At 35.4% G+C, this 60415-nt stretch overlaps 5 protein-coding genes across 10 annotated transcripts; 3 read left to right on the top strand and 2 right to left on the bottom strand.

The window, feature by feature from the left end:
* Nucleotides 1-5905: 5905 nt before the first annotated feature.
* LOC142527526 (sm-like protein LSM36B) lies at nt 5906-13516 on the top strand. 3 transcript variants are annotated; one of them, XM_075632355.1, is made up of 4 exons: nt 5906-5981; nt 7054-7181; nt 13005-13118; nt 13213-13516. In XM_075632355.1, the coding sequence occupies exons 2-4, from the start codon at nt 7070-7072 to the stop codon at nt 13257-13259; spliced, it is 273 nt and encodes a 90-aa protein (XP_075488470.1). In that variant the 5' UTR covers nt 5906-5981; nt 7054-7069; the 3' UTR covers nt 13260-13516. The 3 variants fall into 3 exon arrangements, with proteins under 3 accessions (XP_075488470.1, XP_075488471.1, XP_075488472.1); XM_075632356.1 differs by having other exon boundaries at nt 5936-6025; XM_075632357.1 differs by having other exon boundaries at nt 5940-6029.
* Nucleotides 13517-13801: 285 nt separating this feature from the next.
* LOC142526504 (DNA repair endonuclease UVH1) lies at nt 13802-27717 on the bottom strand. The gene is made up of 10 exons (XM_075630949.1): nt 27145-27717; nt 21686-21990; nt 19781-19965; nt 19468-19544; nt 18923-19087; nt 16548-17300; nt 15522-15632; nt 15183-15443; nt 14700-14923; nt 13802-14369 (listed from the first exon to the last, which is right to left on the bottom strand). The coding sequence occupies exons 1-10, from the start codon at nt 27679-27681 to the stop codon at nt 14159-14161; spliced, it is 2829 nt and encodes a 942-aa protein (XP_075487064.1). The 5' UTR covers nt 27682-27717; the 3' UTR covers nt 13802-14158.
* An 841-nt stretch (nt 27718-28558) lies between these two features.
* On the bottom strand, nt 28559-36482 carry LOC142526506 (calcineurin B-like protein 1). 4 transcript variants are annotated; one of them, XM_075630952.1, is made up of 9 exons: nt 36136-36482; nt 35343-35465; nt 34407-34489; nt 33425-33484; nt 31983-32091; nt 31822-31874; nt 29264-29344; nt 29009-29121; nt 28559-28926 (listed from the first exon to the last, which is right to left on the bottom strand). In XM_075630952.1, the coding sequence occupies exons 2-9, from the start codon at nt 35419-35421 to the stop codon at nt 28863-28865; spliced, it is 642 nt and encodes a 213-aa protein (XP_075487067.1). In that variant the 5' UTR covers nt 35422-35465; nt 36136-36482; the 3' UTR covers nt 28559-28862. The 4 variants fall into 4 exon arrangements, with proteins under 4 accessions (XP_075487067.1, XP_075487066.1, XP_075487065.1 ...); XM_075630951.1 differs by having other exon boundaries at nt 35343-35475; nt 36248-36481; XM_075630950.1 differs by having other exon boundaries at nt 36248-36481.
* Nucleotides 36483-47313: 10831 nt separating this feature from the next.
* LOC142526029 (uncharacterized) lies at nt 47314-48193 on the top strand. Its single transcript, XM_075630303.1, has 2 exons — nt 47314-47633; nt 47708-48193. The coding sequence occupies exons 1-2, from the start codon at nt 47454-47456 to the stop codon at nt 48191-48193; spliced, it is 666 nt and encodes a 221-aa protein (XP_075486418.1). The 5' UTR covers nt 47314-47453.
* A 3033-nt stretch (nt 48194-51226) lies between these two features.
* On the top strand, nt 51227-58364 carry LOC142526462 (NAD-capped RNA hydrolase DXO1). Its single transcript, XM_075630880.1, is given in 15 exon segments — nt 51227-51469; nt 51544-52128; nt 52958-53073; nt 53075-53188; nt 53802-53867; nt 53954-54032; nt 54659-54738; nt 54825-54848; nt 54991-55115; nt 56155-56371; nt 56455-56508; nt 57440-57486; nt 57616-57700; nt 57967-58030; nt 58100-58364. Coding segments are annotated over 14 exon segments (1617 nt in total). The 5' UTR covers nt 51227-51469; nt 51544-51698; the 3' UTR covers nt 58216-58364.
* Nucleotides 58365-60415: the final 2051 nt, after the last annotated feature.

The raw sequence follows: 60415 nt of genomic DNA, 5'->3' as shown, positions 1-60415 counted from the left end.
GACGAAGCTCCCGTTTCCTTCCTTGATTTTTTGTATTCTGGAATCCCAAGGTTTTGTCTCTGATGCTGAGGATCAGTTGATTGACATAGGAGAACCATTGAAAATTGCCCCAACATACTTTAAAGGGAACAGGGTAGTTGATCTTCCTTGGTCTGCGACAGGTGCTACACCACGTACTGTCCCCCCTGCTCCCTCATCTAGTCCTCCATCTGCTGTTGGTGTTGCTCCTGGTGTTGCCCCAGGTGCTGGCAACACCACTACTTCTTTACTCTCTGAGTCTGAAGACTATATCGTATTGATGGTCCTCGAGGTCCATGAACAAATTGCTTTCGGTCTTCAACAGATTCAACAGGCCCGGGCTACCATTGCCTTTGCAAACACGCAGATCAGCCAATCCAATGCCACAATCGCCTATTATGAAAAACTGATTGCGGATTATCGGCTGCTCCTCGAGGTAGGCGTACATTCTGGCCAAAAAGGAGGAGATGGAGATGTTGCACCAGGATCGGAGGCTGGTGGATCAGAGGCTGGTCCCTCAAATGCTAATCGGGAAGACAGTGATAATGAGGAAGACACTGATGAACGAGCTGATTAGGCTTATGCTTTGTTTTTGCTTTATTTTTACTTTGTTCTCTATTTTTGTTCCATATATGCTATTGAAGTAATGAAACTCATGATAAGCCTTGTCTTCTCTTATTGTGTCTTGATACGTGTTGCACTAACTGAACCAGCTTGTTCAATTCAGGGGGAGAAGCAACTTACAACTCAGGGGGAGTCGTAACTCAAGGGAAGTTGTGTTACATTTGTCATTTTTTGGAAGTTTTGTCCAGAAATGCAAAAAGGGGGAGAATGAAAGGAATATTGTATTCCGAATTCATTTAAGATATTATTTCGATTTTGCACTTCTAGACAAATTTAATAGATTTGTTTTCCAAGATATACTGAATCCAATTATTAGGAATTATTTAATTAAGTTGAAAACTTATCTATAAGATATAAGGTATTTGCTTTGAATTAGAGTTTGATTCCTATTAAACTATAGTTTCCTTGTTTATAGGTGAGAAGAATCTAGGAAGATCTAGGTCAAAGAAGGACTATATAAAAGTGGGTCAATTATCAAATAAAAGGTGTTGAAGTCACATGATAGTACTTGGACGGCTACAGGAGCTTTGCTGAAGTATTTTCAGTTCTTGAAGATTGACACAGAGTGTTGATCGAAGAGTGGACTTAATTTGGTTTTACGCATCACACGTTTTGTTTCATGCATCTAGTATTTACCTTGAGTGTTTGATGCATGTTAATTCCTTGGAGTGTCAAGGAATTTAGTTTTGTTTCTTTCACTAGTATTGTTTTGGGTGTAAACAATTTACATAATTTTTCTAGTGAAATTTTTGTCATGAGGCATCGCACAAGTCTTTGTACTTGTGCAAAATTTAATCCAAGTGTTTATTTAGTAAAGTTATATTTGTGTTAAATAATAAATTTCCGCTGCCGTGTTGTGTATAGTGTTGACATCACCGGACACAACACAGAATTCTGATAAACTAGTTTTATTATATTTACTCTCTGTACGTTTATGCGCAACAATTCTTTCAAATCCTATTATATCAGAGTACCGATCGAGCAGCGCAATGGATTAGAGTATAAGAGTGATTGTTGAATCAAAGATGAGCTTATGATCAGCTCATATCACTCTCTCAAAGATCAGAAGTCGTGAACTCTAAGTTATTCATCGACCAAAATACTTAATGATAGCAGAATATTTCTTCAGTGCAATAACAAAAGAAATAGTCCGAGATTTAAGAAGTATTCCAAGACTATAAAGTTTCGGACTCATCCTTTCAAAAGACTAGATCATCAGAGAACCAGACCAGTGACATGATCAGAAGTCGTGAACTCTTGAAAGATTCTTTAGATTAGACCCTCCTAAATTTTACAGCACACGTAGTGCACAACAAGCTAATCAATATTGAAAGGATTTTACGTGTTCTTATCTACTCGGGAGAACATAAAGTAAAATTTGTGTTATATCAATTCAAGGGGGTGTCACATAACTGCTGGAGAGTAGTTGATCACCTGTGTAAGGAAAAAAATACTCCCAAAAATGTACTAACTTTATGCATGATTTTTACAAATCATACATCACCCAAGTAAAATTCAACACACGATAATGCGAATTCATGAAAATAGTACAATTTTCTATGACGGTGGCGCAATACGAGGAAAAATTCCACCATTTGATTTAGTACGCTCGTCATTACCTGAAAGATGAGGCAAGAAAGACAAAACAATTCATCCAAGGCTTCAACCTTGATATCCATTGGGCAACCTTATCTATCAAAGACATGGATTATAGTTCTGCTATAAATCAAGAATCGCGAGTGGAGTCAGAGATAAAATTTTTGCTCAGGATAGAAGAAGGAAAAATAAACTATCGGATTCCCAACTCCGTTGAAACCAGTAGTCAGAAAAGAAGTCCTAGAAAAGAGACCCAACTAGAACCGCATGAGAACCATCGAGAAAAAGGTTTCGAGAAAACCCAAACATTACATGATCTATAACTGAAGCTGCGAAAACATTGCTATATGCTTTCAAGCCATACCTCATCAACATCTGCACCTTCTTCGTGGGTAATGGGTGGAGGTCCGACTTTCACAAAATCTATGACATTGACACAATCCGGATGTCGCCTCTCCCTTTTTCTCACAACTGAGATTCTCTCAATGGCGCTCTACATGGAGATCATGAACGATCTCATCCTCCTAGTTGCAACCATGCCCATTACTACCATAGTTGCTTCCCTTTCCATGGTCCTGACATCTGAAAAGAAACTTAGGATATGAAAAAACCAACACATTATATATGTCCCAAAAATCTTTGCATGCTCTAATACCACCTAAAGGTAGCGCCCTTACCTAGAATTCCTACATTATATAAAACTATCATGCAATAAATATCTTAATCAAAGAATAAACATGATAATTATAGTATAAACAAGTAAATCAGCGGAATACAACAACCCATAAATATCTTTGTCACATCAGCAACGGTAACCTGAATAAAATTATACAAACATATTAAATAGTATGTAAACAAATCTGAAGATGAAACAACTACTAAATAAATTCTGAAGAACTTCATCTGAAGGCATCGACCTCATCTAGCCACTGTCTGCACCGCCTGGCCCGTCCAACCTGAGAGCTATCCCGTGAGAATAGTGTGTCCAAGATAAAAACAAGGACGTGAGCGACCTAATCGTCCAGTACGTAATGTATTAATATACAAACATATATGTGTATACATGAATCATGAGATGGTGATAAGGCATCAAACTGGAAACTCATTATTAGTATGGAACTAGGCGCATGAATGTGTAGAACTCCGTCGAGTCACTTCGTGGTTTCCACACTCCTGTCAAGATCTTGACATGTGCCATTGTAACACGCTGGTTTGTAGAGTTAGTGAGTGACTCGCGATACCTCATCATCCAAGAAAAATAGGGTTGAGCAACCCTCAATAGATCAAGGTTTATCTCAAGGGATATATTGAGCCCGATATCTCATTCAGTATTTACGTACCTCTACTACATTCTGGAATGCCTATGCTACAAGCCTAGACATATACTAATAACTAGTATTATACTATAATCATGATGTATAACTTAAACTATTACCCCCAGTTATTACTATGGCCTTCGGATTATACCACATCTTGTAGTCAGACCTTTGGGTATGATAGCCTCACTGCTCGATCTTTGAGTTGCCGACACTCTAGAGTGTTGTACAACTATTATGGTCTTCAGAAATAGCTGGAAAGGCCAAAAATACAAGCTGGAATCGAGAAAGAACAATACTTGGTGCACTTGGAAAATGTATCATGCATGGCCTATTTATAGGCTGAGTTCGAAAATTCCAAACTCGCCATGTAATGACGTGTCGTTGTCGTTGTCTTGACACATCATCACACGCATACGATCGGAAGGCCCGTTATTAGGTTCAGAATGTCCGAACTCCTACGTGTCGATGCTCATTGGAGGCATTAGTGCTTTGCTGGCTGCATAGGTTCGGCATGTCTGATCCTAAGTTCGGAAGCTCCGAATCTACCGGTAGTTCCGAACTATCCTTCGGTCTTTCCAAACCGACTGATTTTTTATTTTTTAAATGTCATGTTATTACATTTGTATGGCTGAATATTCACATTTTAATCCTTCATCAAGATATCGACGCAAAAATATCATAGCATTTGTTTTTTCTTGTGATGATGAGATATCATTTTCTTTAATGGTCTCATTTAGACCCAATGACTCAAGATGCATTTCTACATCGGGAGTCCATAACATAAAATTTTTCATGTAATGTCGAGCGCGAGGAATTCGAGCTTTGTCAAATTTGACATGGTGGTACTAGAAAATAACAATGTATTTTATTAGTTAAGTTCTAAATCTATTAACATAGCAATACAAAGTGACGAATAAATTATAAATAAAACATTCTTAAAAATAAATAAAAAACGCGATGGATATTCTCCGATAAATACAGGACTAGAGAATATAATAACCAAAATAATTATACAAAATAACCTTGAAAGAACCTTCTTCTTCTTCTTCTTCGAAAAATTGATGAAGAAAAAATTTTAAGAAGGAAGAGTAATTTTGGAATGATTGAGTGTATTTGTAAAATCATATTTATATGGTAAACACTAGTCATTTATGACCATTTATATAAATACAAAATCTTAAAAAATAAATGTATGTATATACATAATTTTATGGTAATAATATGATGTATATAATGTTAATAATGTTTGAATAATTATGTATATCACATCACATTATTATAATGAGGTGTCAATGACTCCTTTTATATAATAATGTGACATTATTCAAATATATATATAATTATTATATATCACAATAAAAATATATAAACAGTGAAATAATCACTTCACATTATTATATTGAGGTGTCACTAACTCTTTTTATATAATAACATAATATTATATATTAAATATATACACAATTAAAATAAATAAACAGTAAAATAAAAATTCTTACTTTCTAATATTGTTACCTTTTTTTGTGTATTGGAGCTTGGAAAAATATGGAGAAACTTCGAGTTTCGTGCTAATAATGTGTTAAAAATAAAAATTTACGGTAAAGAATAAAATCTCAAACTCACAAAATATATTAAACTACATACTTTATAAAAAAAATTCTATTCAATTGTATATATTCTTCACAAATTGAGAGACCTATTTATAGAATTTTTTTGAAAATAATCCAAAAATAATTACATCATTACATACATCATCACACACTAATTTTCAATATTTTCAACTCTTATTTTCGACACTATACATATTTTTTTTTATTGGAGATTCAATTGATTTTCTTATTGTGCGAATCTCAGGACGAAATCAAATTCAAATATTTTTTCTACTTTTTTTTCCCGTTTTTAAAAATATTATAAAAAAACTAAAGGTCAAACTGTATCGTTAAAAAAAATTAAGTTGTTGAACCGGTTGAGAACTGTCTAGAAGGACCATGGTCATGTCTTCTCATACAATTTTATTTGGAGATATACTTTGCCCGTAATACGCGTCTGATTGTCCCGACCCGAACTATATATAACATGATTCTTTGCTAAAATAAATAAAATTTATTCACGTTCAATTATTAGTTCAAATAAATTTTAAAAAATCACAATAATAAATTACAAATTCATAGTGTTATATAAAAATTTACAAATGTCAATAAAAGTCATGCAAAATAAATCTACAAAATTCTATAAAAATATTTAAAAATATGTGAGATTATACAAAATTAAATAGAAATTTATCAACTACACAAAATTATGTTATTTAAAAAAAAAATTCAATAAATCTCTACAATTAATACACCCTCTAATTTTAATACGATTTTATTTGGAGGTATTTTGCCCGAAGCTTTGTTATTAAATATTCTCAGCTTTGCAGATTGAAAGGTTAGATCTTGCCGACCAAAATTATCGTTTCCAAGATTCCTACTGTACGTAATTCACGCGTATTGATTAGTTTTTTTGTGATTGATTCTTCGGATTTATCTTCTGCGTTTGAAATTTTACTTGGTTTGATGCGGGTCACTTCAGTAGCGTGCGCATATGGCCACGTCTAACCCCAATTTTCCCAAACCCTAAGGCAGCTAGCTGTTTAAGAATGAAAAATATATGGCAATTTGACAACTGCGTGTTCAGTACTACACACTGTTGATTTGATTGTACAAAAGGGCTTTATAGAGCAAGATTAGGTCATTGTTTGTGATAATTTGGTGAGTATTTGATTTGAGTGTTGCGTAGTGTTCGATATGGGGAGAGTGAGAATTGGTGTGGAGCCGGGAAAAGTTAAGCGAAAATATGCTGTAAACTTTACCGGCTACTGCTCCAACCGGGTTCCACTTGTTTGAGTAAAATTGGTTGAGTTTTGACTGAGGATATATGTTCACGTGAAATCTAGATAATGTATTAATGGAATTATCATTGATTTTGTTTTGATTACCAGCTTTATTTCCATTCTTACAAGAGTGTTGGCACTCTTTTGGCGGAAAGGAGAATTCTGGAAAAATGACCTTTATTTCTGTATTTAATCTTTTTTAGAATGGAAAAAAAAATGCGCATCTGGGTTTTAATTTCGGTTCTTTGTCTTGTTTCATATGTGTAGAGATAAAGATCTCCATGAAAGCCTTTATTTTTTTCCATATGGATGTCAGGAAAAATTCCATTAATGATGATAAAGTTTTATCCTGCCCTCTATCATAACTGCTGTCAAGGAAAACACATGAATATCTGATATGCACTGTCATATTTTTAAATATATCTTTTATTGTCTTGGAGATGACATTTTTTAAGCCTTTAAAAGGATTGATCAATTCAATTGGGCTATTATTGAGTTCGTTTGTCTTCTAAACATTTGAATCTTTCTTGCATCATCTTGATATGTTGAGTTCACTCAACAGAAGATATATATAAAAAAAATACACTTTTCTTATGGTTGTTGATCGTGTTTTTTCATGTTCACCAGGATATCAATCTGAAAAATGAGTGGAGCAGCGGAGAAAGCATCAACTACTAAAACTCCAGCTGATTTCCTCAAATCTATACGTGGGCGACCTGTTGTGGTCAAATTAAATTCAGGGGTTGATTATCGAGGTGAGTCATATCTAAGTTATTTTCGTTTTTCTTTGTTTCTTTTTTTTAATAAAAAATGATATTATATTGAATAATTAAAACTATTAGTTACAAGAAGCGGGCATGTAATTCACACAATAAAAAAGGAAAAACTAAAGCTCTGATCATATTAATATTTATTTCCAATCCCTCAATGAATATGAGATCTAGAAATTCTTGAACTTTATATGCTTCGCAATCTAGCCAGAAGTCCGAATCTTAACCTTGTCCCAACAATCTTCAACCGACTCTTCTAGATTGTCAAAAAAACTTTTATTCCTCTCCAGCGTAATTAACCAGCAAATACAATAAACTACCGTTATCCAAATTTTTTTAACTCTTTTTACTCCATGTAGTTGTTGTTTCTCAACCTACTCCTTACTTCATTATCTAAAAGCGTCTTCTCAACCCCCATCCTCGATAGGCAGTTACACTACCAACCAATGCTGCTGAATCCTGTTCCTCCCCTTGAATCATCCTCACCTGCCCACCCTCGATAAAGTTATCCACCAATTCACTCGGCTTTTCAACCATCAGTGGCTGCCCACCCTCTCCTGATACACCCTTAGACAGCCACAATGCAGAAAAAGACGAAGGAAAGATAGAATTAAGATTGAAGGATTGTTTTAGAGGTGAAGACTGAAAAGAAGAAAGAACCTCGCCCACTTTAGGTGCCGAAGAATCCTCGTGACGCAGCCTGCGCATTTGCGAAGAACCCGAAGAGGATGCAAATAGACCCCCAATGTTTTACTTGCACAAACCATTCGGCACTGAGATATTTGAACTTAATGATATAGGGACGTCAGACACAGAATGATTCATAGCCCTCTTCAGAACTACCTCCATCCCAATCATTGAGCATTTGATCCTCCCACTCTTTAAGACCTCCACCACCCAACGCCTGTTCCAGCTGCCTCAAGGGGCCTCCCCTTTAGAAATCATTATCAAATGAAGTGGCATTGCCAACTATTGTATGGGAATTCCTTCTATAGTAAACATTCTCGAAAGTATGCACTGGCTCCCTTCTCACCTCCCCAGAGCTAGGCCCGTCTGCAACCCCATCGTCTGGCCCGTTCATAATCTGAATAGAACCTCTTCTAAAGTCACCAACTTTGCGTCCTTTTCTTTAGAACTGTCCCGATCTTGTTTATCATTAACAAACACATCCACATGGTCGATATTACGAATATGGCCAAATACCCCTGCCTCAAAAGGATATTTTGATGAAGACTTACCATACCTTTCAAAACCCCATAATCATTTGATGTCTACCTTATCTGATCTGAACACTTACTTGAGCCTTCTCCACCGTGTTCTTTATATAAACCATTCAATTTCCCCCACCCAAATGTCACCCTCTCTCCATTAACCATCACCTGATCGTATGATCGAAGTTCATAGATCTTGTATGCTGCGATATTAACAGAGTCAACCCCTATTCGGATATCCAAGATACCAAATTGCAATTGAACTTGCGTCAAGCTATTAATAAAAATGCCTTCAGACCCTACCACCCTGATCTTAGCTGCCGTCAAATCATTGAGCATAGTAGTGTCTTGGCTAATTTCCATCAAGCCTCCACATTGATCCCCGATAATGTTAAACATATATGTCGACCACAGTTTCCAAGGAAGTCCAAAAATCCTTACCCAACTATTACAATACTCATATACTATGTCCTTGTTTATCTTCTGATTCCATCTTTCAAATGACAATGTGACACTCATTTCAAGGAAACATCTCCTCAACCTCAAATAAAAAGTAGAATCCTCTTCAGTGTTCAGCCACCGCATCACCTTATTAGCTTGAAATGGAAAATTTTACTGCCTTAAAAAGAACTACCCGAACCAAGTCCTAAAGAATATTAACCTTCTCCTTAGTGATAAGAAGTGTTTCACTCCAGTATTTGACCTTACAATTACTAATGTTGTCCTTAGCTTCACAGAAACCATCTTACTCGATGCAAGATTAGCATTCTGAAATGAATAGTAATTGGCTTTCGACCTGCACGATGATGTACCAGCACTTCTTTCTTCCTTTGCAAAAACTTGGACAAATGATTTGCCAAGCACTTCCACCCCCACATAGCATTTCCACTCGGCAATATGATTTGTTTCCTGTGACCTTGCTGAATGAATTTAGCCACTTCCAAAAAGCTGCCTCTGTTATTGATAAACCTTTGAATTGAAAACACTACATTGTTACCCCTAAATCAGTTAAAAGCCGAACATGCTTTGGGATTGTTGATGTAGTCCCATAGCTTCGAACACATCCATTGGGCACTGCCGAAATCTGCTTCTAACAAGTAACTCGCATTTCTGGTTCTTTCGGTCAGAAAAACTGAAGCCACCCCAACACCCATTCTTATCAGGAACAATTTTTGTTCCTCCAATCGAGCATAATATGGGTCGCGGTACACTCTCCTCCAAGGCTCACTAACCTCCCTACTCGGAAATCTCTTCACCGGCTGCATCGAAGAATCCCAATGTAACATCTCTGAATATCAGCTAATAAGGTTAACCAGGGGAAATTTCATGAGCAGAGACGCGAAACTATGGTTTGGTGATGGGCTGGAACTGCACCAAGGAAATAAAATATCTAAAGGGCAGAGATCAGCCACGGTTGGATATTAATGGGACAGCCGCAGCTAGGTTGAAACGGCTAAGGTAAAGGATGGCTAAGGGTGGAAAGGACCAGATGGTTGGACGATGGTTGGAATGCACGACGAGCTAAGAGACGGCTAGAAAGAAAGGCTAGGGTTCGGCGACATCTAGCTAGGGTGCGTGGCAAAGAAGGAAACAGGTAGAAAGGAAGGCTAGGGTTTGGCGATTCCTAGGGTTAGACTAGGAAAAGGGTTCGGAGATGGCTAAAGCAAAAATTTTATTTTGAATTTCAAATATAATAGTAACAACTTATAATTGATATGCTACATATTATATTAATTCATTGAATAAAAAATAGAGTGAACTAAAAATATAAAATATTAACGCCACGTTAAATTCTTCGAACTGTTGAACTTAGTTGAAATCTATATAAATAGCAATACCAATATATTTCTCCAAAGGAATAACTATAATATCATATATAATTCATCTAATTTTCTATTGCAAATTGATGTTTTAACAAGTTTAGTATTCAAAAAAAGGTTATATGGTCGCATTAGTTGATAAATTTTGGAGCAAATTGGTTGTTTTTCATAAAATGCATCCTTATTAAAGATTGATATATGGTATTATGCTTTATACATAATAATATTGCCAGAGGAAATATTTGATATAGATTTGGGCCTCTTCAATTTTGGACTTAATTTATCCAAAAATGTCTGCTGGGCATTTACCCCCCTTTGTCCGCACATTAATCTGCCCCTGCTTCAGACCTATCAATTTCCTTGGCATTACGCTGTTTCAGTTATGCTGGTGAGTTAGATTGGAATGATCTCATCAAATCTTCGACACTTTTTAGCTAACCCCCATGAAGCCAATTTTTTAAAAAATATAATGATGTGAACTTCTATTCCGCATGGGTCACAGGGGCAGCAATGGTAGTGGGCAGAGGCGCTACATTGTTCCACCTGCTTCTATTGATAGCATTTTATGCTACTGCTAAATCGTCACTTGTTTATTTAAAAAAATAACTTACTTTGACAGAGCACCAATCCACCATTTACCTTAGGACCTCAGTTTTCCGTGGTGCATAAATAAGAAGATTCCAATACGATAAAGATAAAATTGGTCTAATGTTGATAAGTAGAGAGTGGAGAAAACATTAAGGAAATATATTTAACCTGAATTATATGTGTACAAGATTCAGTAATAATCAATTAAAGCAAGTTCTGGAAAATTAAGGGATTTTCTTGAAACCCTCCTTGCAAGGACCATAATTAAATTTAGCATTAAATTCATTAATTTATCAAATTAGCATTTTATATATGTTAAATACCAAATATACCCTTTAAATTATTTTTCTTTATTTCATTTTCTAATTTGATTCCACATTCCACATTCCACATTCCACATTCCAATTCTCACCTTTAAATGAACTAACTTCCCATTTCTTTATCTTATTCTGAGAACTTTGTTGATCGCTATCTAATGTCAATAGTAAAATGGCATATGTGAAGATCTGTTTTTTCTTCAACAAGTGTCCAAATTTTGAAACTAACTTTTCTAATTATAAAAGAAATGAAATATTGCTTATGTTTTGTTCGTTACCTTGTAAATCACGAGCCCCAAAGCTATATTATGTGTGTATCTACAATCTACGCACACATACATGTATATATATACGTGAATATTAAAATTAAAAATTATCTTATACCCTTTTCTCCATCTCAATTCATTCCTGGCTTCCGGCAACTTAATGAAATAAATATAATTAAATATGTATAATTTGCAACTCCTTCACATGAAACATATATAAATCTACTAACTCAATAAAGAATATGCGTAAATCTACGAGAATATCTTATGCGATTCCATCAATATCATTTCCTTAAACACTGTAAAATTTATGGAAAAGAGATATATCTTTGCTTTTCTCATAAGTTTTCACTGTTGTATGATGTTTAAATTTACAATCTAAATTAGAAAAACCGAAAAAGCGAACCGAAATTTGATTTCAGAGATAGTCGGGCACCTAAGACTTGAAAGCAAACTGATTTCAAATATTTTCATCAATTTCTCAATCTCCAAGAATCAGTTAATTTAATTTTTTATTCAATTATCATATTTCTTTGTAGCATAAGAATCAAGTTATTTTTAATTAAACTGTTTCCTCCCCTTTTTTGCTTAAACCAAGCTATCATGTTCGACAAACATCTTCATATAATTTTTGGCTGGTGTAATATTTGATCGAGTAATCTCTATAATGAAGCAAATTTAATTATAGTAGAATAAATTGAGATAGAGAAAAGAATAAAAAAACGATGACTTATTTTTATTCATATTAGTGTTTAGTTGAGATGAAGAAATTGGTAAAGGAAAGAGCAATTTGGGATTTTGAAACTATGTTGTAAAGAAGGCTATTTTTAAAAATTCAATCTTTAACATGGGCTAGAATAATTAATCAAGCCAATTATGATTAATTTTCATGACTTAATAAGTCAAAGAGAGATGGTTGGTTGTGGAAGAGAACATATTTTTGACTGCCTGGCTCTGGTCGATTTTAGTTTTGCATTTTGGGGGATAGATGTGTGTAAGATGATTGTATTATTCAAACCTTTAGGTTTGTTATTAATGCGTCTGCGCTGCGATTTTCTGTGATTTTTATTTGTCCTTATGATCCCCATGCTGTATTGTATGCTATATAGCCAATTGCTCTCCATTGTAATTGATTTTTTATATTGCTACTCTTGCAGAGCATGCAAATTCCATATTTTTTGTGTTAGCTTGTGAATATGAATGGATCTCCTGATTAGAAGTTCTAGGTTGTCGCTGAGCCTAAACTATGTTCCTATTTGTTATGTCTGGCAGATTAGGATATTCTCAGTCACTTGCATTTGCCAATATTCTCAACTTGTCGTATGTTCATTATCTTTAAATGGCATAATAATGTGTCACTATTTAATAGATTCTCTTTCAACATCTGCAGCTCTGCTGCGTAAAGTGCATATCTTCTTCACGCTTTGAAGTACCAACATAACCTTGATTAGCTATAGTTATTCTAGTCATGAGTAGTGAACTTTGACATGGTATTCATCCTCTTATAATCTATTATAAAGTTATGAGATCTTTTCATAATTTTCAGCCTGAGTTCTGGTGAATGTTGACTTGATGGATAAAAAAAGTAAGTTCATTTCTTCTACAGGTATTCTTGCATGTTTGGATGGATATATGAACATTGCCATGGAACAGACAGAGGAATACGTCAATGGTCAATTGAAAAACAAATATGGGGATGCCTTTATTCGAGGGAACAACGGTAAGAATCAGTCTCGATGATATTTTATAAAATTGATAAATTACTTTTGTTACTGTTAGAATAGCTATGTTGATTCATATTCTTTATGATGAAGTACTCTATATAAGCACATCGAAGAGAACCCTGGCAGAAGGGGCTTAACCGTGGGGGATGTGAAGATGGCGGAATCATGTTCATCGTTGAAAAGCAGTAGCAGTTGTTTGCAGTTGGAGAACTAGTGGTTATTGGGCTGTGGTTAAATTTGCGCCAACTACTGTTTTGTGAACTGACGGTTTATGCCATAGATGGGCATTTGACATTTGAAACGAATTTAGCAGTCTATTTATTATTCGGGTTACGGGTACTATTTTTTCAAAAATCAAATATAGTGTCGTCTAACTCACCATCTTTAATCATGAGTGCCGCGTCTTACCAAATGTGTTTCATTTACAACACAAGCAAACACATTTACTTGTAGGAAACGAAATCGTTCGTTTGAAATGCGAATATCTTGCACATAATAAATCACACTTTAGGTTGATAATTAACATCAGAGCTATTTCAGTTGTACGTTAAGTGGAAAACCTAGGAAGACCAGCATAATAAATTTACATAATTTATCTCAAAATATATGCAAAGAATTTGTGTTTCTAGAACTGCGATGGGTATCAAAGTACGATGACATATTTTATGCAGAGTTATCATGAGCCAACTGCTCGTGCTACTGCTAATAAATTCTTCCCAGTTTGTATTTAACAATAAGAACAGCTCAACTCAGGATGTTACATTGGCTCTGTACTAACTACAACACCAATAAATCAAAGAACAACAAGAATACAGACTACAAATTATCCAACAAATCTTCCAGTGCGTTCCTTGCATCATCTACGATATTGCTAGGATGTTTACCATGGTGATTGGGTATTCGCTGCACATCCTACAATAGGACTCATTAGCAAACATCCTATCAACAGAGCAGATTATGAAACACCGGATGTAATAAATATAATGACTTATTGGTCAAGGTCAACAAGACAACCACTGTAAAGAATCATCTATCTTTAAAGCAAGGTGGGAAACTTGGCATCGAGAAAGTCTCGCAAGATTTTTGCTGCTTTATTACCCCCCATTAACTCGGTTAGCTTTTCTAGAGGAAGAAGTGCAAGTTCTGCCAAGTTATTACACCCATCTATTATTGACCTGTAGTTAGAATCGGTCACCCCTGGTAGCCGTCTCAGGAACTCAACTGCTGAGGTATTGTAATTTTCAGCTCTGCCAACGAAAACATTTTTCCTTCAAACCCAAAGTACAATAATAAAACACGAATAAATAAATAAAGCTTCTTTGTCCAATTCTATATGCAATGGAATAACTAAATTCCACGACAAAAATTGTGACATGAGCCATGGGCAAACATCCTCAGTGAACCACAAAGGTTCAGGCCTTGTTTTGCAACATCAAAGTAGACCATATCTAGTTTCCTTCAAGTTGGAATAATCTGTACTCACCAAGCAGGTGATTGGTATCTAACATTGAGATACCATTCTCAATCTGGCAATGAATAGCAGCTCATCAAAGAGGATTACTGCAAAATTATATTACCTGATATCGTTTCCAATAATACCCTCCTCTGATGGAACACCAACTCTGATTGCCTTGACTTCATCTGGTTCATCCTGGTTTGCCTTAAGTGTAGCAAAAATCTCTGCAGTAGCATGTAAACTGCGAGACCAAACAATGCGCAGCCGAGGAAAATGGAGCACAAGCAAGGACAGCTTGGATATAATACTAGTTGGTGTAACATCATTACCAATATCACTTGCAGACTGCATAGACAAATCACAACACTCCTTAAACAAAGGATAAATCCATTACCTCGCATAAAAGTCATATGCATTATTGTATGTGAAATGTTACGCTCGCATATTGTGTATAACAATGTAGTAAGCAATGAATTTCCAGTTGGTCACATCAACATTTAACTGATAACTCTGACAGTGTCATCAATTACACACCCAATGGGTCCTATCATTCTTGTGCACCACGTAAGTGTAGAATTACATGTGCTCATACAATATTAAGTACCTGAAATGAAAAACTTTTATCTTGTGAAAACTCGATCAGGAGAACAGGTATCTTATAATAACGTGACATCATCTCCACCTGGTTATATAATCTACCAGATGAAAAACTGATAAAAAGATCTTGAACGCTTTTACGTTCTACACATATCAATGGTGACAGTATGTAATCTCCCACTTCCAAAGTCACAGGAATAATGCGGATGCCTTTTTGGTGGAGTACGTTTGGGAGACTGCTCATAAATTCTCTCATATCCACTATGACCTAGAAAAATATAAATATTACTTCCACTACAGTGGTTGGAAAAACATCTAAAGAGAGAAAAATCAACACTTAAGACACCTGCATTTCTTTTTCTGCTTCCTTTCTTCCACCTGCTTTTCTGGTGACCAGATTTTGGGCAGTAAGAGACTGCGGCTCAAAGGAAGAATTTGATCCTTGAAAATTATCTTCCTGGCAGTCATAAAGTAACAAATAATAAAATTATCAAGGCGATGGGGGTGTATGACAGGGAAAATATTAATAATGATAGCCATGCAAACAATACCAAAGGCTAAAACATCTAATTCCAGCTAAACAACAACCCTTAGTTGCAATATCAAGTTAAATGAAAGTATTATTTGTATTTTATGAAGAACAAAAACTTTATGATTCACAAATCTAAACCCACGTGTTAGATGTTAATGGAGCTCCAGTCTCCAGAACATGGTAGAGCCACAATTTTCCATAGAGGCAGACTCATTTCCTTTTCCTTCTCATAATCCCTTCAGGATTTCATAATTGTTTTTCTCAACTTTCAGGTATTTATGAGATTTCAGGTCCATCCAAAACACACAAATCTTCCCTCAAAAAATCTTGGAATGTTAGTATGGGATGTAGATGTCAAGAAGTCATCCTGTAAAACTTGAAAGATTTCATCATACCTGAGACAGATGATATAATAAAGAATTTTTGAGAGAGGTTCATGTGATTTGGAGTTCTGGGGAGGTTGATGCAACTTATGCATCAAGACAATCAATCATCAGCACAACAACTAAACTATCACCCATGACGCAACAAGGGATTTTTTCTCTTTTGGGGTTAATGATTCTGTTACACAATAGTTGTCAGACAGCAATTGTGCCACTGATTCACTTAAGATGAAAATGCACATTTCCAGAGAGAGAGAGAGAGAGAGAGAGGGGGGGGGGGGGGGGGGGGGGGGCCAAAAATACAGTGAATCAATCATGCCAAATGTGAAGAAATCAACCACCGGAAACTGAGAGCATGTAAAGCACATTGCAACAAAATTTGACCAAGAATTCAACAGGGACAGTGATTTAATCAATAAACTTGGGACCCAATTAAAAAGGACATAATGTATCATACCTGACCAACTGGTATTAACATCAGAGATTTCTGTCTAATTAGGGATTCAAATGCCCCATTTTCTCTACGCACACTTGCCTCAAATTTCTGCACCTCAGTAGAATCTTCATAGAACAGAAAGTACACTTTCAATTTTTTTGAAGGATTTTCAGCTTTGTAAATTTCAATTTCTCTGACAAAAGCCACGCTAGGGTGGTAAAATATTATGACAGAAGGTTGAAATATATCCAGAATAACTTGATCACTCTCTAGAGCATGGAAATGCACTGATGGGAACTCATTAGTATTTTCTAATTTTTTACTATGTTTTCGAAGAACCCCTTTATCCAGAGATTCAGTTCCAGATTCACGACCATAAAGTTGATGACTGACATTTGTCTTGTCTTCACTCTTTGAAGGATGATCCTCAGACTGAACAACGGTTTCCAGTTCAGAATCAGTTATATCAATCAATGATTTATTCTTCTTGCTTTGTGTTTTCCTACCTCTACCATGTTCTTCGCTCACCCCATCAACTTCAACATTAGAATCCCTTTTAGCTTCTTTACTTATAACATGAGCTGCAGCCAGCAATGCATCATTTTCTTGCTTGCTTATGCTAGTGACTTCAGCTCTTTGTCCAGAAATAGAGGGAATAACTCCATCAAGAATCCCAAAACCTTTGGATGTCTTTTGTTTATTTTTGTTACTTTTTGGTAAGGCCCGTAATTCTACTTTACCAAGCAAGTATTTCTCCCATTCCTCCAGCATGACCTTCAGAATATGACAGACAGTACACGTGCATTTAGTTATATCAAGAAGCAAACTCATATATGATTCACTGTCATGGTGATACTCATTTTGAAAAACAGACAAAGAAGCCTCCGCAACAGATAGTTGATTCCTTATTCCTGACACATGCTAAATCAATAAATAGACAACAATATATTACCCACAATACGCCTCACAAACGAGCTGAAGACTTCAAATATAAAAAGCTATGCTGAGCAACATGTAGTCTTACATCATAAACATTTTTGCTAAAGTTCTCTAAATCAAGCATATATCTTTACCCAAAAACACAAAATTAGCACACAAGACCAGGCAAATCATATTTTCTCCAATAGCAATTTAAGAAAACCTTTAGATAGGAGTGGCAATTTTCAACATAGCCTGATCACTAATTGAATCTGTCTCAAAATTATTGGATATTTTAACTTAACTGCACTTCAGTCAAATTTGGTCAATCCAATTATGAACCCAAAAATATTAATTGGGTTAGGCTGAACCCAACTCAAACCAACCGGACTTGAAAAGATCAGCGCCCCTATATTTAGAAAACAAAGGTTATTGCATAAAACACTTTTGCAAGTGGCAACTAAATAAATGAAATTGATGATTGAGGAACCAATGAAAAAAGGGTCAAAATTGGGAATGCAAACAAATCGAGTCGGCTATATAAATATTTGATTTGTATTTGAAATTATTTAATTCGAATTGAACTCGAACAAGTTGAAACTTTTTGTCGAGTCAAACTCGAGCCCAAATTATTTTGTTAGAAGATAGGTCGTGTACTTTAGTATTTGATTAATATAATAAAACTATATATTAAATAAATATATTAAGAGCCTTTATTTTCATGTAGCTCGTGAACATGTTCGAATATTTCGAGCGAACTCGAACCGAATTTGAGCAAAAAATTTAGGTTTCAAATTCAGCTCGAGCCCAAATACATCTAATTTGAGCCGTATTCGAGCCTTGAAATTATTTTCATATTCGATTAAAGTCGGTTCGTTTATATCTCTACTTAGAATTTTATAAACAACTAGCTGAGAGGGTAACTTTAAGCATTTCTGGCGTGCAACAAGTGATATCCATCCGTTGTGAAAGGTCAGGTTCTAAATAACGATAATTGGGTTCATTCAAAATACAAGAGCCAATTTGTCAAAGTCCTGCCTAAAGCATAGCAGCAAAATTTAAGAAAAAATAAAATAGTTAAAAAAGAGGAACAAAAGAGAAAAAAGAAGAAAGGCAAAGAAAATGAAGGTACATTGCTCAGTTCCTCAATCTCGTTCGCATCACATAATGGAAACAAATTCATAAAAGCTTAGCAGCTAATACACACTTTCCCAATAGTGATGATTTCGCATGATGAAGAACCATCAAACAAATTGTGTTTCTTACTCATTACTTTATTTGCATTCAACAGCCCAATATATTTGTATAATATCAAATCATCTTCACCTCTCACATTTGCTACAGCTACGAATTGAAGCCACACTAATAATAAATATACTAAGAGTCTTGTCCGAAGAATCCAGGAGTTTGAGGCAGCTTAAAACTTTACGTATTGTAATTAATCAAAGGCACAGTGGAAAGAGAATAGTTGTGATAACCTTATGCTGGCCCTTGTTGATGAAGTCTTGAAGCTGCATGCATGTGTGTTCATCCTTGCATGCCACTAGAACTATTCCATTCTGACCCTCGTCGGCTCCAACTAATAATTCTTCCCCTACCGTAGCTTGCTTCTGTGTTTCCTCCTGTATCTCTATGAGAATCTCCTGAGGAAAAACAATTGAGATAACGCATCTCCTCAAGAATGACACAACAATTATAAAAACCAACTGTATATTGTCAAAAGAATACCATACTTCAATTTATCACAACTCATTCAACCAAGCAATTCACATCAACCACAAATATGAAGTATAATTTGGTTCATACCCAAATTAGGTAAGATAATTACCGTTAAAAATCCTCCCATGACTGGAGGGAACATATTTTTAAGACCTGAGATTTAGTATAGTATAGATTGAACCAAGTCTAGTAACCAAAATCTTAAGATCAATATATGACCACACACACACACAACCACACACATGATTGTATAGAAACTGAAATGAGTAGGTCAATGTGAGAAATAAATAGAACTCCCACTCACACGTAACACCTTCCACTTTGGTGGCGCCTCCAAGGTTTTCTCCAAAACTACTCCATTATTTGCAGATGCACGAGAATCTACATATCCAGGAGAAATTGAAGCTTATACAACTAAGTACTGCCGAGCACATAATTAATGTAGCCAATCATGACAATTCTTATTCGATCAGCTCTACTCAGAGTAAGAGGAAAGGTTCAAAAAGCTGCCCAACAATTACATCCAAAGTATCGAGTAGAATGTGTTAATAACAGCGTTGATGATAAATGGATAATTGTCCAACAAAATGATACCTAAAAAACGAAAAAAAACTCACCATCTCCATCCTTGTTCCTGTTGTCCAGTTTTCTCTTCCTACCATCTGACCTACCAAAATGATATACCCGCTTCTTTGCAAGCTCAAAAATCTTGAAACTAGACTCAGAAAAGACCCAAACAGAACGGAAACTCTCTGAGGCCCTAAGTGAGTCCAGATACTTTAAGTAGGTTACTGCATCATACCTATCATTAAGAGACATTGCAATAACAGCTAGTGGTAAATATATCAATACAAGAAAACACACAATTTTATCACTGTTGACATATATTAGGAAACAAACCATATTGATATTTTATGCATTCGATGTCACAGTGGAAACAGGAAACAGGGAAAAAAATTTGGTTGAAATCATAGTTGTCAAGAGCACAAAGCGCATTGAGGCTCACAAGCGCTATGGAGCATGAGGCGCAAGACAAATTTAAATATATTTATGTTATAATAAATATATTAAAATAAGAATAATTAAGTCACAATGACACTCAAAACAAAAAATAATAATAATAAGTTCATACTAATTAGTAATATGATTATAATTCTTCAATTTTCCAAATCAAATTCATCTTCTTCCATCGAATCATCAGAGTCCCCATAATTTTCGCACTTATATTTTTTTTGGTTTTCATAATTTTTTTGATCCACGTCAATTTCTTTACCCTATTCATCCAAAAGATGTGAAATAGGTCCTTTTTTTGTTGTTTTAGACGAAAATGTCCTCACCTCGTTGTTTTGTTCAGCTCTCTCTTTTTCTGACTCCAGCGTTGGAGCATTGGGTTGCTAGGGTTTAGGTTTGGGCTTTTGTTTTAAACAAGTAATTAAAAAAAAATTCACTAAGGTACGCCTGAGTGAACTTCCAACGCTAGTCCAGGTGAGCGCTCGGACTCGCCTTAGTGAATCGCTGCGCCTGAGGTTGCCTTAAGGCTAGAGGTGTTCGCCTTTGACAACTATGGCTGAAATAGTGGTCAACAGTAACTGAATTTTTATATTGTGTCAAAAGATATGTTCAACCTCTGTGATAGACCATTACAGAGGGAATAGACTGAGCCCAACAAATATGCCCTTCCTATTCTCTGACTATTTTTCAGCGCAGTAAAAAATGTTTTATCATACAATAAAACCACAATTTGACTACTCATATTTTCATTTTGTGAGAGCCTCTCACAATGAAGCAGCCTGGAAGGAAGAAAAGATTGTTCCTTTACCCATGGGTAATTTTGACTACTCATATTTTCACTTTGTGAGAACCTGTCACAATGAAGCATCCTGTAAGGAAGAAAAGATTGTTGCCTTACCCATGGGTAATTTTGACTACTCATATTTCCACTTTGTGAGAGCCTGTCACAACGAAGCAGCCTGGAAGGAAGAAAAGATTGTTGCTTTACCCATGGGTATGAGGTAACCTATGTACCTCTGATCAACAATTATTGCCCATAACACGTAATGTTGTGTAAACATAAAATAGGTCAATCACAAGATAAATAAGTTCTTGATTATGCTAAAGGCTTATGCAACATCAGCCTTGATAATGTAGTGGATCCATCCCCTGCTTTTCCCCCTTTCCACCCATCCCCTAAAGACTAAACCGATAAACAACTGCATGCCACTACACCCTTCTCTCAGTCAACCTAAAACACTTGCAAGAGATTGATAGCAGAAAAGTAGAAATAATTTTCAATCAAAAGAAAACCATCATTTGTAGCTATCATTCCTGTCAAAAACGCGTCTTTGTCATCAACTATACCGATTGAACGACTCATTAAAGATCAAAAGCACAATTTCAGCATGAAACCACAAAATTTCACAACTTCAATAACATTTCTAACCCATACTATCCTACTGTTTTCTTCTTTCATCTTATCATTATTGATCATAATATCAAAAACATAGAACTGACGCACGCAATACCTAGAAAGATAATCCAATAGCTTTCTCAGTGTCTTCAAATCAGAAACCAACTGCTTCGTTCTCTTTCCTAATGTATGCCATATCGGATCCAACTGTCTCCTAACAATCTCATCGAATGACTTGAACAATCCACTCTCAACCGTCAAATCTTCCACGTCAACTTTATTAGTCTTCCTCATCTCTTTCAAACATCCATCCATAACCTCAATAACAGCCTTCTGAATCCCAAGCATGTGAGGTGACATTGGAACCCTGATGTCTATCACCTCCGGTTGGTTCCTTTCCAAATCTTGAGAAACATACACCTAAATTCACCAAAAAGATAATCGTTAAATCAAAAGTAATCCTGATTACATTTCATAGAAAATTATAATTGAACTCCCAACAGTTCAACAAGTCTACTGGATAGAATTAACTCTTGAAAGGTTCAGAAGGTTTGATAACTCAAAAGCATCAGCCATTGGGAGAAGATCTAATACTATTCAGAATTTTAGGTGCATTAAAATTAACTAACATCTAAACCTGAAAGTAACAAAAACCATAACATGTCAATTTAATTACGCACAGACAGGGTTACATAAAAAAATAGCAAGATAAATCTAGTGTTACAAAAATATTATTCAATATATTATTAATTTTCAGTAGTAAATCCGAATACATTGTGAACTAGTAATTCTCTCATCTTATAAGCATTTGAGTGCTTAGTTCTATAATATTTGTGAGGTGTTTTATTCTCCTGTATTAAGAGAGTGTGTTCTCTTTGGAAATAAAGTGAGTGTATTGTACACCATAAAATATTATAGTGGAAATCTTTTCATTTTGTCCGTGTTTTTTTACCCTGATAATTTTTAGGGGTTTTCCACGTAAATCTCGGTGTCCAGTTTATTATTTATTTTCATATTTATTATCTCAAATTATCGCACGTGGGACCAACAAGTGGTATCAGAGCCTTGGTTTAAAATTTTTTTAAATTCTGAGTATACTCTGTGGTTGCAGCCTAGACTGATCTTCCACATCAGAAAAGATTTTTTGAGATTTTTTTATTAAGGCGGGATTATTTTGTTCAGTCTACTAAATTGTTGTAGACATAATGACGGGCTACGAGATAACAAAGTTCAATAAAAGCAATTTTATGCTATGGAAAATAAAGATACAAGCAATTTTAAGAAAGGAGAATTGCTTGGCGGCTATTGGAGATAGACCAGTGGAAATTACGGACGATGGAAAGTGGAATGAGATGAATAATAATGTTGTTGTCAATCTACACTTGGCTTCAAGTCGCTACACAACATGATTTTCCTAAAGAGGAGGCTTTATACTCTTCGGATGGCGTAATCCTCATCGATGACCGACCATATCAACATACTAAATACTCTATTTGTCCAACTCACTTCCATGGGACATTAAAATAGGGGAAAATGAACGTGCGGAGCTTCTACTTCAAAGTCTACCAGATTCATATGATCAACTTATCATCAACATTACCAACAATATTCTTATGGGCTTTCTAAAATTCGACGATGTCTTAACTGCGGTTCTCGGTGAAAAAAGCCAGCGCAAAAATAAAGAAGATAGGTTGGTAACTTCGAAGCAAGCAGAGGCTTTGCCGATGATAAGAGGAAGATTTATGAATCGTGACTCCAGTGGGTGCCAAGGGCGAGGTAGATCAAGAGCTATGTTGAGGACTGCGGGGCTAGACAAGTCATTTTGGGCAGAAGCAGTCAAAACCGCTTGTTATATTATCAATCGTTCTCCTTCAGTGACGATTGATCTGAAGACTCCGATGGAGATGTGAACCGGGAAGCCGACAGATTATTCTCATTTGCATACATTTGAAAGTCTGTGTACGTTATGTACAATGAGCAAGAAAGATCGAAGTTGGATTCAAAATCCAGAAAATGCATCTTCTTGGGTTATGCTGATGGAATAAAGGGGTTTCGCTTGTGGGATCCTACTATTCACAAGCTTGTCATCAGCAAAGATGTTATCTTCGAGGAAGATAAAGTAAAGGGAGACAAAGGCACACTGAATTCAGAAACTACTATATTTCAGGTGGAAAATAAGACGGACAATTGTCAAAATTCTTGTTAAGCAGTACCAGAGCACGAAGAACGAGAACATGTTGAATCTGAGGTTTCTAATGTGAGACAGTGACCTCGAGACAGAAGATCATCAGGTTGGCTTTCAAATTATGTCACTGAAAGCAATATTACATATTGTCTATTATCAGAGGATGGTGAGCCATCGAGTTTTCACGAGGCTACTCAAAGCTCGGATGTATCCTCGTGGATGATAGCAATGCAAGAAGAGTTGGCGGCATTAGACAGGAATAAAACTTGGGATCTTGTTACACTACCACAAGGGAAGAAAGCCATTGGAAACAAATGGGTCTATGAGATCAAGCGTGATGGCAATAACAAAGTAGAGCGGTATCGTGCTAGATTGGTAGTAAAAGGATATGCTCAGAAAGAAGTCATTGACTTCAATGAGATATTTTCTCTTGTGATAACATGCTAGGCGGCCAGCCGCACCGATAACATGCTAGGCGCACCGATAACATGCTAGGAGGCCAGCCGCACCGATAACATGCTAGGCGGCCAGCCCAGGCACTAGTCGGCGCCCCTAAGCGGAGGCTAGGCCTGCTTTTTAAAAAAAATAGGCTTCTAAATTTAATGATCCGCTAAGAAGCCCATTTAAAAAAATAAAATTCTGGCCTACTAGGTCTGCTGCTTTTCTTTCTTTCTTTCTCGTTATTTGGTTTCTATTTCATTGCACTCCTCGTTCCAGAGAGGCAACATCTCGTTCCAGAGGCCATCTCGTTATTTTCCAGAGGCACTCCTCGTTCCAGACAACTGCTGCGTTTCTTTCTTTCTAGTTATTTTCCAGAGGCACCATCTCGTTCCAGAGGCTCAAGTTATTCTTTCTTCTCACTTTCTTGCATATATTTTTTCTCCTTGATTATTGTTCCAACACTGCATCAAAGTGTTTGTTCTATAACAGACAAATGAGTTGATTCTTAGTCGAAATTCTTGATAAAACATTGCTAGGAATTTTGTGATTTGTCTAATTCTGGATTCAAGAACTCAACATCATCTTGCTGTTGATGATTCTTTCGTGTATTTTTCCTGATGATGATGATTCTTTCGTGTATTTAGCTAAATTGTTGATGATAATTCTTTCGTGTATTTTTCCTAAAGTGTAGATGGTAAAGGCACATTGATTGAGAGATATTTTAACATGTATTTGTATTCAGCACAATGTCATTCAAACATCTTTAAGAACTTTGCTTCTGTTTTCTTCCTTTCGTGCTAAATGGAATCCGATTATTGGCACTTAGTCCCCGCCTAGGCGGCCTAAGCGCTAGGCGCTGGGCTACTGCCCGACTGGCGCCTAGCGAATTCTAGAACCTTGGGTTCGGCTTACAACAGTCAGAGTAGTTCTGGCATTATGTGCGATGTTTGACCTACATCTAGAAGTGAAAACGGCATTTCTTCATGGAGATCTTGAAGAAGAAATCTATATGCTCCAGCCAGAAGGTTTAGCGGAAAAAGGCAAAGAGAACTTGGTTTGTAGGTTGAACCACAGGAGAAAATATCTCATTGAAGTCAATGTCTTCTTTCTGAGCATATCTTTTTACCACCAATCTAGCACGATACCGCTTCACTTGGTTATTGTCATAACGCTTGATCTTATAGACAATGAAAGGGGGAGCCATAGAGCTCCTTGTCTGTGTGAAGACGCGTATAAAACATGTCTTAAGTCTTCTATCCGAAATAACCGACCACCACGTTTTTATTCACAAATTCAGCCAACCTTTGTTGACTTAATGACAAAGCATTTAATGCATTGTCATTATTATTATTTGCCGACATTTTATATTATTTTGTTGTTGTATGTGGACGAGATGTTTGTTGTAGGCCTCAATAAAGATCAGGTCCAAGAATTGAAAGCACAGTTGGCTAGAGAATTTGATTTGAAGGACTTGGGACCAGCTAACAAGATTCTAGGGATGCAAGTTCACCGAGACAGAAGTAACAGAAAGATTTGGCTTTCCCAAAAAAGTTATTTGAAGAAAATATTGCAACGCTTCAACATGCAAGATAGCAAGCCAATATCGACCCCTCTTCCTGTTAACTTCAAGTTATCCTCCGAGATTTGTCCTAACAGTAAAGCAGAGAGGATGGAGATGTCTTGAGTACCATATGCATCAGCAGTGGGAAGTTTGATGTTCGCTATGATCTGTACAAGACCGGACATTGCTCAAACAGTGGGAGCAGTTAGTCGGTATATGGCAAATCCTATAAGAAAGCATTGGAGCACTGTTAAGAGGATCCTTAAATACATTAAGGGTACCTCAAATGCTGCATTATGTTATGGAGGATCGGATTTTACACTCAGGAGCTATGTCGATTCAGATTATGCAGGTGATCCTGATAAGAGGAAATCTACTACTGGTTATGTGTTTACACTTGCGAGGAGAGCAGTAAGCTGGGTTTCAAAACTGCAAACAGTTGTGGCGTTATCTACAACGGAGGCAGAATATATGGCAGCTACTCAAGCTTACAAGGAGGCAATATGGATTAAAAAGGTTATTGAAAGAAATTGGACACAAACAAGATAATGTTCCTTTGTTTTGTGACAGTCAGAGAGCGTTGCACATCGCAATGAATCCAGCCTTTCATTCAGGGACGAAACACATTGGAGTTCAATTTCATTTTGTTGGAAAAGTAGTAGAAGAAGAAAGCATGGATATGCAGAAGATCCATACAAAATATAACATAGCTGATTTTCTGACCAAGCCAGTTAACACTGATAAGTTTGAGTGTTGTAGATTTTCAAGTGGCCTAGTGGAAACGTAAGCAGCAGGGAATGACAATATTGAAAGGATGTGTGGAGATGTGTTTGATTCTCAATCAAATCTTCAAGTGGGAGAAATGTCGGCAAATAATAATAATGACAATGCATTAAATGCATTGTCATTAAGTCAACAAATATTGGCTGAATTTGTGAATAAAAACGTGGTGGTCGGCTATTTCGGATAGAAGACTGAAGACGCGTTTTATACGCGTATTCACACGGACAAGGAGCTCTATAGCTCCCTCTTTCATTGTCCATAAGATCAAGCGTGATGCCAATAACCAAGTGGAGCGGTACCATGCTAGATTATGCAACAAGATCATTTATTCTTCGAGTTTTCTCTAATCTTATAAGTATTTGAGTGCTTAGTTCTATAATATTTGTGAGGTGTTTTGTTCTCCTGTATTAAGAGAGTTGTTATCTTTGAAAATACAATAAGATAGTTGTACACCATAAAATATTACAGTGAAAATCTGTCCGTGGTTTTTTGCCAAAATAATTTTTAGAAGTTTTTTTATGTAAATATTAGTGTCCAAATTATTTTTATTTTCATATTTATTATCTCAAATTATGGCACGTGACATCAACAACTAGCATGATACCTGGAACCTAGGCCACAGATGAAGTTTTCGGAGTCCAAGGCACTTGAGAATCCTCTCCGATTTTGCGAACCCTGACACCATGGACTGAGGTGAATCAGAGAATGCCCTGACATACAGAGACCGGTTAGAAGACCGCAATATCCGCACAATAAAAGCCTCAGTTGAAGTATCCGACAGCGAATGCGCATTAAGCAAAATAATCCCCGCGACTGACGTGGTAGGGAGACGGGACGTGAGCAAGTCGACGATGAGAATCCTAGCAGTGATGAAGAAGATTCCACCGGAAGTGTAAAGCGAGAGGCGGTGGTGCGCGGATAGCTCGGAGGTGATTTCCGATGTCCCGGGATGATGTAGGGCTATCTCGGATCTTTGGGAAGAAGAGGCGGAGAGGAGGAGGAGGGAACCCTGGGCAGGGTCGTGGAGGCTCAAGAGGGCGGAGATTAGTTTGGGGAGACCGAGGCCGGCCGAGAGTACTACGAGGCCGCCGCTGGGTTCGTCGAGTAGGTCGAAGATTATGTTATGGTGAAATTGAACCATTGGCGCTTAGTTCGCGGACAATTTACTTCAATTTCGTGTTCAAATATGTACAAGTTCAAAAATAATACATATATATATCTTGCGACATATAGAAATCTTAGATGAATTTCACGCACATCTCCGTATATAAAATTATGTTAAAATTATTATTTTTCATTCTAAATATAAATCGAGTAAACTTATCTTATTTTATGAAACCATCTCACTTGATACATACTCGTATTTTTATTAATATATACGATATCACTGATTTGACTTTAAACTTTCCAAATTTAAAATGAAATCAAATATTAACTCCAATTCTTATAATTCCCAGCTCGACGCACACCTAAAAGTTTCCAGCAAATAAGGGTCACAGGATATTACATTTACTATGTAAATCCCAAATATATTGTTCTTCCGAATAAGTGAAATCATATCCAATCATGTGTGTAAAAATTCCGATGAATCTTAAGCAATTAAGCTTGCTTTCATCCTCTGCCTCTCCTTTCAAGGTAGACTAACAACAACGTCTTAAAAAACGTAGAACATGACGAAATTTTTGCGAAATTAATCGTGAAAAAAATTTCTTTCTGCGAATAAATGCATAAATTTTAAAAAATTATTCTAGAGTGATCCTTAAAGAATACTTTGATGCTTCTAACGTGATTTTGTTATCAAATATTTAAACTTTAATTTTTATCAAAAAAAATGAAAGAAAAATTAACTTAAAATTTAAAAACAAATTTAAAATCGCATTTTTTTATACTCTGTAGTCTTCCGTGAGAACTCAACGATTACAAAAGCTTAATTTTTTTGCCACGTCTTGCAACATTAAAAATTTTACCCATTAATCATTTGTATTTTTGTTAACTTGGAATTTGAAGCAGTTGGGGGATCGAAAATTTTGAAATCGACTAGGTTGTCACATGAATAAAATTCACATTTTACAAATTCAAGTCGCACATCAAAAGAAAGACGCACGGAAAGTGCACCCTCGTGTGTCTCTTAAAGAGGGTAAATTATACTAATATTGCTTCACGGAAGTCCAATTTTGCATGCATTACATTTCCTAAATTGCACAAACCTCATTACAAGCATCAACAGAAATGCATCTTCAATGCAAAGGTTTGCTGTTAGTAAAACATCTCCACCTGATTCCTACAAACCAAAAGCATAAATGGCAGGCCTGTATCTTCATTTTATGTAGCGATTTCATCAACCTCTGAGTTGAAAACAAAGCTGGGAAATGTCGTGGTTATGTCCCTAGATAAACCACAAAATGATGTAGACTCGTTCTATACACAAAAAAGAGATGTGTAAACATGTAGAACCGGTCTCAAAGTACCTCAAATATGGAAGGGTCATTATCTTCAACAATGAAGGATTTTGGGTCACAAAGTTCTGCCATTCTGATTTATCTATTTTTCCATCTTGGTTGATGTCCGCTTCAAGGAATGTCTGTCCATGATAGGAGTAAAAAATTATAAAACTAAAACCGTGAAGGTCAAACAATACACACGAGCTTTCAAATACGTTCTTGAAACTGACATCAAGTATTGTACAGCCACCTGACAAAAGTACTTTGTACTACTTCACTTACCTTATCCAATATGGTCTCGATGGTCTCATCAGCCAACTTCATCTCGGATTCACACAGCAGTGCTATCAACATTTGTTTAACCTGTGAATGACATGAAGTAAACGAATTGGTTTCATGAAGACAATGGTATTCACAAATTTCTCCAACAATCTTATAAATGGATGAACTTCAGTGAGTTCAATTCTTGTATAAGAGAAGTAAAACAGGTAAAGAATGAAATGCATAAAAGAAAATTTTCAATACCCGTGAAGTAAATTGGCTACAAGATTTTTTAATAGAATAAACAGAAAAGCTCCCAAAGTATGATTAATACATCATCCTATCTAAAAATAAATCTACACCGATGATATTTCAAGAGATAGAAACAGAACAGGCTGTTATGGACTTCTGTTCAGGTGTTCTAGAGGATTGGGGCAAGAGTAGACTATGAGATGCAAAACAGCCCAAATAATACAAAGCGCCCAACATTAATAAACTATAAAGAAGAATCCAGAAAGGGGAGAGAGGAGAGGTTTTGCACTTGTAATGGGGAGGGACTAAGAAGGGGAGAGTTGGTTATTTTTCAGTCGACAATTTCTGAGGAGATGTTGCTAACATTGCAAGGGGAAGAGATGATTGTATTATGTTAGAATATTATTCTTACAAAGGGGCCATCTATACACATGGGAGTTTGTCATTATCTTGTAAAAATTTCACTATTTCAATGAAAAGCACCAAGAGTGACGCAAAACTAAAAGCACTAGAAAAGATAGTGTTGGTACAACGGAGAAGTACCGGACTTGGGATATAGATGAAATATCCTCGCCAATCTCCAACATCCTTGTTGGAGATGAAATAGTTGATGGAAAAATTATACGAGGAGACAATAAGATTCCCTCAACAAGCCTCGATCAGAATTCCAGAAATACAGGGATTTCCACCAACATGCGGAAGATGAACCCACCAAATATATTTCGGAGGAGGAAGAGTTAATCAGCCAAGAACATTGGCAAGGAGGAGATGAGATGAAACGAGCTCTAAGGAGGTGGAACACCCAACTTCCGTCGAAGTACCCCATGATTAATCCAGTTCCAATAGGTGTAATAATGTATGGAACAAGGGGCCATGCAAAGGTGTCATTGGCTGAAAAGAGAATCCCAGAAATTCTCTGTAGGAGATTTTCTTACAAACATATTAAATGCTACAGCAGAAGAGAAGCTTCAGATCTGTATAAATTGTTGGCATCTCTTAGGCAAGGGCGAAAGCACCATCACTAGAGGATATGGAGAAATTTGAGCTGATAATGAACCAAATTGAAGGATTACTGGAAGAACAAATGTTAAGAGACATCCTACGCGGGTTAAAAATTGGTTTAGGTAGAAGGATGAGAACACATGGGCCCAAAACCATCAGTAGGGCCATGGACTTGGCCCATTTGATTTAAGGATGTGTTTTATGGGGATGAGGGGGAGTAGATAATTAATTGTTGATGCTTGGGATGGAAATCACAGTCAAAATCTAGAAATCAGGCAGATGGAGGGGGAACTTCAAGAGCACAGGGTAAGAAATCTCTCACTGGGATGAGTCCAGTGAAGCATCAGGTTCCAGGCATCCAAAATGGTACAGGTGGCGAAAGCAACCTTAATGGGATAGAAGGTAAGTCAGTATCATTGGCGAGCATCGTTCCTATACTTACCAAAAGTACATCAACAGAAAGGAAAAGGGTCAACAGAAAGGAAGAGGGTATGTGTTTCTGATCCGGACAAAATTACATCACACAACATTAATGTCCAGCTAAATCATTACATGTCATGATTTTGACAAGGATGGAAAAGGATCAATTGACGAAGAACATGAAACGATAGGGAAGGACTAGGCAGCCACAACATATTGTGACGTGCTCGAACTCTACCCAGTTAGGGGATTCAACTGTCTACAAACAATTAAAAATCGTGGCACGTTGACTGGTGCCCCACTCCTTGTTATGATTGACTGCAGGACGAGCATAATTTTATTTCTGAAAATTTTCTCAAATAATTGGTTATGAAGGCCGAGGACACAAGGAATTTCAGGTTAGATTGGCAGGTGGCATTGAATGTCGGCCTGGCTTTGTCTGAGAATTGAAGGTGGATTCAGGGTGTTGAAGTGGGGGTCGGTGCATATTTATTTGGGATGTTTCACATCTCCTAATCTTGACACAATCCTCTAGAACCCCCAAGCCCAAGCATCTAAAACGCACATGCTATATCTTTAATCAGAAAAAATTTATATTCCATGTTGTCCTGAATTTGCACATCTAGGAGTGCTAATGCACATGCATCAACATAGGCTATAATCGAGAAATGAAAAAAGAAACACAGAGAGAATAATCAAATACTGCCAGCATTCTCTGCAAATTTTTTGGATCAAGCAATGCATGATACACAAGCTAAAATGTATTCTAGAAGTTGGACACTAGAAATTATTTTTCTAAATAACGACAAAATGTATGGCTGAGAAAACACAAAACAGAGGAAATATTCCTGTATTGTTTTCACATGAAATGTATAAAAGTAACAAGAAATTAACAATATTTTTACCTCTTGTCGCTCGATATATCCTGTGCTGTCCAAATCATATAACTTAAATGAAACTTCAGCCAAAAATAAATAAACACGTTAGACATTAGTTCGCTGAAATCTTGGAATACATAACAGAAAAATTTATAAACAGCACCGTTGTGATGTTTTCCCTAACTTACAATTTATTTTATCCTCTAGAGGTGCGTTTGGGTGGAAAACATTGAGTGATCTAACAAAATCACCAAAATCAATCAATCCTTTTCGCTTCACGTCAAAAAGATCAAATATCTGTAACCAGAAAATTGTTGGCCATATTATACCACAAAATTCATGTCTTACTGAAAATAAAAAGGTATCGCTGTAATGGGCTTTGAATTAATGAAATGATATCAGTGTTGCAGCTTTTATCTTCGCATAAACTGGAAAAAAAACACATGTCGTCACTCAACATTGTCAAATTTGAAGTACATGCCATGCTATATCCCAAGCATCAGAGGTAAATATTGTCCCACCTCATATTCGGCCAACTACATGTGAAAAGGAAGACTCTAGAGCATAAACTGAGAAAAATAACATGGATTCCAAGATCAGGTCAAGATCCCAAGCCACACAAAAGTTCTGGGTGTAGGCCAACTAGATTAGTAACGCTCCTTCTGCCTAGTTCCTACAGAAAGAAGGATTTCAACTAAAAACCAGCGCTCCTTGCATCTCAAACTAATACCCTGGTTTGATTCTACATTGGAATTCAGGAAACAATATAAAAGCAGCCTTAGTTCTTCTCCAATCATGTCTCTTCGCATGTAAAATAAATCATGGGTCATGTATCTTTGATTGATGATATCAAATAAACAGTGTTGAATCTTTCTGTTGAGGTAAATGAAAACAACCTGAAGAAGTGCTTGATCCTAAAAACTATAGAACTTGGGGCATCTCTAAAAATAAATAATGCATCCTATAACTGGTTGAAAAAAGTTGGCAAATCACTTCTCAAGATGACAACAGAAGAAACAGATGAGGAAGGTTTTCGGATAAAGCGCTATTTGCTATGATTTGCATTTCTACATAATTTGCACGTTTCAGTAAGATTGAAAAGGAAATAAATCAAGGGTCTGCAATTTTCAGCTGTCCACAACTGGAACCCAAAAAATAAATGGCAGGTACCATTTTGACACTAAAATCCATGAATCTGGGCACCCGATTCCTGTAATCCTCATTATAAGTTTCAGTTGAACCAACATACAGCCCATTCCATTGGACAACCGCCAAATCAATCACATGCAGGAGACCAACATATAATGAAAATTATCATAAGTCAACCATACCCATTTCATTTTCCACAAATCGAAGTTCCATCTATCTATTCACAGCAGAATACTCTATCACAGCAGAATACTCTATTGGATGGATGGTTGAGACTTAAAGTCAATAGATCATTAAATCATGGATTCAAGCGCTTCCTTCATTTTTAGTTTTAAATAAAAACAAGTAAATGCTTGCGCAAATATAACAATAGGACGCATACATTGTGTTAGGTTCTTTCACAAGGATCATAATAAAGATAACAGCTTAATATTCAATTGAGAAACAAACGATCCCGTCCCGATATTTTAAAACATTGTACCCGGTTTGCAAAAAGATTCTCTTTTTTCCTATTCTTGAACAAAGCCAATTGAAGTTCTTCCTGCATTTTGATCAGTTGCAAATACATCAGAATAAAAATAATTGGTCTATCTTTAAAGAATTAAGCCAGCAAAGTAAATAAAACAATGACCTCCGTACTGCAGATGGAATCAAATATATCAAATTAGAGATGATAATGACAAAGTAAAACTGCCATAATACAAAGCCAAATGAAACTGGAGAAGGGGAGATCAAGATATAGTTATACCGTATACATAAGACCATGCCAAGTGAGAAGTGGTAACACCAAGAAAACATGTAACGCCAAACCAAAAGTAAAGAGACACAACTAATAAAAGAAAAAACTTTTTTATGCAAACCCCAACAAAACACTTATATTCTACAAATTTATCTTTTACATATCATCTTGTAACAAAATGTGAGTCAACCACCGGGTAAAGAGCATCAAAGAGAGAGGTTTTCAAAGGGCTAAAATTGTCTTCCAAAATAAAACTTTCACAGTTTAAAGAGAGTCATTCTAACCTAATTTACTTACAAATAATATCTTAATAAATTGATGCATCTGGGTTCCTCTAATACCAACTATGAGAAACACAATTCTTCTCACAACAAAACCTTTTTAAATGCACACTTTTTTATGAGAAATGATATTATATTAATTAATAAAATTAATTACAAAAGGTGAACTAAGGGTCCACATAAAACGAAGTGAGATCCATAGTCAAAATAGACTAACATAATACTAGACCCCAATTCCTATGCAAATCTGAGACCGAGAACGATTTGAACTCTATAGTCCTCGAACTCCAGCATGAAACCCTGAAATTAATCGCACACTTGCCACACTATATAAAGCCAAAAAAACCAGCAACTGTAGGTGAGAGATATGAAAACCTACATATAAGCTAAATCGTCAAAAAGAATATGGCTACAGATGCAATTAATAATTTGGTAAAAGTTACCTTATTTATTAGCCCATCATCAATTACAGAACTGCTGATGCTCTTGAAAAGCTCAAATAGAGCTTCAACCTCACTCACACTAACTGCAATTCCAGAAGTCACACATGCAAGTTCTACTTGTCATCAGACAAAAGGAAAAAAGAGAGAACTCTAGCAACATCAATCATAGGTGAAAGCATTTTCAAAAACAGATCATAAGTGAAAGCAGGAAATACTCATGATTTGGCGCGAAAATTTTTTCTTTGAGGAGCAATAAATTGGCTAATGGCGTCAACATCGAAAAAATATGACCAGGAATTTCACGCACCCTCAATGAAACATCTCTTCCGTTGAGATTCAAGAACCAGAAAAACATTGTCAGTAACAAAACTCTTTTGAGGTACAACACAAGTATCAAAGAATGAAATGAAGCAACTCCAAAAGCCAGAATACATCAGAGTACAAGACTATGGAAAAAGTGTATCATCAAAGAAGACCATAGTGCAGGTTTATGCTGAAAAACCATGGAACTGTAATACAGAAGGAAAAACACAACTCGACTAATCCTACTTGATGACAATCCAGTTAAGGAGCAAGGAACTGAAGCACAACAAGTCGAAAAACCCAGAACTGCAATATGCACATTTTTGCACACACGGTCTTTCAAGGCTACTGACTTGTAAGAATTGATAGGGCATGCTAATTTTAAAGTTTTCATCCATCCCAACAAGTTGTTCCACATGAATGACCAGGTCCTTGATATATATGTGTGCATGTGTGTGTATAAGAATAATAATAATTAAATGTGTTGCAGTTTTTATAAAAAATTATATAGAAATGTAGTTTTATATTCAAAACTTGTGAAACATTTTGTTCTTCACGCTTCGGAGTGGAAATATCCATTTTAAAATAGAAGAATGAAATAAACTAACAGAAAGGGGAAGAAGAACCACTCACAAGCTGTTTGTGAAGCAAGTAAAACTGGGTCTTCATGTCCAGGAAACTGTCTTCTTGCTGTAGATTGAAAACAGCCCATCAATCGGCGAAAAAAGCTTCCCAATTCACTTGTGTTTGTATCACCTAGGCATCACTACAACATATCATCAAAATTATCATAACCTTGCAAATCACATAGCTAATTGGAACATCGCATATTTCATTCAAATTTAAAAGAATCAATTCAAACATTTCGTCAATTGTAATAGCTAATAGACAAACGCCTACAATTCATGGTGCTAACTAAATTGTGGCATAAATCACGTCACAGGACTCCCATGTCAGCCACGGATCAGAATACTGAGCTAGGAGATAGCCTAGTGTGCAGTGGAATGAAACATACAATTTTAGATAAATAAAAATGCGTTAAAATAATTCCACTTGGGATATTAAGACATGCTGCAACACATCTACTCTTTCATATGTAAAAACAAGAATGACATACAACAATTGATTCAATCATGCAAGCCAAAATTCCAGGCTTTAAGATAACAGTTGAAAGATAGACCAAAAAAATATGTTAAATCCTTAGTGTTCTTGATTTCCCATGTAATGTAATCAACGGTCTTTTGCCTGGAAAATGGAGGGAAAATAAAATAATAATAAATCACAAAAAAACACAAACACTCATCTTAAATAACAGTCTAAATAAAAAACATGCACGATATAAAGAAATCAATTAGAATTACAATATCTAAATCCTATCTCGTAGGCAAGGAATAAATACAGAATATACAACCCTTAATCGTCATACCTCGTCAAAACAAACAAACAACTCAAAACCGAAGATCTAGGAACCATTAAAGAACCCTAAACCCAGAATTCCCCCAAAAAAACGACTAAAGATAGAGAAACCCATCACTAACCAACAAAAACACGAATCCCGCGGAAAAAAACGCAACGCCTTTGTGGAGTTCTTTTTCGACGAAAGATACGTGGAATTTGATGTATATGCCCTAGGATTGTATAAATGATTCGGGGATTCTGTGATCTTTGGTAGAAACACCTATTGGGGAAAGGCTGATCGCGAAACACTGAGGAGGCTACAGGTCACGCGTGATCGAAGCGCGTGGCAAGTAGATCAAAATAGGACGAATGTTCTTGTTTCCTATTTCAACTTTGAAAATCAGTCAAAAAAAGAAATTTAGTCAGCGCTCAAATATTCTAATTTTTTATATATTTTTTTTAGTAAAGAGATCGGAGAATCATAAGTCATGGTTTCATACATGGATAAGTTGATCAAATTGATCTTTTATATTATTTTATATAGAGTGTTTGGTTTGGGTGATAAGGTGGGTTTATTTTTTTTAACCCACCTTATCCCTCGTTTGGTACGCGTGATTATTTAACCAAGTCAATACCTCGTATGAATGATTATGTTATATTAAGTGGGTTAAAATAATACCTTCTCACCCCCTAGTATTATTTATCCAACTCTTAATTCTTCCTATTTTTTCAATTTTACCCTTCTCCTATATCCAAAATCACCACCACTTCCCGCCACGACCGCCCACCGACCGCCGCCGCCCCCGCTACCGCCGGCTGACCGCCGCCTCCGGCCGACAACCGCCGCCGAATGCCGACCGATCGCCGACGAGAACCAGCCGACGCCGGACCACCGACCGTCGCCGCCGACCGATAACTTCCGGCAGGCCGGCAGCCGTTGACTGCTGGCCACACCGACGTTGCCGGAACGTCGCCGTCGCCGCCGGAGTGGAAGAAGAAAAAAAAGAAGAAGAAAGGACAATTTTGTCCTTTCATCAAAAAATTCAAAATTTTCCTACACTTAAAAATCATATCAAACATAACACCATATATTACATTACTACAACAATCATTTTTTTATCATTTACTTACTAATCATTAGTATATTTTATCCTCCAAACCAAACGCAGCCTTAAAATAATATTTTAATAAAGTTTGAAATCCAAATTATATATATTTATCAGAAAATATAAAATAAAAAATAGTGAATTGATCCAACATTTTTGACCAATGGTTCAACAGCTGTCCGACCGGTACTTGATCAGTTTTGATCGATTTCACTGGTAAAACGATTTTTTGATTATATCTAACCCGTGATTGATTTTCGGTCCAGCCTACTGATGTCATCCAATTCTGAAAACATTGGTTACAAGTATGAAACCTATAACTTTTACCAAACATAGAAAGAGGCAACTCACTTCAGCTACAAATTAGGTGGATATATATTATTTGAGTCTTTGACTGTAGTGTGATATGTGTACATAATTTTAGTGTTCTAAAAACGTAAAAAATGCGGCTCAAGTGCAAAGTGTTGGGAAAAATTTTGCTTTAGACAACAGCGCGAGAAAAACGAACTACCAAATGGTCGATCATATCGTGTACAAAATGCGAAAAAACATTAAAAAAAGAGAAAATAGGTATTTTATATTTAAAAAATAAGTTAATTTTTAAAATAAATTTTAACTCTTAAATTTTATTTAAAAAATCAATATTTAATAATATAAATTTTGTAAAAAAAAGTTCAGATACATCGAAATAAAATTTGTATTTATCATTCCTCTCTTTGCAATTAAGATATGACATTTGATTCAACACAAAAGTTTTACTCCACGAAATTTGTGATTTTAATACTTATTTTTTTATATAATTTGATAATTTATGCATTTATGCTTAAAATAAAAAATATTATCAAAAATTAAAATATATTAATTCATATTCAACTAATAATGATCATAATAGCAATAATTATATCAATAGTTTTACTCCACCAAATTTGTGATTTTAATACTTATATTTTTATAATTTGATAATTTATGCTTAAAACAAAAAATATTATCACAAATTAAAATATATTAATTTATATTCAACTAATAATGGTCATAATGGCATATGATTATATCAATCCTAAAATATTATGAACTAAAATTAAGGATTAATTTATTGATTATACAAAATAATTAAGAATATAATTGTGTTATTAATAATATACATGTATACTTATATAAATGTGTAGATATAATAAGGGGGGAATATATTCATAAAATACCAAAATCAGCCCAGACTAGCTTGTACACATGTCTAATCGGAGTTCTGAGACTAGGTTTGAACCGACTTATTGTCATCCTTAAGATCGAGTACTCAAAAAATCGGGTAGCATTTTTACTATCCGAACCTTATCCGAAAAAAATTACCCGACTTTCGAGTACCCAAAAAATTCAACCAATAAGTGACCAAAATTTTAGGCTTAAATAAAAAAATGTACTTTTATTACATATTTAAAATTAAGTACAGGACTTATTTCATTGTCTAAAACAACAAAAAAACAGAAACTATTTGCATTCCTAGTATATGGGTTGCGTTCCCGAATGCTTTGATAAGGCATATCACATATTAAACAAACTATAAAAAAACAGTGTAAGAATCAACAAATGCTTAACAGTTGCCATGATATTCCAGATTTAGATATGCAAAGTGTTGGACGGTTGGTTTGTGTGTCTCGTTTGCTTCTGTGTTTCAGAGTTTGGACTCAAGATCGAGAGAGATATGGATGCAAATGGTCGTGAGTGATGATTTAACCATGGAGTGAGATTGAATCGATGATGATTTGAAACATTAGCTATTATATAGTACGAAGAAAGAAAATGGGAGTGAGAAATGAAAATGGTTGAATATATTATATTCAAAAAATCAAAAATAAATATAAAAATTAGTCTGGCCTACCCGACACCAACCTGCCTCCATATTTTGGCTTCAGGTAATGACAAGAACCCGAAATTTTACAAAAATACCCGACCCGCCAAATACCGACGCTAAGGTCATCTCCAAGGCTGCACCAAAATGGTGTTTTATATCATTTAGCTGCAACGAATATTCCTCCAATGGGGCTGCGCTATTTTTCCAAAATAGTGCAGCCCCATTCCTCTGAGCCAAATTTAACGTAGAGGTCCTTTTTAAAAAAAAAATTATTTTTATTATAAATATTTGTGTTAAAAATTATAAATATTATTTTAATAAATAGTATAATATCTATTTTATTATTTTAATCATTAGATATTTAATCATAAAAATATAAAAATAATAATTATTGATTTTTAAAATATTTATTTATTTATATTAATTATTAATAATCGAGGACTAATTTGATTTAATGAGTTATAATTAATATAATTTAATATAAATGTAAAAAAATAATATAAAAATACAATTCATAAACAGATTGAAAAAGATAATTGAAATACAAATGCAACTCGAAACATATAATTCAAATACAAATGCAAATAAAAAGATAATAATCGAAATAAAAATATATTTAGAAGATAGACAAACTAGATAATCAATAATCTGGTAAATTTGATCCGGATCCTCCAAAATCACCCAAATATTTTCCAAACGTGTCAACATCTTGTTGTTCGTGTCTTTCTCTTTTTTGCATTATTTTTGCTCGTTCAATTCGAACTATTTCACGCATTTATGGATCGTCAATTATGCTTAAATCCATGTACAAAACTCTATTATCCTCTTGAAGGGCAGCCAATGTCATTTCTTGTTGCTGAGTTTCAATTTTATTTTGTTGATTTTCCAATTTGAATTCATCATTTTGCTATTTTAGCATTTGAATAACATAACGTGTTGAAGTTCACTAGAGTCCTTTTCTAATATATTCATAAGATTGTGATGTCCTTGTTTCATCGTAGATAATAATTCTGAAATGTTGTCGTCTTTTTTTCTCTCTTTGATTTAGTTTTTTTTTAAACTCCAATAGGTCGCTCGGATTAAGTGACACCTGCATTTTCATCACTGTTTAAATTAATTGAATATGAATGCAATCCAGGAAAACCTGATATTGGAGTCTCTCGTGTCTGAGTTTCTGACTGTGACGAATCCAATTTTGTGACATGAATTTTAGGTACTGGACTCGATGGATTGATGTAACTGGAGAATTTTTCACTATCTTTCATAATAGGTCACACATTATCAAATTTGAATTCTTTACTATAATTAGAATCTTGCATGAACAGATCTTTTGTTCGATTGAACTGCACAAAAATACACGACTCGTATAAGAGTTTAAACTAGTAAAGAAAATAATCTATATAAAAAATACTTACAATATCCTCTTCAGATGCACCAATGGATTTGAGAGTTTCAATTTGGCGAATGCATCCTCTTGATCTTCCAATGCGACGGAGCACAACTTTCATGCGACACTGCAGTGATCTTTTGTTACGTAATTGTAGAGAGTTTGGTTTGGTGATGTTGTAAGCTTCTTCGACACGAGTCCAAAACTGGTCTTTGGATTGGTTGATACCTATGATATGATTTTTGTGTTATGTCAAGATATACATGATATATAATCATGTCTTCTTCAACGCTGTAAGAAGTAGTTCTAGCATTGGATGTCATTAGCTTACTTGGAAAATGATAATAAGATTGAGATTGTATGTGTAATGATTTTATGATCCGGATATAATTTATGTATACTGAAAAGACGATAAGATTGTAATCTCATCGAAGGTTCAAGATTACATGTAATTTGATCTAACACTCCTTTTATAGACATGATTGGAATCTAATCAAACTGTCATGATCTAGATAGTAAATCTAATTCTACGGTCCTGATGTAGATATGAATGTAATCCTTCCAATGGATATGATCTAAATAGGAAATCTAATCAAACGGTGCTCATGTAGATCGGAATGTAATCAACCCAACAATAATAATCTAGATAGGAAATCTAATCCAACGCTCCTGATGTAGATAGGAATGTAATACATCTAAATGTCACATCCTTAACAACTATTATATAATGTGATCGAATTATCATATTTTCCCACACCATACATTTTACATTCTCACTATCTTGAAAATGAATTCTCATTTTTAATCTCATGTATTGTCTTCTAGCTCATTTTCATTATTGTAAAATGAAGATGAAACACAAAACGATTGTATGAATATTGTTGAGCATTTTTAAAACAAAAGAAAACAATTTTAAATGTTATAGCTCAAGAGCAAGAGTTGGTTGTTGCGTACAACGTCCAACAAGAGCAAGTAACACACAAAGGTTCAATTATAGGTCACGTAGTCATCCATCATGATCGGGAAATCGTCGATCGTAATTTGTTCAATGATTACTTTGCTGAGAATCCAACATATAATGAAGCAATGTTTCGAAGACGATTTCGAATGTCCCGAAATTCGTTCCTTTGTATCGTTGATGCGATAAAGAATCACAATGCTTATTTCACACAACGAAATGATGGTGTGGGGCGGCTTGGTCTATCGACAATTCAAAAAATGACAGCCGCGTTGCGAATTCTAGCATATGCTTTATCTGCGGATGCTATTGATGAATATATCAAAATTGGAGAATCTACTGCAATTGAGTGTATGCAACGGTTTTGTCGGGCTATAGTGGAAGTTTTTGCGGAACAATACTCGAGATCACCTACATTCAATGATGTTGCCAGACTACTGTATATTGGTAAACAACAAGGATTCTCGGGGATATTGAGAAGTCTCGACTGTATGCAGTGGAAGTGGAAAAATTGTCCCACGGCTTGGGCGGATCAATATGCAGGTCGTAGTGGTTCTCCAACAATCATTTTATAAGCAATAATTGATTACGATATTTGGATATGACGTGCATATTTTGGTATGTCCGGATCCAATAATTACATAAATGTTTTGGAGGCGTCCGATCTATTCTCCAATCTTGCACAAGATATTGCTTCTAGTGCTCATTATAGAATTGGACAAAAAGAATATGTTGTGTGATATTATTTAGATGATGGTATTTATCCGAAATGGTCAACTATTGTGCAAAGTATTCATGATCCAAGGGGTCCGAAAAAGAAATATTTTGCAATGAAACAAGCATCTTGTAGAAAAGACGTGGAACACACATTTGGTGTTCTTCAATCACGATTTGCAATTATGACATATCCAGCACATGGTTGGAAGAAACATCATTTACATGACAATGAAATCATGTATCATAATACACAATATGATTATCGAAGATGAACGTGACCTATGTGCACCCATTCAAGATGCGAGAGAAGAACCAACTCCGGACGTAGAAATGACTGTTGATGAGTATATCAAATTTCAAGAATTTCCCAGTCGATATAAAAGAATAAAAGACAGATATGCTCACTTTGCATTACGAAATACTTTAATTGATCATTTGTGGGATGAATATAGTCATTCAAATGTTTGAAGTTGTATTCTTATTGTATTTGAAATTGTATATGTATTATGTTTGAATTTGTATTCATATTTTTCAATTTAAATATTTTTCATATATTAATTCATATATATAATTTAATTTATATTATTTAAATTTAATTTAAATTTATTAATATAATTTAATTTAAATTTATTAATAATAAAACAATAATTAATAAAACAATAATCATAATTAAAAATATTTAATATAATAATTAATATTATAAAATAAAAGGAATATTTTGAGAATATTTTTTTTGGCATAAGATTTGAAGTAAATGGGTTGGAGATGTATGTTGTATTTGATACAAAATCATATTATTTTTATATAAAATTTACGATAAAATAGATTTTATGATCGAAGATAGTATAGATATCCTAATTGTTATGCTTCCATCCTAGGCATCGTTTGTTAGGATTGATTATTGTAGGATTAAGGAAGGACTAATATATTATCCTATGTTTTTTTAGTTCACAATTGATAACTCCAAGCCCGTGATAGAGACACTGTACTGGCATGAAAAGAAAAGACATTAGTCCCAATTTTTTGGTGGTATACACAATCCTGAAATGAACAGGAGTACATATTTATCCGACCCCTACCCAATTTACCATTTAACTCACCAACCAAAAACACCAAATTCTTCTCATCACTCTTTAATGGCGTCCTTTCTTATTTCTTCAGGCTTCGAAACTGTTGAAGGGTGAAGTACTTCTCTGTCTTCTGTAGCCGTTTTGTAAGCATCCGTGTGTGTAGGTAAATGTTGTATGTGTTTTTTTGGGCGAAGACTTCATTTTTCCGCTTCTTATTTGTGAAATGATAATGATTACTGCTTATTTTTCGTTTAATTTTGTTCTATCTCCGACCGTATGGAAGCTTCTGCTATGCTACGGAAGTGAGGTTGGGTTAGTTGTGAATTTCCCCCAGAAGTTTTGAAGCTACGTTTTCGGCATTTCTTTACGAGAGTGGAAGAAAGTAATTTCCTTTCTTTTCTGTAGTAATCTCAACGTAAATGATAGTTCGTAAGTCTACTTTTTGTAAGTAGAATTTTATTTTGAAATTTTCATTTCTTTACCGAAAATGTATGGAATTTTTGCTAACTGAAAATTGAAATACAATTTTGCATTGTCTATTTTGGTTAACATCCATGTCCTTTAATAGCGTATCCCTTAAATCACATTTGTCAGTTTACGATGTTCCTGGCATTTGTTTGTTAATCACACATAAATTTCCAGTTTTCTGTTGAGTTTACTGACAACATGGAGCACTGTAGTAAACTTGTAATCTTTCTGCTGATCTACCATATGTTCTGTCGCTCTTTTGTGATGTTATGTCTCCTAATACGAGATCATACACGAATGGTCTCAATCACCCGTCGTGTCCGTCGAAGACAAGCTGCTTCTTACAGCATGATCGAAAGGGTCAATGCTCAATTGAGCAATTTGCATAGGATTATTGAAGTCGGAGATATCCAATGTGTGACAAATTTGAGGATGAATCAAAGTGCGTTTGCACGACTCTGTTATTTGTTAACAAACGTAGGCGGGTTAGCTGGCTCAAGATACGTACGAGTCGAAGAGAAAGTGGCCATGTTCTTGTCTATATTGGCGCATCATAAAAAGAATCGTGTAGCTGGCATGATTACATACGTAGTGGACAGACAGTTAGTGCTCATTTTCATGATGTTCTTAAATCGTTGCTAAAGTTACATCCACTACTCCTTGTGAAGCTGTCTCCTGTCGATGAAGATTGTAGAAATGAAACATGGAGGTGTTTTAAGGTAATACCTCATTTGGATCGTTATTTGTCGAAGTCTTGTTTCTTTACTATGTGGTTCGATGATATAAAGGTTATTTACACATTGCTTGCAGGGTTGCCTCGGCGCATTGGATGGAGCCCATATCGGTGTACATGTCCCTTGCCGAGATAAAGCAAGATACAGAAATCGAAAAGGTATTATTGCGGTCAATGTGTTGGCTGTATGTGACCGCAATATGAATTTCATATACGCTCTGACGGGCTGGGAGGGATCCGCGGCAGATGCTCGAGTTTTACGAGATGCGCTAAGCCGGGATGATTCATTGAGAATTCCACGAGGTTTTTTCTATATTTCTGAACATTCGTTTTCTTTGTTCGTTTTGTAGCAAGATTTCCAACCAATGAGTTGGTTACAAAGATTTTTCAAAATCATAATTATTACTGTTATCAAAATGCAGGTTGTTATTATCTATGTGATAATGGATATGCAAATGTTGAGGGTTTCTTGTGTAATGCCCGAGATTGTAGGTTGGTTAAATGAAATTATGAAGTGTTGTATAGAAGGGAGACCACACCCGCACCCTAGCTTCTACTGCACCCACGGTGTAGTGGCAGTAAGTTAGATTCCGAAATGCAAGACCCACCGCACCCGCACTGCAATCTGTACCGCACCTGCGGTGGTTGGGCAGTAGAGTCATTGATGCTACAGTAGGGCCAACGCACCCGCGGTACAAAATAGAGCGCACCCGCGGTCGCTTATTATGGAAAATTGGATGGGATGCCGTGAGCTTAGCGCACCCGCGGTGAAAAACCAGCGCACCTGCAATGCGACGTGCAGAATGAGAATTAAGCCACATATCTTCCTCATGCATATATGTATTCTCCTTCATTCTTCATTGTTTCAACACCAGACCACCGAGAAGAATTTCAGAAAGTCTTCAAGTTCTTCATAGCTTTGAATTGGGATTACTCAAGATTTAGACACTAGATTTTCATTCCGATTTCGGGTTTATGCTCCTTTCATCTAGGGCTACGAAAGGTGTAAGTTTCAATACTTTCTTTCATGTTTTGAAGTTGAGAGATTGGAGAAATTTTGATATGATTGAGATTATGTGTTCTTATGAGTATTGTGAATGTATATTTGAAACTGGATCGAAGAAATGATATCGTATGCGAATACTACGATTTTGCAGCATATGTGTGTATGAAATTATACAGAGTTTGAGTCTTGTGGATTGATGTTGATGAGAATTATGAGTATTGATATTTGAGTTGATTGGTATCGAGAAACTATGCCGTTATGCCGTCAAAATATATCGATATTGAATATTGATACGTACATGTATTGAATTGAGTTGAAGATTGATAGAATGCATCTCAACATTGTCATTTCAGATTAGTCTTGACAAGCTTCAACATAGAGACTATGACTACAACAAAGACTGTACAACGAAAGGTATAATTCGATGTCGATTCGGGAAGAATAACTCGAATCAGATTCGGTTTGAGTTTCCCAAAATCACATACTTGTTATGTTTGTATTTTATATTGATTTATATACATGTACTGAGATAGGAGAGTCATTGGAAGATATGCCAAGTTTCTAGACGTTTGGTGGTATCGAGGCACAAGAGAAGATCGACTCCGATTGTAGATATTAGATACAGACAGGACCGAAGTCTAGGAATAAGACGTACCGCCACCACGATTGGGAGAGTAGGTGGGAGACTTGTTACGTCTTATTCACACCGGGATCCCTAGACTTAGATATGAGTCGAGTTAAAGAGTAAGAGTCGAATTGTTTTATCTGTATTCACTAATGTGTCATAATTACTGAATTATGTGTTATGATTTTGTATGAAATTGCATGACATGCATGTATACATGTTTTATACTGGGATTCGTTCTCACCAGAGTATCCGGCTGTTGTTGTGTCTGTATGTGTGCATGACAACAAATGGGACAGGATCAGGGTCGAGACAAAGATGAGAGATTGAGATAGCGTGGAGATTTCGGGCGTAGCAGATGAGTTAGGAGTGTTTACATTTGATATGTAATGTGTTCTAAACACTAGTTTGTATAATGATGTAAGGAAACAAGACATGTACTTGCTTTTGTTGAAATAAAATAAAGATGTTGCTTGTATATGAATTATATACAATTGTTTTGATATTAAAAGCAAAATTTTGACCCACATTTTCTAGCAAAGATCCAATTAATCCCAAAGATAATTGAGTTAGAGTCCGGGTCCCCACATCTTGACTCCGTATCGCCGTGTTAGGTATCATCGTGATGCTTGGGGCAATCGTGCCTGCGGGCCACAAGATTACAAGGAGTTGTTCAATTGGAGACACTCTCAAGCTCGGAACGTAATTGAAAGAGCATTTAGTTTGTTGAAAAAAAGATGGGCAATCCTTCGAAATCCTTCGTTTTACCCACTAAAAGTTCAGAACCATATAATTTTGGCTTGCATTCTATTACACAATTTCATACGAGCTCAAATGGATGAAGATCCAATGGACAATGTAGAAGAGTATGTTGGGAGCCCGGTTAATGACACACAATATGCTTACATTAATAGTTTGGAGTCTTTAATTTGGTGGGATGCTTGGAGAGACGAGTTTGCAATGTCGATGTAGAACATGAACAATTAACTCGCTTGTATTTCATTTGAGTTAATCAAGACTGTACTTTCAATTTCTTTGTATTGATTTTGTTATGTTAAAAGTTACAAGGTTCTGACATTATTCACTTTTGTGCATGTAATGTTTGCTTTTATGAAATTGTTCACTCCAGTTTTGCCACCATAGTTTGCTTCATATTTCCGTATGTCTTTACTTCGTCACGCAGTATGACACAGTTGAAGTATGTTGTTTTTTGTACGGAGGCAGAGAAACAACTCAAACCACTGTATATGGATAGTGGAGCATTGTTCGCAAGCGTTGTCGATAGGAGCAACAAACAAGACAAGACACGACGTAGTTGGAATGCTCGAGAAGAAGAAGTTCTAATCCAAGCACTGAAAGATGTTATAACGAAGGGATGGAAAAGTGAGAATTGATTTAAGGCTGGATATTTAAATTTGTTGGAGAATGCAATGCGGGAATCTATCCTCGGGAATAGCTTACGTGGAAATCCACATATCAATTCGAAGATCCACGTGTGGAAGAAAACATATAGTGCTTTAGTTACCTTACTAAGCAAAAGTGGTGTGGGTTGGAATGATTCCAATAACACAACTGATGTCACGGACGAGACATGGGAGGCAATCATGAAGGTATTGTTTAGAGAGTTTAGTTAATATTGATTACATAGTTGAGTTTTCTTGTTTAATTCTTGTTTTTGTCGTAGACCGACCCAACGTTACGTTCAATGAGACAAAAGCAGTGGACACATTACAATGACTGGTGTGAGATATTTGGAAATGATCGTGCTACAGGTGAGCGAGCAACCAATTTCGAGAATGCACTTCATGAGGTCCTCAACATAGATAATGAACTACCTACTGCTGCGTGGCTTGCCGACACACCTGAATTTAACACACTTGACGACGCAGGAGACTCTAAATCTGATACGAATACGCCATCATCAAAACCTAAGAAATGTGTAACTTCGAAGACTAAGAAAAAGAAGAAAGCTACTGACGACGAACAGACCATAGTTGAAGCCATCAAAAACCTTGCCGACTTAACGAGAACCACAATGACAGATTTGATCAAAAAACTTGATTTAGAGGACAAGCTTTCAGATGCACAAGATGAGGTGTTGAGTGCGTTGGACGGGATGACTCATCTTTCAGAGGACGAGCAAGTGCTTGCTGCTAAGTTGTTGTTTTAACAACCACGACTTGGCTTTGTTTCAATGATTAGGTCATCATGGCAAGATTTGTTTGGTGAATAGGCTTTTGGCCGGACAATAATGGGTGAAGAAGATGTGTTTTTTGCGAAGATGAATCATTGTGAATCGTACATGTAACACCTCTATGCCTTTAGTCTTTATCAAGGGCATTGAACGAGATCTTGTTTTGGGTATGTGTTTTGTTCAAACTTAGTATATGTAATGGGTGAGTACATTTAAGTATTGTAAAAAGTTGTATCTGTAGTTGAACGTTCTCACACATGTTATGCAGTTGTGGTCACTTTTGTTCATCAGATTGGTACGTAATGAAATTGTGATAGCTTTTTATTATCCTCAACATTAATGCAACCGTGGACACAACATAGAATGAAGAATAATGCAATGGTTCAATGTGGATTGTGCGATTACGACGTTAAGGAGAGAAAATGAACAACAAGCGCACAAAAGAAATTAAATGAATTTTTAGGCTAATAACGATCCTTTCTGATTAATTTTCAACTTTCATTCACAAAATATTGGTACAAAGTTTGATCTTCCCCACCGTTGGAGACAGTACTACCAACGTGCCTAGTCTACTAACATGGTGTCAAAAGGGTTAGTACTATATAATGGATTCAATAGAGTGGGGAAAGAACGAAACTTTTTCTACTCTTAAACCTGCTACCCACTTGGCTCAGTGGTGAGGTCAATTACGAGGATGGCCGATTCGCCCGGGCCGGTCGATTTTATCTTGCAATGGTCATCTTTGTTACCACGATGAACTTGGACTTTGTCGGTGTCATCTTCTTTTTTACAGACCAGCTTTAGCTCCATTGTTGGGTGACATAACTTCATTCTCTTCCTCTTGTTGGGTAAATCAGAGGCAGGTTCAAGCATTTTAACACCCAGACATTTCGCTTCACACTTCTCACCTTTCTGATTCTTTTTGGTTTCATCGTCGGAACACAGATCAATCCCTTCAGAACCAAAGTTAAAAGTAACCGACATGTTTTGACAAGTGATCAGACATACAAAAGATTTTGGATGGTATGTACATACGTGCAACAGTTGCATGAGGTATTTGAAGGTAGACATTTAATGTACCATAAACTTACCCAACTGATTGTAGTAATTACTAGGCTTTCAACCTGTTCCCTCAATTTTACAGAAACGTAGGTCAACTCCAAAGAAGATATGCAAATCAGATTTTAATGAAGGGTCCCAGGGTGATAGATATTGGCCATAAATAGCTTGGTCAAAAATTTACATTTAATAATAATGTTTACAAACCAACCATAATCGTAGTTCTCGGTCAAAGTCTACATGCTGCTACACCTCTTGCCGCACAGGGGATTTAATACATACACTTTCACCACTACTTTGCAAAAAATAAAACGTAAAATAAATTAATATACTGCATTATCGAAGTTTCACAACAATTAAGTACAAAGTTGTAGGATATATTTCAATTAATCAACACGACAGGAACGGATTCATAGACATACAACTATGAAGGAAGGAATATAACACAAACTGAAGCTGATGTTCAGTGAAATGTTTGTAGAACCATAAACAAAGTACACACTGAAATCAAATCTCCTTACAACGTCAAAACACAACAGGAGAATGCATGACACACTTAAATATTATTTGTATACAAAATATGTAACTCACACATTGAAGAAAATAAGAAAATTTGTACCACACATACTTACGTGGAAATACTAAGAAAAAAGTAAACTTCCTAATCAGAAGTCATCTTTTACTCCTCCCTCAGTTCCATTTGCTCCAACAACATAGCTATCTCTTCGTAGTTCTTCTCCATTCTCTTCACTAGATTGTGATTTTCACGAGTTAACTCTGATATAGCCTTCACTAAATCACCTACTTTCTTACAAGCCTTACGTTCATTGTCACCAGTAGCATTCGGGTTTGAAGTGGACATATTAGGCTGCGAGCATGAAGTTTGAAAAGACTTTGTTCTCAAATAACTATCATATGCTTCCTCGGCCTCTTTCCTACTCTCGTACCCTTTGAAACAAGCCCCATGAAATCTATAAACTTCGGAGTTTGCTTCAGACCACTTGTCATATACACCAGTTTTTCTTCCAACAAAAACAACATAGGTTTTAGGCTGCATTCAAAGATGTTTCAGCACAAACCCGGGTACAAGTTTATTAAATATATACGTACAACGAATTCGTTTGAACAAATCAACAATAATTAACTACACAAAACCACAAACTATTATACAGAACATTTAATGGAGTCCAAACAATCCGTTGGACTGGTAATATGTTCAGATTAACATAGAGAAGATAATAGAATTAGAAGACATCCTCATCTCTTCGATTAACTATGTTTTACAAGTAGCTGATAATCTTCACGGACGTTGGTATGCAATCCGGACAACACGTTCACAACCTTCGAATGCCCGATGAACGAACACAAACAATACGATGCACGGCAAGGACTCCGTTACACAACAAAAAATAACCTAAAATCGTATGAGACCTATAATTGGTGGAAGAAAAATGAAATACAGGTATGCACAAAACATTTCAGCAGTTAGTCTGCAAGAAATTCACCTTCTCAGTCGTCCTCCGTCCAACCAACTTTGCGAAGCAACGATGATGAAATCATAAATCGGAATGAGATTCCCCCAAAGACAGAGGACGAAAAGGTTAGGCTTTGGGTTGAGGAAGAAAATCTCGTGGGTCAAATTTGTACCCAACTATTTACAAAATTTACTACTATTTTAATGCCTACACTCCTATTTATTTTTACTACATATATCTTTGTTATTTTTATTATATCGATATTGTAAATTTAAATATTTAATTATCTAATTATTTTAAGAATAGATATTTAAATATCAATGAGGACATTTAGATCACTATATTAAAATTTAAAAAATAATTCATCATTTTAAAATCTTATCGATCATAAAGTTATTTATCCGACCATAATATCAATTCATCTATCTCATTTTTTACTACTAATTTACTTATACCATCACTCTTGTCGAACGCAGTACAAATCAGTTGCAAGTTACCAAGTTGCAAGTGAAGCTGAAAATTAGGGTTTCGAAAGAAATCTGAGTTTGGTCTTCCCAAATGCACTGATACACATGACGCTCTATCGCTTAACGAAATCATAAAAAAATTCATATGCTGCGGCAATTTTATTTCCGGTCGAAATTCTCAATTAATTTTGTGCCGCAGTTCCGTTATTTTAGTTCCGTTGCGTAGTTCCGATATCAGCTGATCGGCTAAGGTATTTATTGCTTGAAGTTTTTCTATTTATACCAAAAAATCTGTGATTAGAATTTATGGTAAAACATCAAACAGGTTTGAGAAACTGGAGCTAGGGTTTGCGCTGGCTGAGGAATTACGTTATATCTGTTGGTAAAGTGAAGATTTGAGGGAGCTGGAAAGATTGACATAGGAGATACTAGGAGAGAGACGCTGCTCTGGGTTTGTCGTGTTTGAAGAGAACAACAAAAATGGATTTTGCAGAGCAAGCAATGAACTTGTTCGGAGAATCTTCAGATGAAGAAGGGAATAACAATGACTCGAATCACAATGAAGAAGAACAAGATGATAGAGGGCAGCAACAAAAGCAAAGCTCTTCCTCATCATCTGCTCACTCTTCCTCCTCATCATCGGGGCGTTCTTCATCTGCGTCTTCCTCAGCGTCATCATCGTCCTCAAGTCAGAGCAGCAGCAGCAACAGTGATGGAGAAGAACAAGGACAAGATAGTCATGATGCAGGGGAAGTGGGATTTACTTCTTACAATAATTACAATAATGATAGTAACAATCATTACTATGGTAAAGGGGTCGATGAAGTTGAGGAGGAGAGTAAGGATCTTTTTGGCGATGACAATGAGGATTACGCTAAAACCCCCTCCAAAAGTCCTTACCCTGTTCCTGGTAATTTGCTTAAAATAGATTCTTTTGTTTCTTGATCTTCAATTTTTGTTCAGGCTTTTGAAATTTGTAGTGTAATCTTTCTAAATTGGCTGATGATTTTAATTGTTAATCCGGTTTTGAGCTGTCATGGGTTTTGAGTATTTTTTGGACTGTTTTATTTGGATTTCCTACGTATTAAGGGATATTCCATTTCGTATACCTTTTTGGTTTCTGCCAGCGTATTTCATTTTCTTTTCTAATTTTGCTACGTTTTGAGGATATCAGTATCCCCAACCAAATTGTTATATCAATTTTAGAACTTGGAAATTTTTGAAGTGTGTGATCTGCTTTTTTGTTTTTGTTTCTCATAAGCAAGAGTTGTTGGGGGTATCTGTATCAATCGAAGTACATACTACTATGTAAGTCTTTTTAAAGACACAGCTTTGCACATAACATAGAAGGGAAAATAATCATAGTGTTATGATCTGTTAACTTGAAAATAAAGATACATGGAAATAATAGGAAATTATTTCTGAATTTATTCTTGTTGATTTTATTAGTTAGCGATTGAAGACTGATTTTTGACCAGTGACTTAGAAAAATCTGGAACTATTTTTATACTTTTTGGTTCCTTTGGCTACTATTCAAATGGTTTTTATCTCAAAACAGTGTCTTTGAACTTACATTGATGTCCAGAGAAAATACCAAATGAGAAGTGATTCTAATAGGTTAAATTATATGCGAGTACACTATTCTGTTGTAGATTTGAGCAGGCTGTCTACAATGGTTTATATGGAATATTTGTCGTTTTTTTTAAATTTATTTTCTCATTCTTGTCTTGTGTACTCAGTCTTACCTGCCATACGTAATACAAACAATCACACAAGAGGTGGTTTTGGGCGTGGCCGTTGGCAAAATGATAGAGGGATTCTTCCCCGACCTGGACCTTATCCACAAAGGACAAAATTATGGTCATGGTCCCAATTTCTTTAACCCCCCTCGTGATGAACGCTTTGTCTCTGAGTTGAAATTTTCAAAGAGTGAAGAAACCTTGGCCAGAAAATGCATTGCCTTTCAGGAGGTAATGGTTAACTAATATCTTTAGAGCTGCCAAAGTCTCACGAATACAAAGCACCCTTGTATTGTTTTTAGATAACTCCTTGTAGTTTTGAGTAAATTTCATGCTGTAGTATTTCATATATTTGTGAAGATGCATGCGTTGTTCATCTTATGTTCCTCGTGAGGAGCATATTGTTTTTGTTGGTATTGGCTGACATTCTGGTGGTTGGATCAATAGAGTGCTGCCACTATTTTATGACTTTACCTAGCTCACTCAATTGTCTAATCATTGGTAAAATCCTGTTAGACATAGACATCTTTGGTGAAGTCAGTTTAGGCTGCAAGATCCCGAAACACTCCACTGCTTGAAGAAATTCTACATTTTCATTCTTGATTAAGTTCCACATTTTCAGCATGACATTTACCCCTCAATTGTCTAAAAGCACATCCATAGAAGAACATATAACTTAATTTTACCATCATCCTCGATGTTATTCTCTCTATTTTTGATCCTCTTGAAAAGGTAAGAGTGTGGAAGGCATGGACTGAGCATTGAATCATGCACGTGTTGTGGTAAATGAAGTTTGATTTTTTGTTTCTGATCCATTCTCATTGATGTGTATTTTAACAAGTAGCCATGTGAACTTGCTTGCTATAGCCGTGTTGAAGGTGGAGATGTCTACTTTGACGATCGCAGTTTGGTGAGCCTTTATTTCCTTTTCCTTAGAGTACCCTTACCTTTTTGGATTATCTCCTTCTGATCTATCTTACTATATCTCATTGCCAGAGGTTGTTTAAGCGGCTTATCACTGAAGATATTGGAACTGACCTCAACGATGGTTTTGATACATTCATTGAGAAGCAAGGTATGGTGCATCTTACATCCGCGCAAGGTTCTAAAATTCGCTAGGCGCTAGTCAGGCGCCTAGTCTCCACCTAGGCTCTAGGCGCTGGTCTGGCGCCGACGATATCAAGAGACTTGTAATGGTTCTTGGAATAAATTTCAACCCAAACTTTGTTAAAATTCAATTGACACCTGATTCATTCCTCCTACTTCTTCTGCTGAAGACGGGTTAAGATAATAGAGAATGCGAGATAAATCAAAATAGAGAAAAAAATTACATTTAGGCCTCTTCGATTATCTTATGTGTGCAAAAGTAAACAGACAAAGAAGACGAGAGTTGTGTGTTAGGACAAGCACAAACCAACAAATCGTGGTTATAATTGGCTTGTGATGTTTTGGTTTAATTGGACTTTTTCAAAAATAAAAAGCCCAAAAATAATTCCCAAAAAAACTCTAAATGCCTAGGCCTACCTAGGCTCGCCTAGACCAAGGGCACCTGGGCTGGCCGCCAGCAACTTTCCGGTGCGGGCTGGCGAGCGGCCGCCTAGCCCGAGTTTTAGAACACCGTATCCACGATTTTTTGTTAATTTGAATTGAGTTTATGAATATCAAATGTGGTGTGCCGTGAATTATTTGCTTGCTTGCCAGATTTGGGTTCTCGAGGATTTGGAGACCTTCTTGCTTGCATAAGAAATAAAAGCATATCCCTTCATAACATGCACTTCGTGGTAAGATTATGCTCATAATCTGCTTTATTGTGCTCAAGAATATGTTTCTACACAGTTAATAACTTTTTTTCCCACTTCTGTTGTAGACATATCGAAATAACCTCAACAAGGTATCTGATTCTCTGGTTGTTCGTATGATGGATGCCGTTTTTATTGAGATTATGTTTCAATGTTTACGCATCAAGTGAATAAAAGATATAATTATATTATCCACGATCATATTCTGGTAATCTTTCAATATATCGTTTCTAGATACTGGCTACTGCTTATATCAGACACGAGCCTTGGGAAATGGGAGTGCATAAGAGAAAAGGAGTCGTCTATCTTGATGTACATAAATTACCAGAAAGGCCGCAAAGTGAACTGGACCGTCGGAGGTACAAGAATATATTTATGAATATATTCTAAATGCCTTCTACTTTGGGGCTTGATCCTTTTTCTATCTGGCATGGGGAATGGAAAAAGTGGCTCAGAATTTGCATATGGTCTGGTTGTTTACGTAATTCTGGATTATTTGCTTCGTAGTTTGATACATGATCATTCAGCTATGATCTTGTTTTATTGTTGTCGGGCGGTGGCGATGTTTTAAAGGTTATATAAATTCAAGGTTGTCTGTGTGGTTAATATTATGTTCTTTAAGCCTCTTCCTACGACCATGTCCTCCTGTATAAATTGCGAACATGTTTTTGTTTCTCATCCCCTATGTCCCAAGTCCCAACTAAATAAAATGTCTTCTGCCCAAACATAATATAAACACATTAGTACTCCATGTTACACACATATTTTACGCTCTCTTTGTCAGATAAAGAACACCCATATCACTTTTTCCCAGATAAGTTTCTGAAAAATTGCCCCTAGATGCATAGGCCTGTACCTTTTACATAAAAACAAACATGTTTTTGCTTCTCACCCCTTAGGTCCCAACTGAATAAAATGTCTTCTGCCCAAATATAATACAAACACATCAGTACTTCATATTACACATATTTTACTCTCACTTTTTGTCAGATAAAGAACACCCTTATCACATGCATCGACTTGTACCTTTTACATAAAAACGCTGACTTAAATTTGAAGTTGGCATTGACCAATTATTTTTTCTTTCACTAAGCTGAAAAGTAAAAAATTTGGGTTCAAAAGCAATGTTCTTGATAAGGTCATTGGTGCCGTGGTTCTTAATCAGCATTCTCAATAGGAAATGCTATTAGGATGAATGACTGGATTTACGCGTATATCAAATGGAAACAAGTAACTGTAGTTTTATTTCCACGTGAACTCTTAATGTGTCGTAAAAAATTATTGTAAAAATTGAGTATTTTAGTTGTGCACTTTTGTCTCTGTCCCTTTTATGTTGTATAGTTATATCAGTGTCTAAGTTCATTTCCATTATCTTTGATCACTTTTTTCTAATGACAGATGTTATTGGGGGTATTGTTTTGAGACTCTTGCGACTGAGGATCCGAGAAGAGCTGATGGTGATGGGATTCAGCACGTCGACAGTAATGTCGAATACTGCTCTGTGATTAAAACCAAATTAGGAGCACATCGAATATTGATGGGTGCCGAAATGGACTGTTGCGATTCAACTGACGAGGGTAGAAGATTTTATGTTGAACTAAAAACAAGTCGTGAGGTTGGCATGCCTGTTAAATTATTTTGTACTCTCTTCTTTATCAACCCAATTTGGAATTTTAAACGCTTTTTGTGCTTATACAGTTGGATTATCATACCGAGGAAAGATACGAGAGGGAGAAATTGCTCAAGTTCTGGGTAATTTTCAGTGCAAAGTTTCCTTTGGATACCTGTCTACATGCATTAAGAAAGACTGGATAATTATTTGTCTCATACTTTTTATTTCTGTTTCTGGTTTCCTCCATATTGTTGATTGCACATTCATGAATTCTTGTATCTTTACGTTGCTTTGAATAACCCAGGTTAGACCTGAAAATATTTACTTATTTGATGGAGTTTGAGGTAAATTTTTCTGTCCAAATATTATTTGGTTTTAGAACCACGTTTTTTTGCTGGAATTTGAGAAAGGGGAACCCCAGTTTTGAATCAAAGGAAGCTAAAAGCGTGAGACTCCTTGTTATTTTGAAAGGGAACTATTATCCTAGATTGTGAGTTGTTTCTGAAACTGAACCACGTGTATGCTTTGTCCGAGTTTGTATCAACCCGAGTCAGTCTTTAAGATGACAATTCGAGTTTTCACATGTGACGTTTTTTTTTATATCAATATAGAAGTTTTCTTTTTTCAAATTATAGTGAGCAGTTGAAAATGAATTTTCCTGAAGTTCACATTTTATCTCCAAGATTTTGTGCAGCGTAGGCCTTTCAGTACTCTGTAAGATCGCACAAGAAATATGGTGATGGAATTTGTTGATAGTGATCTTGTGCTAGGTAAATTAAGATTGTCGTCCTACCTTTGAGAGGAAACAAAATATCAACATATAAAGATATGTTTTTTTAGCTCTGTTGTGTGACTGACCGTTATACTTTTAGAATACATGAAGAACAATGCCTTACTTGAAATCAGTCTTGTGAGCCTTGCAAGTTTCCCTGTTTGCTGTTATGATCATTTTTCATTTTCTGACTCGTTCTTGTTGAGTTTTACTCTGGGTGAAAATGGTGTGCATTGTATTCTGAAATTCAAGTCACTCGTTACCTGTTATAAATTGTAACATTGCTAGTTGGGATGCAGATTCAGTCTTTCCTTGCCGGTGTACCATATATTGTGATTGGATTCAGGTATAATCTCTGGCTTATTCATTTTAGCTCTTATTCGTTTTAGCTTTCACTATCTGATAAACTGAACACTTCTCGATTTTCCTTTTACCTTGGTTTAATCATACATTTGGTTTGGCGCCTTTTATACAGGGATGATGGTGGGCGACTTGTTCGTACGGAACGACTAAGAACCAAAGATATAACACAGAGAGTAAAGATGAAAAACTACTGGCAGGTACTTTGACAACTCCATTTATTAACTTGGTTATAATTTTTAAAAATAAATATATTTATTTTAAACAATATAACGTAAAATGGTGCTCCTCATGGGAGCTATATATAAAATGGTGTTTCACGCCATTTCAGTGCAGCATTTGACATGGTCTTGTTGAAGATTTTATTTAATTAATTAATGGAAATGCTATTTAGTTTGATCAACAGGGAATGCATAAAACCAGCTTTAATTTGATTGGTTATTTAGAGCCCTCATTTTGATTGCAGGGAGGCGTTTGTCTGGCGTTTGCTGATGAGGTGTTATGCTGGCTTTATGGAACAGTTAAAGAAAGTAAGAAACTGATGGAATTTGGCAAATCGAAATTAGATAGAAAGGCTAACATTTTTTTTGTGTCTGCAGATGAAGACTACATATTGCAATTTGCTGCGCCTTTTACTCGGTTGGAGCTTCTTCAAGCTCAGTCTTGCCCAGATGTTATCCCCAACCATGTTGATCAGCTAGGACACACTCACTGAAACAATATTTATTCAGAAATCTGCAAATTTCGGGGTCGATAAAATTTCAATTCGAACTCGAGCCGCATACCCATTAAGTTAATACAGGGTAAATTTTCATGCATCAAACATGGAATGAAATAACAATATTACGCTTAGCTTTCTGGTTATCTTTTGTCTCACGTGTGCAGATGAATCACATCTCGAATTAGGGAGTGTTATTTGTGCTTCAAAAAGTTTTTATCTTTTTATTCTATTATTATTATTATTATTATTAACATTTAACAAAATTACCCTTTTAATTGGAATGAAATAACAATATTATTAATATATTTTTAAAAATATTATTCAATTTATCCTTGTTCATTGGTAAATTCGATTTTGTTTTTTGAAATAAGAAATAAAATTCATTAATCTGAAATGTTTATAACACTTACTGTGGAAAATGCAATTCTTGTATTTGACACTTGTTCCTTTTGGTACTTTATAATTTTTATACTTGAATGGGAGGTAAATATCAAATGTATAAAGTACAAAAGTGAGGTAAATAACCACTATATATTACTAAATAGCGTTTTAAAAAAGCATGAAAAAAGTGTTGAGTAAAAACGTTAAATTTTTGATTGATCATATGATTAAGCGTATTTAATGTGAAAACATAAAGAAATTCAATTTTTTTGGATAAAATTAATTATTTTTTAAATGTTTTATGTTAAATATTTAATATTTATGATATAATTTTTTATAAAAAAAAGCCAAATGCATTAAAATAAATTTTTTCAAAGCCTTCACTTCGCAACAGATGTCATTTGACCCAACAATGACCTATAAAAGTTTTATTCAACACAATTTGTTATCTTTATAATTATGTGTTTGATAAGTGATAACCTGAAAATTTGTAAATTTGGGCATTTATTTTTAAAAATTTTATGTCTAATTATTATTTAATTTATTAATTATTTGACATAATTAAAATTACAATCAAACTAAAATCACGCTTAATCTTTCGTTGTAAAGCTTGAAGCTTGAGAATGGCAATTCATCACGCGTCACTTTTTAGAACCTTGATCTTACGTAGTTCATAGACATCGGTTTAAAAGGATATAAATAAATATTCAATTTGGTTTTGTTTTTTTAAAAAATTTTAATAGGTAAACCAAAGTTTTAATAAGTATAATATAATTTTTGAATTTTTTTCTATGGAGACCTGTTTTGAAATCAAGTAAATTTGATAATTTATTTTTTTTGTAAAATTAATTTGTTCAATAAACTGTACACATTTTTTTAATAGCTAATTTAAATTATTATTTTTGGTTATTTTTTTTAAAAGGACATTGATTATTTGGGAGTAGGTCTCTTGTGAGATGGTCTCACGAATCTTTATCTGTGAGACGGGTCAATCCTACCGATATTCACAATAAAAATTAATACTTTTAGCATAAAAAATAATATTTTTTCATGGATGATCGAAATAAAAGATTCGTCTCATAAAATACGACCCGTGAGACCGTCTCACACAAGTTTTTACCTTATTTTGGTTGATTCGAATTTAAGAAAAAATATGGGTTCAATTTGTAAATTTTTTTAATGCGGTAACTTGTTGGTAAATCGATTCCCTCTAAAAATGGAACCGAGTGATTATTTAAGGACAATGTCTGGAGAAAATTTATGCCTTTATATTGATGATTATTGAATTAATAGTTTAAAATTGTTGAATGTGCCAAATCGACGGAAATCTAACTCGAATTCGTCGGATAATGATATAGAGCAACTCAATTCAAAATATTATGAGGACATTCAGCTCGCTATATCTCAGATTTATTTTATCACAGTAATCAACGTATTTTTTGTCACAAACAAAGAATAATAGGAACATACTCGATTCAAAATATTTATCTATATTCAATATTATTCCAACAACTAAGTTAAACATAATTAACCGGCTTGTGAATACAAAAAAAATGTCAAAATAAATCTTATTTCCGCTGTAATCTTTCAATGTTTATTTTTAACTGCTTTCTTAGACATGTATCGCTTACAGAATCATTATAGATATTAGTAGCATGCTAAAATAGAATCATTAAAATAAAATTAAAGAAACAATTGAAAGTCTTAAGGTATAGTTTGGTACATGGGATAATGGATGAATTGATAAATAATCCTCCTTATCTCATTGTTTGGTACTTTTTAAAAAGTCCAGTATAATATCATTGGCCCTTGA

Source organism: Primulina tabacum, chromosome 15 (assembly GCF_025594145.1).
Source record: "Primulina tabacum isolate GXHZ01 chromosome 15, ASM2559414v2, whole genome shotgun sequence".
NCBI classification, from domain to species: Eukaryota; Viridiplantae; Streptophyta; class Magnoliopsida; order Lamiales; family Gesneriaceae; genus Primulina; species Primulina tabacum.
The sequence above is the reverse complement of the archived record's forward strand: the minus strand, read 5'-3'. Positions and strand labels throughout refer to the sequence as shown.

Bases quoted from the DNA above. Each gene is read 5' to 3' on its own strand.
- LOC142527526 (XM_075632355.1), top strand. From the start codon at position 7,070: ATGAGTGGAGCAGCGGAGAAAGCATCAACTACTAAAACTCCAGCTGAT. The intron at 7,182-13,004 runs GTGAGTCATATC...TTTCTTCTACAG, and splicing joins TTCAGGGGTTGATTATCGAG to GTATTCTTGCATGTTTGGAT. The intron at 13,119-13,212 runs GTAAGAATCAGT...TTTATGATGAAG, and splicing joins CTTTATTCGAGGGAACAACG to TACTCTATATAAGCACATCG.
- LOC142526504 (XM_075630949.1), bottom strand. From the start codon at position 27,681: ATGGTTCAATTTCACCATAACATAATCTTCGACCTACTCGACGAACCC. The intron at 15,444-15,521 runs GTGTCTTAAGTG...ATATTTTTCTAG, and splicing joins AAGCAGAAAAAGAAATGCAG to GTCATAGTGGATATGAGAGA. The intron at 14,924-15,182 runs GTACTTAATATT...TTGTCTATGCAG, and splicing joins ATAAAAGTTTTTCATTTCAG to TCTGCAAGTGATATTGGTAA.
- LOC142526506 (XM_075630952.1), bottom strand. From the start codon at position 35,421: ATGGGCTGTTTTCAATCTACAGCAAGAAGACAGTTTCCTGGACATGAA. The intron at 34,490-35,342 runs GTGAGTGGTTCT...CTGGAATTGCAG, and splicing joins ACTTGCTTCACAAACAGCTT to TTAGTGTGAGTGAGGTTGAA. The intron at 33,485-34,406 runs GTAACTTTTACC...ATCAAAATGCAG, and splicing joins ATGATGGGCTAATAAATAAG to GAAGAACTTCAATTGGCTTT.
- LOC142526029 (XM_075630303.1), top strand. From the start codon at position 47,454: ATGCGGGAATCTATCCTCGGGAATAGCTTACGTGGAAATCCACATATC. The intron at 47,634-47,707 runs GTATTGTTTAGA...TTTTTGTCGTAG, and splicing joins CATGGGAGGCAATCATGAAG to ACCGACCCAACGTTACGTTC.